The sequence below is a fragment of the Ylistrum balloti genome, unplaced genomic scaffold (genome assembly GCF_031769215.1).
Source record: "Ylistrum balloti isolate Yb309-2 unplaced genomic scaffold, AGI_CSIRO_Ybal_v1 Utg370360, whole genome shotgun sequence".
Lineage (NCBI taxonomy): Eukaryota > Metazoa > Mollusca > Bivalvia > Pectinida > Pectinidae > Ylistrum > Ylistrum balloti.
Window position 1 is genome coordinate 47,133 of NW_026782255.1, and position 72,089 is coordinate 119,221.

Genomic DNA, 72,089 nt, shown 5'->3' on the forward strand with positions numbered 1-72,089 from the left:
CAAATATTCGCGAAACTGTCAAATGAGTCTACATCATTCATTTGAACATTATCTCCTTTCATCTAAACCTGATCCATGTTCTCTCTGAAGACGAAAACCCAAATTTAACACCACATGAACATCAGCGTTGTATGCTCAAGACTTTGGTGATCATTAGTTCCCGAAAAACTTGAGTCATGCTTGGACCTGTACCGGGAATTATCAGTTAGTCTAACCGTCAGTTGAAATCGTGCTTGAATCTCTATTAGTTATTCTTGTCAGTTTTGATTTTTATGATAAAACAACATTCCATATGACAGGGAAATACCGACATGTCAACAGAATTATAATCCAAACGCAAAATATGAACAATAAAAAAAAAAAAAAAAAAAAGAAAGGAAAAAAAGGATTTAAGTACAAGAAGAGAATAAAAATGGCTAGATTTCTTTATTTTTCATTTGATTTCGGAAAAGCCTTGTAATACTTAAAATCAGGTCCCACACAAAACTAAAACTGTCTGAGAGATATTGATGAGGATTATCAGCTTCAAACTATCGCTAGTTGACACCCGCTGTCATGTCTACCACCCATCGCTGTTTTTATCGGAGATAGCCGAGTTCATCCCGTGGCCTTTCCGCGCCTCGTTTTAAACCGCCGTTTTGTTATGATTTCTTACTATGTACAATTATGTAATTTGACAATAGTGAATTTACTTTGTAAAATGACCTGATGTTTCACGCTATACGCGTGACAGATTGAAATAAATGAACTTGAATTAATTTTAATCTGAATTTAAAATTGCATACGCTAAGATAGATATCGTTTACACTGCATTAGTGTTGGGTCGCTCTTATTTTATTGTAATTTTTTAAAGTTGTTTATCAAATGGTTATGCACAATTTGAAATATCATAATTAACAGAAAGTACACAAATTGTAACAGATATTTAAATGTCATAATGCGTTTTATTTGTTATGAAATGAAAATCTAACCATTTGGTCTCTTTAAACTTTGTATGCGAGTGTTTTGACACCGGTCTTGTAGTGCCTCTATCGATTATTTGGTGTGGCTTGGTTTCGGACATTTTTGTCTACATTTCCTTTTTTACCCTAATAACTTAATCTGCTTTGATAGACCATTAAAAATGTAATCATAATGATATAATAAAAGCAAAACATCTAAATTTGCCATTTTGTAATATCCGATTACTTAATTAACGGAATGAAAACCGAATCATGATATGACGTAGGGTAATATTAATATTTTAAAAAAAGACAATGGTTGCCAAAAATAAGCCCAAAATGATTAATTTCTACCACATGAGGATATATGGAAGTCGTAAAGTGATTTCATGAGCTCTATTTGAGAAACCGTAACAGAAGACAAGTTTTATGGACTTTTCTGGACTGTTTGATGCCAATGACATACACAGGTTTATTGCTGTAATCCAGTGTCGTAAAATCATAGTGATCGTGAATGCATTTGCGCTCACATATACAAAATGTAAGCAGTATATGTCTCGAAAAATGTGAGAGGGTTACATTTCTAATATGCCGACAACATGATCATAAACCAAAGTCAAATGTCATAAAACTAGGGCAAAACATGATTTACACGGAGATTCCTGAAAAATAATAAGGAGAAAAACTCTTACCATAACTATTACAATCTTAACGGCCCGTCAACACATAAAAGGTCATTAGGGCCATCAAACGGTAAAAAATTAAATAACATCAAACAATCTAGAAGGTAACAGACATATGCTAAAAAATATAGTACAGACCAACATCTTTCAGACAACCTAGAATTTTTATTAATTTTAACAGTTTGAAAAAGGGTCTTTGGACTTGTAATGTTACGATAAAAAAATTCTCGAGTAGACAGATGGTCAATAGGGTCAATACGGTCCTATAAAAATGTTTAACGGTGAATGGCTCGTCACCTCCTATGTACCGTGGTTTATCTTCGCCTTTCAACATACATCAATGTGTAAGATATGTATGGACCATTCGAAAACGGGCAAGGACAACTTCGTCTCGGTGGTTGTCTCTATAGCATGGAGACCATTCACTGATGATATGTATTACGGAGTGCAGTTTGTTAGTAGTAAATTGATTCCATTCCTCCTGCCATTGAGTTGTTAAAAATTGTTTGCTAAATTGTTTTAAATCAGTTAAATTATACAACCAGCATGTGGTAGCGATAAAGCTTTGCGGAACGATCTGCCTTGTATTCCCGTGTGCCCAAAAATCCAGCAAAAAGCAATTCGAAAGTTAAAGGCAAGTTCATGATATAGTATAAATGTCCATATTCCATGGCTAAGACTTTGTATTACAGAACGAGAGTCTGAATAGATAACAGCTCTCTTTACTTTGTTGGTATGAATATAATCAAGGGCGAGGTAGATAGCTCGAGCTTCCGCCTAGAATATTGAGGCGTTGTTCGGTAGCCGACTTCCATAGAATTCAGCTTGTGAAAGCATGGCCGCGACAACCTTATCATTATCTTTTGAACGATCAGTATATAAATGTAGAAATGGTTTATATTGTAACTGCAATATTAAGAAGGATGAACGATGTGCAACTGTCAGTGTCTGATCTAAGCATTTCATGACGTGAAAAGTCAACTTCAGGTGAATTCAAGAGCCAAGGTGGAATTGCTATCATTCCAAATGACTGAATTTGGTCAACATCAATATTTATGTTTTGAAAAAGAGCGGAAATCCGAATACCGAATGGTGAAAAAGTCTTCGGTTTGTTTTGAAACAAGGTTTTATATTTTGGATCAAATACAAGCGAAAAAGCAGGATTTGAAGGATTTGACTTTCGGTAAATGGTGTATTGTAAAGCCAATTTATTTCCACGGCTGTATATTGATTCGTTAGCCTCTACATAGAGGCTTGCTGTAGGTGTGGTCTTAAAAGCTCCGAGAGCGAGCCTCAGACCCTGGTGGTAAATAGTGTCTAATAATTTGAGATATGAAGGTCTAGCAGATCCAAACACAATGGAACTGTAGTCTAATTTTGATCTAATAAGAGCTCTATAAAACCTTAGCAAAACTTTTCTATCAGCTCCCCAACCATTTTGGGACATCACCTTTAGAATATTCCGTGCCTTAAGGCATTTGGCTTTAAGGCATTATATATGGGGAAGGAACGACAATTTCGTTTGCTCAACAACAGGAATGGGTATACCACAAGGTGATATATTTGGATCGCCGTGTTGTTTCCGAAAAAAATGCATACACACTGTTTTTGATTGTGGAAATTTAAATCCATTTTCATCTGCCCAAATTTGTAGTCAATTCAAACGTTGTTGTAATAGTCTTTCGATGGTTCATATGCTTGGATCGATAGAATATAATGAAGTCATCAACATAAAAAGCACCTTCCATTGAAAAGGATAATGTTTTGACAATACTGTTTTTAAGTCCAAAAAGTGTAACCGGGAGAATGCTGCCTTGTGGTACACTTCTGCTAACGACCATCGGATAAAAAATTCGAAATAAAATTTGGTAGACTACCTCTAATACCTAATTCGTGCAGATCTTAATTAATAATATCAGGTGTTCCAGATGTATAAGCGTCTTCTGCTTCATCGACGACACCCGCCGTATAAACCTTTGTCAATTTAAGTATGTAATGTAATGTTCTCAATTGAAAGCAAGGTATATAACAACCGAACCAACAGGCAAACTAACGAGCATCAAAAACGTTCAGTTTCATGTCACACAAAGAAGTAGAAAATTTCTCATTGAAATCACCATGGCGATCATAAAACACCCCAATAATTTTATCAACCTGCATATCTTCAATGTATTGGAACAAGATTGTACGAAAGACGCACCGTGTAAATACAAACCCAAGATAAGACAATAGTCAAAATGCACCATACAGCTGTTTCGTCCATGTAGGACTTGTCAGTGATGCTAAGGTCCTTAATTTGGAAACCTAGGATGCGACTGACGAATTCTCAAATTATTAGAAAGAAATATTAAATTCTAGATGGGAAGGTGAACTAGCCCCATTCAATATATTGCGCAGTTTTCATTTGCTTGGAAATTTCATTAGGTGCATTTACGTTGGTCCCGAGTAGTTTGGCAACTAAAATCTTTTCCTAAGAAATTGTCGAAAATCACCGACCGATGCCTTGGTAGTCAATCAAACGTTAATGGTGGAAGGAAATCTTCATGTCGAACACGGGTTGAAATGTCTGTCCTGCTCAGTGATGCCAGGGGCCTTTCATGATGGAAGGTGCCAAAGGGAAATAAACATTGGCAGATGTCTAAATATAGATAGAAAGGTGCACTAACCCTATAAATCCTTAGAATTTTTAATTTTCAATATTTTCAATATCATAATATTTTATGATAACTCAAAGTACATGTGTTGATTCTAAAACGTGACAATATTGGAGAAATCAAAACTCTGAATACTTTGAAATTCTATCTATAACAAACAATATATAATAGGTTTCAAATGTATGTCGTCAGCATATGTTTTGAGAGATTTAATATGGTTGATGTGATCGTACAAAACACGCACTTTGTTGTAGAGTACGGCCCATTGATCACCACAAAGAATCTCAATTTCATTGTCCTTAAAGAGAGGAGATGTAAATCCCTTTAACAAATCACATTTCTCTGAGTAAAGATGTTTCATAGCGATATCTGATTGTATTTTATGATACCAAGCCTTCATTGAACGCACGGCTGAATTGTTGATTGTAAATTTGATATCCTTCCTAATCCTCATGTGCTCGATCAGTCTCAAAAACCTGGCAGCTATATTTCTCACACTGATGTACAACATCGGGATTCGGTTTTATGTTTTCTCGACATAATATTGGAATGCATGGACATGACATCGCATAAAAGGTATCATTGATACAGAAACAATTATTTTGAATGTTCCATAATATGTAGGTTTCTTAAGGTCAATCTTTGTTCTTAGTTGTTTATCGACCCATCAAAACCGATTTATATCAATTTTCTCTCTGAATTTGTACAAAATTTATCACATCAAATAAGTTTTGTGTAGAAAGTCTTTAATCAAAATCAATACCTTAAACGTATATTTTGACATTACAAATATTGATCAATAAACTTTTCAAAGTTAGATTAAAATTTAAAGTAAATGAAGCTTCAAGACCCCTTACCATATATGGTCATTTAGGATGGCCTTCTTATGTAAGCATTTTAATGCTTCTGCTGCCTTGAGGTTGTGTGGGCCTGAAGTCTACGTTTATAGTGATATCTCACTGAATCACACTGCCGAATACATCTAATTACACTATATAGACAACGGGCAAACCAGTCTCTATGAAAATGCCAAGTAATAAGTCAAGAGTAGCAGCCACCATTTTATAACATGAAGTATGACTTGGCCAGAGAACAGAGCCACAGCCTTTCTAAAATGTAGTTTTGCAATATTTCTCTTGAACATGATATCTGCTCAAGTTTACAATAGATATAACTCTGCCAAACACGCTACATTACCTTATATAATAATTAGGATGAACGAATTCCTGATAAGAGACAAAAAATAAAAGAATATACATATCGTGCATGAATAATGAATACCGAGGAGGTTCGTTAAAACGATTTCTACGTTTTTCAAGATATTTGATACATACAAAGTTTATTTTAGCTGACGTTTTCGTATTAGGCGCAATACAGTAGCTGTCATGGAAATCTGTCTTCTATTTGGACTTAAAACGCTTATAACTTCTTCCGAAAATCTGTCTACAAATATTACCACACTTTGTTTTCATTTTTAACGTTGAGAGAAAGGTTGTTTATAAATGTGTGGAAAACATTCAGTTCGAACAAAAGTTTCAATGTAGGGAAACGTTAATTTGATTTAGTTAGTCGATTTTTTAGATTGACCTCGTTAAAAAACAATCTTTCGTCATTTCAAGGTAACGCGGATACTCTCCAGCAGATTTTGTTAAAATTTTGAAGGCCTCAATCGAGACTTAAATTTTCAATGTAAATACAATTCAGGAAATGTCCTCGCCTTTAAAATCAATACACACACACACACAAACATATCCCATAGACAAGAAACTCTATCTATATTTTGTGCAATGACTGCCTCACATTGCAGATTCATGATATCTATTCGATATTTAATTGTATCTATTCTGAAAAGTTAAAACCGGTGAGCTGTCGATGCGTCTGTACTAGATAGATATTTAATTATTTATTTATGAATCTGGGAATGTGAACCATTTCATCGTTCCATACAATTGTCACACCCTTGAGAATAATAACTACGTACGGTATAGGTCTGTACTAACCACTTTGAATTATTTACGTATTTCCAGCTTCAGCCGTCATATCTGGTGTATTTTTACTATCAGTGAAACCTCCACTTTCTCTAGGAAATGGTAGGTACTATTCCTTCTGCTTAACACTCAGCATGTGGTAGTGTAACGCCTGATTTGCTCATTGTAAGTAATGTGACCGGGTGTGATTTCCTGCTTGTGCCAGTCTGAAATCTCCATTAGGAACCGTCAACACAACATATTCTAGATAACATGAGATATGTTCCATCATACAAAAATGCATATGGAAAATCAAAATACTAAAATGTCAACATAATAATAATTCGAACTCAAATTCAATAACACCAGGGTAAAAGATGAACAAAAGAACGATTTTCACGGAGGCTCCTAAAAACGGACAATAAGTCCTGGTGTTCCTAAAGAGTAAGCGTATTCTGCTTCATCAACGACCCTACATTTAAATCTTGGTCAATCCACCATTTGTTTAATACGCCCCTCATTCATCCATTGAGATATGGTTTTTCACATTTCCGTTTGTTTGATGCCTTTTCCCCCCAGTTTATAGCTTTAGTAACATTTATTGACCTAATGTTACATGTATTATCTGTGCTTAAAGGCGGCTAAGAAAATAATGATTATGTTATCCATATTGAGCCACACTCTGGAAAACTTTTAAAACCAGTGGCCTTTGAGACTTTAATAATCTTGACCGATGACCATCTTGATGTTAAACGGTATCAAATGTAATGTTACGATAATATGGGGTCAATTTGAACCAAGTCTGCTGAGAGATTCTCAGGATGGTATGGTTCAGTCGGTTAACCAAAAATTACATCTTTATTTCACTGATCTTTAAAGGGACTAAATGGTTAGATATTAATTTTATAACTGATAAAAAACATTATAACATTTAATTATCTGTCAAAAATGTGTACTTTCTTTTAATCATGACATACTAAAGTTGTTTTATTAACAACTTTAAAAAATTAAAATAAAACAGGAGCGACCAAACACTAATACATATCATTATTGTTCGGAGAGTGTAAACAATGTCTTTGCGCATGCAGTTTTAGATTTAAATTAGTTCAAATTCATTTTTTCCGCTCTGTCACACCTATAGCGTGAAACAAGAAGTTATTTTACAAAATAAGAATTTAAAAATGTCAGGCAAATTAAGTTCTGACTTATTACATAATTTTACACATTAAGAAATAATATCAAACGGTGGGTTAAAACGAGGATACAAAAGGTCACGGGATGAACTCGGCTATCTCCTATCTAAACAGCGATCGGTGGTACACACAACAGCGACTGTCGACGAGCGTTAGTTTGAAGCAGATAATCTTTATAAATATCTCTATGTCATAGTGTCAAACTTTTGTAAAGATATTAATTTTAAGTGTTACAATGTCATACGCAAGGGAAAAATAACGAAATCTAGGTCACTTTAATGACCAATAAGTAAAAACAGTACAGCTTAGTGTATTAGATATATTAGCTTGAAATTATTTATAATACTGACTCAAAGCTACTCATAGACCAGTATTAATGTCTACTTTTATTCTTGTTTGTTTGCATAGTATATTTCAATTTCGAAAAACAGAGAAAACAAGCGAACCAACGCCTTTATTAGATTATCAGCAATTTGTTTCCACAACACGACCACAGAGAGTCGCTTATCATCATTACATCGTAATTGGAACCATCTATGCGTAAATTGCCTAGAAAACAGATGGCATGTCTTGTTATATTGTTTTGCAGGAAAATATCAATACGAAAAGGAACACTAAAAAATATCGCAATAGGAGAGAGATATTGAGAGAACACTCACAGCACTATTCTTATAGAGAAGACATTCTGGCGTTTGACTCGCGTTATAAGTTATAAGTCAGTTGTATGGGGATTACCCAAGTTCCATAAAAATCAGTGGTCTGTCGGTTTGGGCACACGATGACACAATCGTAGTTTCACGCCAAAATCTGAAGTGATTTGAAATTGAAAGTAGGTAGAAATTATCTAGATTCAACGAAAAAGTACAGTATGTCGTCAAAACCCTTTACAAGAGTCGTCAGTTCATGTATTGAAGTCACACAGACGGGGAGAGGGGATTTTGAAAGTCGATGAATTCCCACTCAAACTAAATCAGCCAATGAGCGAGTGGGTTAGGTTTCATCTGCTTAGAGTCTCTACCTGCATCGAGATTTGGTAAAGGATTGTGTCTTCTAGGAGTTAAGATTTATAATTGGTGACATATGAAAGAAATTTGCAATTATTTGGTTTCATAAAAAACGAATATTTTGAACACATTTCAATATATGTGGGACTGATTTAGACAAGTAGAAAATGTCGGTTGAAATTGAAATAGGATCGTAAAAATGAAAATTAATAAGTTCACGAAACAATGTCTTACTTTTTTTTTTAATTTGTAACTTATACGTGACATGCTACACCAATTAAACCACTTTATTGTACTACATTAAAAATATATCATTCAACAACATAGCGTTTAAAATCAACAGAATAAAGATGATTCTGAAGTGAAATCGTTTCGCTATCAAGTTTACGGGAGGATGGCATTTGAGAGTAGGTGATGTCGATCGATCTGCGGTTAACACACCAGAGTTTAGGAAAGACAATTCCACATTTAAAATTTTATGAGGACTTAAGAAGGATTACAAAATCACGTTTTAATGAGACCTTCATTAATGATGATTTAGAGTGCATATTTTTTAATTAATGGGAAGAAAACGACCGGGAAATATCAAATTTCGTTTCCTGACAAGAGCATTAGTCTCGTATTCATTCCCTTAACGTAATGGGATAAGGTTTTCCATTGTTATTTACATGACAGCCGAGCAGACATTGTGCTGGAACTTTACAACCAGCTTGAGTACCTCTAATATTTACTGTAAACAATGAAAACCATCCACACTTTCCCTCTTAAAGTCGTAATGTATTTCTCCGTGGGTGTCTCGATTGTTTGTTTAATCTTCAAAGATGCGGCTTGTTTACCATTAATGCGGCGAAGTAGTTAGCAAACAAAGGATGGCCTGGTGTTCACCAAAAATCACGAATCAATGTTGAAGCTAATGTGATATTAATTAAAGGGAAAAGCAGGGCAGTGTTACAAATAGCAAATGTCAAATAAAATCAAACTCACACCATACTCTTATTTCGTAGTAATGGACATAGTTGTATTGCGAGCCCTACTGGTAAAAACAAGTTTAATACATTACATTCACATATCTAACTAAATTACAGGGAAGAAAATCTGCGACGAAAACGTAGACATTTGTCCTTTTCTTTCTATACCTAAATATAGCTGATAAGGAAATTATGAAAGCTTTTAGAAAAAAAAGGACCGTTAATTTGGAAGCAACATTGCACGAAAGTATGAAAGTGTTAAGTGAAAGCTCATGATTTTTCGATGTAGAATAAGTAAGGGTTCGTTATCGCTGTATTGTCCCGACTAGACACTTACCACTCAACGAGGCATTGGCGTCCTTACTTCAATTCATAGCCATTTCGTTGCTATCGTACTGACGATATAAGACAACCTGCAACTCCTCCTAAAAGGTTCAATAGTTTAATCATAAAGATAAGTACGCAGAAATGAACATTGAAATTTCGGTTTTACATTTTTACTACTTAAATTATTTTTTTAATTATATTTATTTTTTTATTTTGAGAAATTCATAGCGGATAAGTGAACTCTACACTGACATCAAGGATTAATTGTTGTCTTCGTGATAACGATGTTTTGTTTAACCTGTATATGAAATCATATTATTATTATTATTATTAAATGAACAGCCCGTCAACACATAAAAGGTCATCAGGTCCATCAACCTATGAAACAAACAGCGATCTAAAAAGGAAATAACATCAAGCAAACTAAAAGACAAATGCTAAAAATCTTAAATTGTTGTATTATCACAAAATATTAAAATGGGACGTCATAGCCTAGACCAACATCTTTCAGAATTTTCAGAATTTTATCAATCTCAACAGTTTCAAAAAGGCTCTATAGACTTGTAACGTATTATGCATTATTGTTCATTGTGGAGATAATGTGATATAATACATAGATATGCCTTCAACAATTCTTCAGGTCAGTAAGAACTCTATCCAAGCCATTATCAACTACACCTTGTGAAATGCTTTATCAGGAACCCGTACATAATAGGAAGAAAGTTGTTTTTTTTTCACTCTATACATCTATCATTGTAATTGATAATTAAGGTTCTCAACTGTATATAAGGGACAGAAAAAACTGCACAAGATTTTTCAAAGTTTTTATTCCGCTTTTTCCTTTCTGTGTTGTTCAATGTGATTTTACTCGGAATATTGTAGAAAATAGAAAATATTTTGAATTGAACTATATCATACAGCTGTTTGATCATTCCAGGACTCTCCAGTAATGGTGAAGGCCTAACGTTTTGAATCCGTGGAGGTCACTATTGAATTAACCTTGGAAAATTTCTGAGGGATTGTATCGGCAGGTTTAATAATGTTAAGAAGAAGGGGTGGTTGTCTTGTTCCGTAATGTCAACTGTTAAGAAGTTATATTAGAGCCGATGAAAGTCAGCAGGTTAAATTGTCAGCATTCTTTTCAGTAACATATACAGATGAAAAGTGATCATTATATGATTCAGCTTTATTCAGCTCCCCATCGATAACTGAAGGAGTATTACCAACAGTTATATTTATAAGACTCATAGCAGATTTTTTCAGCATACCAGCATTTACCAGGTGGTATAGATTTGTCTATAAATGATTATTAAAGTTTAGATAAATATTATTCTTTAGCCTCTCAGATCATGGAAATCACCTGGTTTCAAAAAGTTTTTAATTTAGCCAGAGAGAAGGTGTATTGTGTAATTTAAGCTTAAGAATACTGACGATTTAGATGACGTATTTCAGTCTTATGTCTTTGTTCATCCAAATGTTATCGTAAGGTATAGTGGTAATAGTTAAATAGGACATTGATTCATAAAGTATTTAATGGGAAGGAATGTCATGCAATGTGTCATATTACCATGTAATTCTAACGTCCAGACAAGTGATGTAAGATATACATTATATATATATGTATGTAAACTTTATTTATTCTGCGACAATTTCGAAACAAGATTTGAGCTTACTGCAATTACCCCTGAGAGGTCTTAAAGTGGGACTAATATCACAAACAAATATAACTTCGTTTTGTAGATCCACAACACAGTTAAGATTTGGGTTTAGTCTATCCAGTTGTTTCCTAGAGAATTAGGAGGTCTATATATATAGCCTACAAGGATACATTCGTTATATGTAGTTATTTCAGTCCATATCAATTCAAGGTCATTGGTCTCAAGGTAAGGTCGTAGGTTAGTTATTTGATATTATGTTTAGCATATATCAAGACACCACCACCGTTGTTATCGCTACTCCTTCTAAAAATATTGACAAAACTATGCAATGATATATCACTGTCAGAAACGGAGTCACAGAGATGAGTCTTAACAATACACAGGACATCGAGTTCTGTATCGAGAATATGTTTTCTTTATTTCTTAAGTAGCAAATGTTAATAAGACAAACAAGTAAATCACCTAGAATGACATTCGAATTTGGACCAAGGTATCGCCGGATATGACTAACATACCAAAAAAATGCAGATGAAAAATGTTCAATCATGAAAAACAAATTCAGTAACGGTACACATAGATTAATCGCATCCTTTAATACAAATTTAGAATAAGTCTAAGAAAAGCCAAACAATTAATAAACTATATTTGACCCTACAGGGGAAATGCAGATCAAATTCTACATTGATTCAATCTATACCGTCTACTGCCTCATCGACAGATGTAAATCTATCATCTGAGTGTGTTAGTTAGATCTATTACAGATGAAGAAATTTAATTTCAGTGATATATCAAGTGGTAAATAATTGCTGCTATTTTGAATAGCCATTTTTGGAGTCCCATTTATCTATTCAAGTTCAAATTACTTGGTTGGCCTGGCAAGACTTTGTAAGGCCCTCATGTCCTGCTCAAATCAACAGCAACATATGGTTCTGCTCTCATATATCACGCATGGCAAATGCTGGAAGTAGGCACGGTTAGGGTAATACCAGATAAATTTTAAGGTATTGATTTTACTGCTAGGTGTCCTTATCTGGTACTCTACACATGATTGACATTCCATTCAGCTTTTTTTCCTTTTCCAGACAAAGTTCCTACTGGATACTTGGTTTGATGCAAATATCATTTCTGTAAATAAATGTAGCAGATCTGCAAACAATTGGGCAATGAAACAGCTAAAATATGTAGAACATGTCTTTGTCAAACATCACAAATTTCACTTTGATGTCAACAGTCAACCCATTTAATGGAAACCGAGTCTTCCAAGTTATACAAATGACATCATTCTAAACAATGTAGTAGATTGTAGTAGTAGTATAACGATGTTTTCCATGAATATTTTTTAAATCTATGGTAAGGATACGGGAAACACATTTTGTTGTAACGGATATGGGAAAGCTAGCCCTTTGAAGTAGCCTATACAAGATAACATGTTTTCGTTTGGTATTAAACATATATGGAAATGTGTGTAAGAGTATCACGACATGAGGGAAAACAATGCTATGTGACAGCATTCTGACACCAAAGGAACAATATACTGGCCGTGTCAAGACACCTGATATAAAACGGCTTGCCGAAGATTTAACTTTAACAGACACGCGGGAAAGATAATAAGATACAGAAAATAAAACAATGATAATAATAATAAATCAGATTCAAATTTATTGACACTATGTCGAATAAAGAACAAAGAAAAGTTAACATGAAAACTCCTGAAAAAGTACCAAGCTAAAGAGGCCATCCGTTCAATCTAAGTAAGTAATGTCACGTTCCCAAATGAGAACAAGATCACACAGACATACTGACGAACATTGAACACGTCAAAGAGATTATAATGTAAATACTTCCCTATAGTCAACCTGCATCGCTCTAAACCCCTTGTGGTGTGTTTGTTTGTTGCCGACCTCTTGTAAGAAAAACGTGATAATCGGAACAGGACTTATAGTATCGAATCCATTATTTCAAAATGTTTTTAAAACACTCAGAATTGTATGAAACCTGGCGTGTAAAGTGTTAACACATGTGTTAAGCATTAACATTAGTGATGATGGGGGCTTCCTGCTACGGGCAATCTCGTAACACACAAATAACCGATAGAGAAAGAGAGAAAGGGACTTGAACTTTTTCTTCTCAGTTGCACATGTTTAGCTTGGTTTGCTAGTCCGTTTGAGTATTAAAATTCTCCAGGAATAAAAATATGAGATAAGATATGTATTGTATCAGGCTTATTTATGTTAGGTACTTCAGCTTAAAAATCCCTGTTTGAAAATGTTTTATCACTGGTTCGGTTAGGTAGACTGTCGCCAAACATCTTACAGCCATTCTAAGAACTAGTCTTTCAATAGAGTTAATGGAAATATGGTTTACGGAAATCTAAAGGGCTTTGATTAATCTCGAGCATCCACTCCAGAGAAACAAGGCAAACGATATAAATCTCCTTTCGGTTCCATCTTCAGTGCAATAAAGCTTGATCAAAATTCCTCAAAGCCACCAGAGTGTTGGCAATGATTTCATTTTGAATAGTGACGGTGACCTTGACACTACAATTCCGTAACTAAAACATGTATGATATTATGATCCCTTATATGAATATAAAGCTTGATTGAAATCCCTTCTGCAGTGAAGCCACCAGAGTGTTTGCAAATATTTTCTAGATGTTGTAATCGTGATCCCACAACTTTGAAAATCCTTCATCGGGGTATCTCAGTCTCGAACTAAGATCCTGTAACATCGTAACCTCGGCTAACGCCTCAGTTGGGATTTTGTTACAGCGTCTTAGCCCTCGACTGAGTTACGTAGATCTCGTTCAGTTACAGGTAACATATTTAATTAATACATTCTTCTTTTGCACACAACAAACCGTCTCACTTATACATTTGTTATTGTTTGATAGCGGTAAAGTTCTATAGTAACCTTTCACTCATCTGGTGAGTCTACAGATGATGGAACTGATCGATGTATATTTAGAGCCGTAGAAACAGCTGTCTGATACAACCTAGTTAATCACAATTGTATATGGCTTTAGTGTATCTAAGCTTGTGTCTCTTTTGTTCAATTCCCATGGTTCTAATTGTCATCAGACCGTAAAAGAACAGAACAAACCTTAACATAAATATGATTTCAATTAAATGTCCACCTACCAGCAGACAGACAGCGTGTTAAAGCATTTATACCAGTTAATAACTACTTTTTCAAAACTTGACCTAAAGAAAATTAGCACCTTTTTGTCAATAAAGTTTATAAGTTCGAGCATATCTTTTCTTTCGATTTAACAACAAAGCCAATTAAGCAATGTGTTAGGCGTTGAAATGCAGGGTTATGAAGTAAAGATGACAAAGGCCAAAACAGACATAGTGGGTGTCATCGATGGTCCACAAGACACTTAATCTTCCGCAACATCTGATCTTTTTCTTGTATTTTTTCCGTAGTCTGCAGGTAAATCTCAGTTGTTCATACTTTGCTCTAGTTTTATTAAATCTAAGTGTGGATTATGATTATACTGACATGTTGGTATTTTCATTTTCCCACAACTTAGATATATATATTGACTATATCACTACAAATACATGTGATTGTAGGTGTTGACTTGATTTAGAAGGAGAGCACTTCATTGCACTGTGTTGTAATGGCAAATGAAAGTTCGTTAATGCTCCACTAATAGGTCTTTTATTTACGTTGAATGCTATCACTGCACGCGTTATGGTACATCGCATTAACTGTCCCCCACTTTACCTCACTAAGAATATCACCCATGTCCTTTTTAGGTAGATTAGCTACTCAGGTTTCCTCTCGCAGAAAGACCTTTTGCATGATAACTGCGAATCTGTTAAAAATGCTCAACTAGAAATATTGTTATTCGCCTCTTCACCTCTCTCAATAGTTATTGCACTGCTTTAAATGTAGTTACGGTAGCATAAAGTCGATGGGATACATACACTCTAAATGTACTCCATTGACTTTACTCCATCGTTTACGCGATAAATGTCATTCCTCCCTCAATTTACCTACATGTATATTTTGAATTAGTTAAAGAAATGCAAGCGGAGTAAGCGTAATACTTTTGGTAGCAAAAGTGATGAATAACGTAGTTCCCATGGATCGTCTTTTCTTAACATTTATTACAAAAAAATAGCAGTACTATTTATCTAACTTAATTCATGCGACTTTCATTGGTAATTTGGAAAACAATTTGTATATCAATAATAAAATTAAGTATGCATCAAGGTCACGTACCAAATATAGTGCTTTGCTAGAAGCTACCCCATTTTGTTTAAAAAAAAACAAGTGTTACAGTGAGAAAGAACAGTCTTGAGACTGAGTTTGTTTGCATTCTAAGGTTATCTTGTGTTTGCGTTACGGAACTCTCGATCTGTAGACGTACCTAAGGCCGTGTAATATCGGATATCCTACTACTAAATATAAGAACACAGACGTCGAGACCATTCCCTCTAGCTTACAAAGTAATGTGAAAACAGTTCCATAATGAAGATTAAGAAGACAGCCCAAGAATGTTAAGCTCCGCTATTACACTAATCAACTGGAAATATATCTTTAGCTACAAGATTAACACAAAAAAGGTAATTTCCACTCTGCATTGATTTGGTAAAGCAAAATTTTTCCACCAGTACGATTAAGAATTCTTTGTGAACCGGTGATAATAATGCTTTAGAAAGCTTCTTGGTGATCTATTATTTGTGGTTATTTTGTGACGTGCAGAGAATTTCTTCAAGAAAAAAGTATCAGAGAGTATTCATGTATTTCTATATAAACATGTTTAGTGTAAGAGGTCCCCTCTGGTGGTATTCATATTCAAGTTTGTATTCATATAGTGTCTCATTCTCTATGACGTAATTGATAACACTGGGGCATATGTGAATATTTCTCCCCATTCAGCGAGAATTTAGTAAAACACGAATTATATTGATATGTTTAGTCTTTTTTGCTCTATTCTTCAAATGCGTCGGGAAGAATTGATGATGTTGGAAACTGTTTCGCCTTTTATGCCTACACAAGTTACTTAAGTGAATCAGAGATCTAGGATGATATTTTTGATGTGTCGGTAAGGTTGAATAGCGAAAAGAGGGTTATTTAAAGCACACCTGAAATAGAAAGTCTTTATGCAAAAACGGTATTTTCCTCTGTGAAATTCACAAATGGTGTCTTACACATTGCATACATTCACCTGTATCCTTTGATGTATAGAAGAATGTTCAAAAGACTTGGAAGTGTATATCAGCTTTTGATAAAAAATAGAGGTGGATGCTGATTAGAACAGAATTCTGAAAAAGTACAAGGATAACTAGATCAGGTGTTCCAAAAGAGTAAGCTTCTTCTGCTTCATTGGCTACATCCATCATGTAAATCTTTCAATCAAAGTCAGTACTACCACTTTCAGTAAATAAGGACTTATACTGCATCATACAGGTAGTTCATCCATCTAGACCCGTCAGTGGTGCGAAGGGCTTAAATGTTTAAGCCTGGGAGACGACTGCGAAAAACGCAAAGCGATAGAAAAAATGCCAAAGTCTGTATAGGGAAGTGCATTGCAATAAAACTTCTATAAATTTTCATATATCTGAGAAATTTGAAAGAACGTCCCGTTTATCAGCATATTCTTAACTGTACAACTTTTCTAATGGATTAAGATGCGGCTTGAAATGCAGGTTATTGTAAACCTCTGGAACTAAAAGTCAACCAGCAGTGTCTACCATCTGCAATATCAGAGATCGTTTAAAAGACAAGGAACATGGAAAGGTTTGGGGAAACATCTCGCTCATGTGTTAAGTGTAATATTGAAAAGGTCTAATGTGTCAACTTGTGTGGGGTTTATCAAAGGTCAGTTGAATATTGGCGTTTAATGAGATACATAGGAAATTGAGAGTAGGTGGTACTTGAAAGAAAAAAAAGGGTTTGTAAATGACAACAGATCAATTTCGTTCTCGATGGTGCTTCAACAAAGGCAACCAACTGCACTTGTAAAGCAATGTACGCATGTTGACAGCCAACAAATTTAGATGTGGAATACACGACAAATCCATTACTGATTAGAATTTTAGCTCTTTTTCTGGAATCAGGAGTGCAATAGAAATAACTCTATTGTTAAACTGTAAGATATCTAAAACTTTTGTTTTTATCGACTATTCAAAGTATCTTAAGTTTGCTTCAATAGCTGAATGTTTGCCCACGCAAGTGAGATTTCGTCAATGTACCATGGCAGACACAAATCAAAGCCTTCAAAAATGGTACTTGAAACCTTCTATCCTGAGGACTGGTTACCCAATGTTGTATATTTTATAAACATGACCGATGCGAGAATTTTGCCATCATATCGGCGTAAAACGGTATTGTTTCACAATGGTAATTTACATATAAAAAATTATCACATACAATGAAAAATTGTACAAAAGGCTTACAAATAAAAAACACATTTCAATGCAAATTTAGAGTTATATTCAGTAGAGCCAAATTATTAATTAACTGCACCAAACAGCAGCTGTTTCGTCCTACTAAGACTTGTCAGTGATTCTCAAGTCCTAAATTTTGAGTCGATGGAGGCGACTGAATAACCGTGATCGGAAGAAATGTCCAAATATAGATGGGAAGGGTGTACTCGCCCCGTACTTCAATAAATCATATTCTAAATTTGTATTAAAAGGCGCTATTCATTTGTGTGTCATTTGTAGAATATTATACACTCGCTAATTTTCGGCTATATTTTTCATTTCTTCGGAATAACGTCGATTTGAATATTACAGAAAAAATGGACTGCGGTCGACTTAAAATTAAGTCTACATGTCGGTCAATGCAGATATATCCTGTGATTAGATTCAAATGTTTGGATCGCATTATTGTATCTTTTATGTAAACAAGGTAAACACCAACCGGTCAAAACCACAAATCCAAATTCAATAAACCTATGGCAATATGAACAAAAAAGACATTTAAACGGAGACTCCTGAAAAATAATAAAAGGAAAATACAAGGTGACGACGACATCCGCCATACAAATCTTGGTCAAGGTAAGTTAATTGACGTCCGCGATTAGAAGAAAAGTTCAAGCTGTTTTTTATTTATTTTTTTTTTATTCCTATCCAGTAGGTAGCGAGTCTGGATAAGGTAATCAACTTTTGTACACAAGATTGATATCCAATGATAAAACAAGTTTATGTTACATCCTCCTGGACACAACTTACCCCAACCGACATTTTTCAACATAAAACGTCATAGATCATTTTCAACTTGGAACGGAAAAAGGTGCCCGGCGGGAATTTCAATGAATCTTCTTTAAAGATTATCTGAATCTGGAATATGGTATCGCATGCAGCAATTTGAGTCGAAATTTGAAAACCATGTGGAACCTTAAATCTTGCCATAATGGCGTGCCTTTCGCCATTGGATATGTCTTGCGAAAGAATTTTATTAGAATCCGTAATACGAAATTTTGTCTCGAATAAAACAGAAAAGAGAAACCAAATATTCAGAAACTCGAGGGAAGCTGATATAAAACTGGACATTAATCAAAACAGTCTACAGCTATCTCAAAACTTCCTTTACATCTGGTCTTATTCTCCTTGTACTTTTTTAGAGTATCCGTGTAAATTTTGTTTCGTCTGTTCATATTTATATAAGTTTTATGGAATTTGAGTTTGGATCATAACTATGTTGACATGTTGGCATTTTCATGATGTTTTCTTCAAGTTTATCCTATACAAGAAAATGACAGAAAAGCAAAAAAGTACCATGATCATTGTAGTAAGGAACTGTGGCTTTATGTTATAGGCAGATCACATCAAGTCTATAGAACAAATTCTAAAACAGCCAACTAACTATAGATCTTAAAGCAGAAGTATTGAGACCCGTGGATGAAAGGTTGTTTCTTATTTTTTTCAAATCGTAACGATTTTTGTTGCTCACATAGTTTTTTTCAGGACTTTTTCAAAATCACTTTATTCTCCTTTTTAAAGCTGTTTATTTCCTTTGAAAACTTTTGTTTTTAAGCTTCAGATAACATTTCATGGATCATATGTGACACGCGCATGTTTCTCTCATAACGTGAAATAGGATATTTTAACTTGTTTGGTCATAAAGAGATGAAATAAAATATGTTGCTATATCCACGTCACACAGATGTAAATTATTATACAATTTTGTAATTCAATTCTAGCTGTAAAAGTCATGCATAAACGAAAACCTCTATATTCTTTTGGTGTTTAGGAGACGGAAATGAGCTTTACCAATATATACGTAGATACGTTAAGCGATAACAAGTAAACTGAAGAGTACATCCATTGTACAATATGTACTGTCAAATCTAGAAGGAACAATTTAACAACAAGAAGGTACGGCAGTAAATAATGAAAGTAAACATCCACAAAGAGGCGAAACTGCCATAGTTTAGACATTTAAAGCAAACTTAAAGATTGTATAAAAGACACACAAGTGAAATACACCTTTTGATAATTTAGAGTTAGAAACAGTAGAATCAAACAATGAATTAATCTACATTATACAGCTGTTTTGATCTTTTAGGATTCGTCAGTGATGCTTTCGCCTAAATTTTGAAGCCTAGGAGGCGTCTGAGGAAAATCTTAAGTGATCGGAAGAAATCAAATAGATTTAGACGACAGATGTTTTGTCCTTCTAGGGTTCGTCATTGATACTAAGAGTCTAAACTGTGAAGACTAGCAGGTGACTTAGGAAACCCAAAGTGATCGAAAGAGAAGTCAAAATATAGAAGGGGAGGGGCATTAGCCCTATAATTAAACAAATTTGGTAACTTTCATATATCAGATAATTTTAAAACAGTGTCATGTACATGTGCGAAAGGATGTCATAACACCCTATCTAAACTATGTCTACTGGTCACGAAAATCCGAAACATTACTATCTCTTAAATTGTCCATTTACTTTAACGCTATTGAAGTTCTCAAGAATTGATGGATATGAATGCGCATGCGTTGCCATCTTGTTTTTGTTAACTCTATTGCTTTTATGATAAAATAAATTGTTTGCACGCGTTTTACTTATTACGTTGACTATTTCGCAGGGTTCTACATGCATGCAAGCTGACATATACTTAAACATTACGTTAGACGGTTATCAAAAACCGATTGACAGTTGATAAGCCGTTAATATATAAAAATTGAAAGAATTGCAGGAAAGCCTAATAATCATTGACATTTTGATTGGTGAAAAACATTGCTGTTATGATTCACGATAAATGAGCCGGCTTAAGCAAAACTACTCAGATGGCTGATTATGATGGAATCCCACTGTTGATCGTACATTATGTAATGCAATTTCACCAAAAAGATAAAAAATACCGACATCATATAATGCTTTTATCTATCAGACAAACATTTAATTCAACGGCGAAAACAAGGTTGCGTTCGTGGTTTTACGCTCTCGTGACAGAACACGTCGACGGTGTTCATGGATGACGCTTTTATAGCTTTATCATACTGAAATGTCCACACATGAACACGGAAGTATGACACTCCATCCGGTCACATATTATTGACAACGGCTTAACTTGTCTTTGTACATCAGATCTGATTCTGAGCGAATAGGAGATTTGACAGAACCCATCGCCTTCCTTCTTCACTTCATCATACACTCAACTCTGAAGTCAATAATGAAATGGTGCTTAGAAAAATGTCAGGATGAGAAAGTCATTTCAGGTGAATAATACGTACAGAGACGTGATATGCATGACTTTTGAAAACACATGTAATAACAAAAACATACTCGCATCGAAACCAATAGATGACCTTAACCAATGGTCAGTATATTAGTTAGATATTAATTGTACAACATCGAGATGTTTGTCCGTCATTTGACAGCTTTAGACTTAGTAAATATGTCAAATCAAGAGTTTTTTAGTGTCAAGTTTGCTTTGAAATTCCTTTTCACAAACAACTTTTAAACTCTAATCAAGCTTAGTAGTTAGAAATACATGTACACATGATAGAATATCAGTGATTCAGTTCCTTCCTGGTACCAGTCATGCACTTGATAATCATAATCGTTTTTCTTCCTCCGATCAGTCTAGTTGATTAAACGTCTTATTACAGAGGAATATATAGAACTTTTATTCAAATATTACTGGTAAATATTCAGTAATTTTAATTAATATGCGAGAACCTACAATCAACCATGGTTAATGAAAGGTGAAGAGTTTTAATGTTTGGTCATGTATACCAGAAATAGTTAAAATTAATAGTGATGTACAATAATTATAATCAATAGCCGTGTTTCGTATGGATCTCTCCCAATGAGTCTGATGCAGTACCACCTCGCTAATAAAGGACTGTGTTGATACTGGAGGAAGCTTAACTGAGCCGTGCTTCTGCCAATAATATCGTTGCTTGTAGGCAAACGATCTGTGGGCGTAAAAGTAGGGAGCGTTCGGACGGGTTAGCGAACTTATATAAAGGGAAACCATAGATAGTTTTAAGGCAAAGGCCTTTTGAACATCATCCATATTTTCCTTAACTTGGCCGAGGAGCATATTACACTCGACAGTTATGTTAGGTACAGACGTTTACAGATTTTGTTTCATGTTTGCAACGGTATTTGTATGCACATTGCTCCTAACAGCCACAGCACAGTCCGCCGATGATAACCTGTCTTCAGCACTCCAGGTAAGTAAATATATCTGTACCTGATAGCATCTCTTGCTTTATTTTACACTACTTCGAGATTTTCATAGCTTGAAACCGAACTCTTTCATATGATTCTTCCGATATCTATTTGAAAATCATCTGATATTTAAAAAAAAAACATTGCACACATCTAATTTTGTGGAAACTCGAGTCCTGAAAATTTCCGTTGTCATTTAAACTAAGAACAAAATGTATTTTTGTGTAAATAAATCTAAACGCAATATTTATGAAGAAACAAAAAAGTTGAAACATACTTAAAGGTTGGTATATATGTTTTTGGCATAGTATGAACGAGAGTAATTAAGACTTACATTGTTTAAATGTGATTGGAGCACAGAGTTAGAATTACTACAGATTTATAAATAAAATACAGATATTAAAAACTCCAAGAGTGTTACAAATATAATAAAGTTTTACACGAATTTTAAAGAAGAAAAAATCCACATTTATAAAATGCAATTTAAATTCAACTTCAGAAGAACGTCAAGTACATGTGAATATTCCGAACCATGCCACAATTATATCATATATGAGTTTGATTAATCAAGAATATAATCTAGATTTATGGAATTCTGTTTGGCTTCATCTTTTTATATTACATAAAGTTCGTTATTCTTTAATTGAAATAACATATTTCTATAATATTCATTCGAATGATAAATGTCCCTAATTTCGCCTTTTGTTTTTATCACAATGCTGTGTCATGCGCGCGGTATTTTTATATGAAATATTAGATAAGACTATTTGTTTGTTATTGTCACTTGTGTTTATCATATACCTTGATCCAGTTGTAAGATCATCCAATTACGCTACTGCTGACCGAAAATTTCCTAAAAACACTAGCGGAGTGTTGTCATATTCCGATAAAACTAAATGGCAATAATTAAGGAAAATATAAATTTATTGATGAAAGCAAAATCATTATCGTTTCATGTTTTAGATGGTTAGACGTACATCGATGAAACATCCTAGCAGCTTGCCATATATTAAGTTGTTGAAAAGGAACGCGACATAACGGACATAAAGAATGTTTGACTTTGTCAAAGTTAGGTTTCTTTCAAGGAAGTGTGAAATTAATATTTCGCGTATAGAAACAAGTTTTCAAGTTTTGTTAGATAACGAATACAGAACAAGGACGGAGTGTATTATCAAGAATAAAATCATCCTTGAAATACCTTTGAAGTCAATGTCAATGAAAAAACGTGTAACATGGTTGTCAAATGTTTAACACAAAAATGTTTTAAAGCGTGTGTGCATACAGAAATTCTATTTTGGCAATGTGTATTCAGTGTTTGAAATTCCTTTCAGCAAACCAACAGTAAACATCTTAAGATAAAATAGGACGACAAGAAAAATCATGAAGGTTGAAAATTTGTATTTTGTTTAAATGCAGTTTACACATTGACAATATATGTTTTTGATGGCAGTATATGTAATTTATTGAAATACACGTAAAACATTGTTTATGACCGGGGAATATTGATAGAGAGCGCGCCATCAACTACAGCGTGAAATAATAACATGCCTCCAACAAACGAGCCTATCAATGATATGAGAAACATCAGAGTTAAAATATTATTTATGTGACAATCTGTCCTTTGAAAACCTTACTTGCTGGAGAGTATCAGCTGATAGCGAGGGAGTGTCAATTAATGAAAAAATATTTTTTTTACTGAAATAGAAATATAATCGATAGGTAACATTTTGTAAAGTGATTCTTTGACGTCAATCACGTTATATCATTTAAAGTGATGACATAATTAAGCGTAGGTTAAGTAGTAACAAAGTTACGTTGCATCTTTCAAATAATTCTGTTAGGATCACAGAGACTGCTTAAATCACAAGAGTGATGTGAATATCTATTTCCGGACTAGCTATATTACTCTAAAGCTCATCCTTGACGTCTCTGCCATTTAACGTTTCATAATTTATTGACGACCCGGCAGGATTTTCTTATGAATCATATTGGATATGTAGCGACAACTTCAGAGCATAAAGAACCATTTTAATGACTTTGGTATGCCAAAGGGATGAATGATCACCCCTGAGGTCAAAAATGAGAAAAGTCAAAGGAGATATTAGGAAGAAAAAAAATCGTTGGAATATTTCCTTTTAATAATGCAAAAGCCGGATCTAAAAATCATTATGCGTTTCTTAACTCAATATAGTTAAACCCTTGCGTGGGGACATACATGGACTGTTGCCATTAATACTTGTTGCAGCGGAAACGTTCTCTACGTATGTACAAGTCTAACATGATACTTTGCGGAAGGTACTTACTAACTTCAATCTGTCATTAATTGGAAACTCTGGCGGCTTAAGGCTAACATTCTATAGAAAGTCCTTTGACTTGACATAATTATCCATTCAACAAAGTAGAATGATGCGTCGGAGGAACACCTGGCCTTTCTTTCCTCTATCATACAATTCTGTGAATAGCACAACAACGTTTTATAAATACTGTTAGTCCTTGCTGATCATATAAGTATGCATACAATCAATACAAATGTACAATGACAATCTAAAATGACATTTTTCCATATTTATTATACATGCTCAATCCTTCAATATTAGAATATTCTTCACCAAATGAAATGCAGAATGCTGACGATTACATCATAATATTTTATTTCTTGTGGAAAGCTTTACGTGTTTGACGTTCGTGAAAATTTTTGGTGGTACAGTTCTTGTTTATTCTGCTCTTAGTTGATAACGTTACATTCACATGGTGTTTGTCATCGATGAAGCAGAAGACGCTGTCCCTTCCGAAACATCTGGTTGTATTCTCTTTGTGTTTTCTTTATGAGTCTCCATGTAAATATTTCTTTTGCTTTAAATTTGCCACAGTTTCGTCGAATTTGTGTTTGAAATCAGATTCTGCAGACATATCGGTACTGCCTTTTTTGTTTTGAGAACCACATCAATCATTACCAACCATTTCACCAATATACCATACACTTAGTAACTGATAGGACACCACGAACAATTCATGGTAGTTAAATAGTTCTCAGGACACCATTAAATCGACCGCAGGTCGCGAACACGAAGGACTGAGGCATCTGATATGATTTAACGAAACAATGAAAGGATAATGAGTAGACAATGAGATTAAAATAGTAGCAAGACCATTTTAAAGTATCCATTTCAGCTGTCAAGTTTTTTTTTCTTTGTTTTCGTCTGAATTCGGAAGGCTAATGAATCCCTGGAGTGTCCTTGTCATTACTTTCGGACAATTTTTTTAATACATTACCGCATCAAAAGAACATTTTCAAATCCTATTGGTGTTTAATCATTCTATAACTACCATGGCCTTCTTGCATGTCTGTGAAACGGCAGTGAAATACAATGATTTGTGGTTCCCTACAGTGATAATAAAAGCAATATTGTGTAAACGAGGTCCACAATTCACTATCGCAGTACCAGACACGTGAAAATAACATTTTTTTCTGAGAACATGTTCAATTAAAGCATATATTAATTTTTAAAGTAATACTCAAAGATATTGGTTCAATAATATATAATTACCACAAAGGAAATTCGTTTAAAACAATTACGTATTTAATGGCGAGCAAGACGTTGAAAGGCGGTAATGGGTGCAGACAAAAGATGATAGTGGGATTCAGAAGACTATATAGTCGCAATAAAGACGCTTCAGTCTCGTGTTACGTTTCACACTCTAAACTTAAGTGTCTTTTAGTCTCAAATTGTATTTCAATAAGAAAGTTCTCAAAAGGTAAGGAATTGTTGAAATGATGATTTAAATAGACACTCTTTATCTCGATATTTTTCAAGTCATCCATTTCTTATCCATTATTATGGTAGTGTCATTTTGAAAAGTTCCGTGAGATGTACAATGTTACAAGAAAGCAGTTTTATTTTTCTGATGTTTTGTCAAGAACATCAGCTGTCCTATGTCATATAAGCTCTACGTGCTAAACGCCACAGAAATTTCTAAAACACTGGACAATTACGACTACTTTTTCTTAATTCCATTTCCAATTCCAAATTTAGGGCTTAAAAACGGGGTTTGTGAAGTTGCCGCTTGTGACTAAATTTGGCGACAACAAATGTGGTATTTCATGTAGGGGATAGCTAAAGCTAAAAGATTAAAGTCCATTCCCCGTCACATTCCCCCAACAGATTACGATATTTCAGAAGATAACCATTGTTGTATTGGAGAATGACTATTTACGTTCATTAAGGGCATATTCGAACTTATACTCTTATACAGCAGTGCCATATACAGCGAAAGTATGATATATAAAGTCAATACAAATTTAGAATTAGGTACAGTAAAGTCAAATACTGATTCAAACTGCACCAAACAGCTTATTTGCCTTCTAGGATCGATCCATCAATGATGGGGAAGTCCTAATTGTTTAAACCTGGGAGGCATCTGAGTAAAAATGAAACTTTTTCGATAGAAATGTCGGAATCAGTACAAGAGGATGCAGCAACCAAATAATTTAATAAACGCAATTTTCATTTGTCAAGATAATGTCAAGTACATGTGTATATTCCGATCCGTGCAATGTGATCTTCCGGATTTTTTTTATCTATTTATGTACAGACAGTCAAGTTTATTACCATATCATAGACCGGATAATAAACATGAAATAAAATTGCCTCCGTGATCAATGTTTTTGTCGAGAGTTTATGTGCTTTATTTTTATATTTTTATAGTCTACTGACATTTTCATGGGGAAATCATTGAATGCCGTAAGCTGACCTGATTGGTATAATGATAAAGATGGATATTTAACGTTGGTTATTAAGGTATGGACAGAGAGTGCTTGTCTAATCGTTTGAAGTCACGTTGATGTAACTCAACATTTTCCACCTAGGTGCGCGTAGAAAATAATGTTTTACAATGGTGTATTTGCGTATTTGTGTATGGTATTTCACATGTCTGCTGTTTTTAACTGCTTTATAACAAGTGGTAACGATAAACAAATTGTTAGATGACACGTAATGTGACAGAAGATATCATGATGTACGTCACAATTGTTGACGGTAACCACATGCCACGTGACTGGAGACATCAAAGAAACAGACATCTGTAGAAAGAGACTGCTCTGTGTTCATGTTTCTTTTATCGTCAGACCACAAAGAAACCATGTCATGATGTTTTAGTCTTCTAAATAGCAAAGTTCATATAAAGACTGTGTTAGCATATGGTTTTGTATCAAATTAAGTGAACACATTTTTAATAATAATGTGGATGTGAAATTAAAACGTAACATATGCCATTCAACATAACGTAATATTGTGATAGTCGTTTGAGTCTGGGGGTAGAGATCGGGGTTGAGGGAGGGGGGAGGGGGGGCGCTGGGGTTGCGCTTTCAAGGGGTAAACTTTACAGGAGGGGTATTTTCGTGATCAATATACATTCGCATATTCAATTTAATAAGTATGTAATGCGTCACAAAATTCCCCCAAGCCTAAATTTCCACGTTTACAGTATCATATTTTCAAAAACATTATTTTCGTTTGTTGGCGTCTAGGGCAGTATGTACAAAACATAACAATTTAATAGGAACCCTCATCATTTAGAAACTGTTGTGTAAAGGAAAAATGATGTAGATTTATGGATAGCCAGCGTGAATTATGCCGGAAACTACAATATATGACCAGATTTTGATCAATTTGATGATACGATGCGTATCGACTGATCTAAAATTAGTTCTCTTGTTAGACAAGAAAGAGGATCATACATCACTGTTCACGTTACAGTACAATTCAATTAAAATTGAACGATAAACATGTTAAGTTGGTCATACCATTTATCTTGATATAATTTACATCATACAGAGTCATTGTTTCTGAAATAGGCATTTTGGTTCTATTGTTTTCAAGTAACTTATCATATCTCTCATCTATGTATATTCTTACGGAGCGATATAGTTGCCATAGACATAAAGACACAATTAATTTATATGGATCAAAAACGATTATGTATCGATTGGAGTTCTCGTTGTAAACTTTTATTGGGCAATTAACGAAGGAAAGCTGTAAATATACTATAACACAACTTATAGAGGGACATACATCGGTTTTACAGTCCATCCTTTACGAAAAAAATACATGCATGAATGAAATTTCACGTATCCTATCTCTACCCCATAATTCTTTATCATTACATTTGATCACAGAGACACTTAATGATAGTTATATTGAAAGGCAATCGTGATGTGAAATGAGTTTTGTTGGTACAGACAATAAAGACAAAGGTACCGATAATATGAAGATTTAACTGGAGATTAGTTAAACCATTCAAACCTGACACTACATCAACAAAAATTAAAAAAAAAAAAAAAAAAAAAACCCAGATAGTTGAAAAAGGATTAAACGTTTCTATGAATCTGAAATTAGTTTCATGGCCTTGGAGATACGTATGATATGGAAGATCTTAACTAAAAGTGATAAAAACCGAGAGAAAATGATCTGATATTGTAATGTCCCTCCCCTATAATTTGATCTTAATGACATTATAACTATTTTAGGAATGTAAATGAAATACCTGAATCCTCGATCACTACATAATGGGGAGGATAGTAAAGATTGGGGAGATTATCACACCTTGTGATTTCCGCTGGGATAGGACCGATTTTACACAGGTCATGTCCTTGGTACTATCCGAATAGATTAATGAAAAAGATAACTTGGGATGTCATAAGATAATTCTAGTTACTTATATCATCAGCTGAGTGCGAATAGACATCTAAGGAATCCCTGGGAAGTGTCCTGTAGTTACCATTACATGCTTATTATTGATCGAAAGTGAAACTACTAAATCCTGAACTCTTATATAAACAGTGTAAACACCTTGTAAACCATGCCTAAATACCTGGTCATAACATGGAACTCTTACATAGACAGTGTAGACACCTTGTAAACCATGCCTAAATACCTGGTCATAACATGGAACTCTTACATAGACAGTGTAGACACCTTGTAAACCATGCCTAAATACCAGGTCATAACATGAAACGCTTTCATAAGAAGTTATAATCGACAATATTGTTAATACCCGAATCTGGTAAGTGCCAGTCTTCGACTTCATTAAAATATACCAATTTGTCGTTCTTTTGTTAAAGTTTTGCCATCGTGTCATTACCAGCCTGGTCAAACAACTGAGTGTTACATTTAGATGAACGTGATAGTTGTACAGTAGTTAAGCCAGTATTGGTATGCATTACTACAGGAAGATATAAGCTTATAAATACGCTGCAAATATTTCGATTTATTGATAAACAGTATTTCTTGATCGCTTTAATAATATAAAATAAAATTAAATGTCGACGTTTTAGAACGTTTATAAGAACATGATAATGATGAAAGGGTCAAACCTTTCGGAAGAACTCGAACGCCTTTTTCGACAGATGCAGGTTTATGACTGTGATCTCTATGGGAAATATTCTAGTCCTCGTGAGATATGTGTATGGCTGACGGTTTCGTTCCTACATATCTCGCAATATAATTTACTTGGACCAGCTTAGATTGAAATGCTGGGTGTCGTCGATGAAGCGTAGGACGCTTATCCTTTCGGAAACTTTGGCTCATTCTCTTTGTTCATGGATCGCTGTGGAAATTTGTCTTTTTATATTTTACTCTCGTTTCATAGTTCTGTGTTGCCATCATTGTTATATTTGTTTTATTAGAGACGAAAAAGAAATAAAATGTCTTGAAAATATTACTCATTCATGATCACACACACAAACACACACACAAACACACACCACACACACACAAACAGGGAGACAGAATTTCAGTTTTAATTCACATCACAATCATATTTTACATGAGATGTCGGTGGGTTATTGTCATGTATCGGATATAAGCGGGGTTCACCTCCAGATCGTCATTACGCCCATACTGACACGTAACGTGATGGTCGTTATTGAAAGTGACAAGCGTTTAAATTGTTGTCAATTTTTTCCCTATTTTTCCTTTAACGAGTACATCATCTTTTTCTAGGTTACACACAGATTTAGCCACTTTCAATTATAATTTCTGTTTTGGAACAACACTGTTTTGACAATGTTTCCATTTTGTATCCTTTTACCGGTATCGTGTTCTAGTATCTTAATTAAAGATGAAACCAGAACAGGGATGACTGGAGCGTATTGAACACGTGTAGTCGTGGCTGGCTAAACTACACCACAACATTCAGTATTGTGGAGTCCAAAGTAAACGATATTATGAGACACAGTATCGCTACTGATCTATGGGCTGATTTCGCATTCAAGGAAATTATTTCAACAAAGTATAGGTAACGCCTTAAACAAAATTCAATATGACAAGAAAATATCACTATTTAAATACATATTAGGTAAAGTTGTAATATAGCATAGTAATAAATTCACATTCATTTACCAATTTTTTTCAGTTGTAAAAAGTTGATTTTAGGCTTTGAATGTTGTTTTAACTGTAGACCACACCCGAGTATAACGCCTTGTAATGATGTGGGCGCTTAAATAGACTTCTTTAAAGAGTGATATACTTCTCTTTAAATTTCAATACTTACTGAATAGTAACATCTAATTAAGACAGAAAAGAAAATTCAAATGTCTCTATAACGAAAATTTTATTGTATAATTGGCGTAACAGCTGCCTTACGAGCCAGTTTTCCTGTCGCAGAAAAAATGGATTGTCTAATTGGTGGAACAGCTACCTTACGAGTCCGTTTTATTGTCGCAGAAAATATGGATTGCCTAATTGGTGGAACAGGTGCCTTACGAGTCCGTTTTCCTGTCGCAGAAAAAATGGATTGTCTAATTGGTGGAATAGCTGCTTTACGAGTCCGTTTTCTTGTCGCAGTAAAAATGGATTGTCTAATTGGTGGAATAGCTGCCTTACGAGTCCGTTTTCCTGTCGCAGAAAAAAAACCCAGAAAGTAACTGAAATATTAATAAATTTTCAGGTTTTGTCATCGTTTGTCTATTCTGCGTTGCACAGTGTTTTCGGGTTTGGTCGATGTTGTTTAACGTCTTATCAACAGCTAGGGCCATTTAAAGACGACCTATCCTAGGTGAGTGCGTGTGTTTGTTGGGGGCTGCTTAATGTTAATGCAAGACTCCCTATTATAGAACTAAAGCCGACTTTACAATCCTACCACAATGATGTATTTCGCCGGAGGTCCTGGGATCGATACCCTACCCGGTCATATTACTGGAAAATCAGTTGTTTATATCACTATAATACTGAACGTTAAGAAAGGAATAGTAACTATCATTTTATAGATTTCCTTAAATGGACAAACGCTCAACTATAAAGCAGAGGTGAAGCAGAGACTTACTTAAAAATAAATATAAAGATCTCAAGTTTAATCACCTCTTACGATCATGCAATGGGGAGGTGATGAGATACAACTCTTAGCCCCTACCTATGATATACAATGCATGTAAAAAGTCTCTGTATTCGGGCCATACAAGACTTGAAATCTTTCGTCTTAATTTATTTTAACTTCTTCCGATCACTTTAGATTTTTTCTCAGTTGCCTTCTAGGCTTCAAAATTTAGGCAATAAAATTACTCACGAGTCCTAGAAGTACGAAACAGCTCTATGATGCAGTTTTTGTTGATTGTTTGGTTCTTCTGTATCTGACTCTAAATTTGTATTAAAGGTGCTAGTGTCGTGTGTGTCTTTTTTATCTCTGATAAACAGCATTTTTTTGCCTAAATTGTTCACTTATTAACTTATTTATATGTTTTTTAGCCTTTTTCAAAAGTCGCACTGCCAAAAATTCAATTAAAATGTTACTGGTTGATAGTTACGAGAGTGTTGTATGAACGTTTTATGATATAAAATCTATTGGAAACCTGCTTTATATATATATATATCGATACAAATAAGTCCAAATAAACAGCATGATGAAACAACCGGCTGCAACATGCATGTTTGAAATGTAGTGAATATTTAAAAGAAATATTATTTTCGATTTAAATGACAGCGATAAAGTACAAAAAGATGTAAACATACACCCTGAAACGAATGATATATAAGTAAAAATTCTATTTGTAAAATATCCGAATTATTTTTAATCAAGCTGAGCATACTTTGGACATTAGGTGTGTGCGATAGGAGGATTTCTGCATGAACATAGAACGACAGACGATGAATGTCTGCTGTGCTGGTAAACAGAGCAGGATTAAAGACACATTTGTTGAAAACGTCTTTGGTACATCGCTATGACATAAGTTATAGTACAAATACTAATAAACAACGTAAAAAACCCGCTAATGTTTCAACATAGTATGATCAGCAATATTGATGTAAACTCTTAGGCGGGCTGTATTTTAACGATGAAAAGGGAGGGAAACAAGTCTGCAAATTTGTCCAAGAGTCATCAAGAATCTTCGTCCCTGACGAGATAATCTTTCGTTAGAGTTTATTGAGGAAACGCAAATCCCATGGGTAGTGCAAAAACTCGGTTGCTGAATGGAATTAACGCTAATGGTGATCGGCTACAAGATTCTCAATATGATGCTGATTATAAGAATGTACTTACAACCGAAGCTGAAAACGTCATTCAGGAGAATTGAAGGCCCAGTCTGTTAACAAGGAGGCGAGTACATAAAAGGGTGATTTGTTACATTAATAGCCATTTGACAGATATCATCAAATGATCTTTTTTTACTGAAAAAAAGATGTTGCCGTTTTCAATCACAAAAATGAATATGCAAGACCCATAGATTAGATTAAGAATTTAAAATGACGTTAATGCAGTGGATTTAGAATAAAAAAGCCCAACTTCACTGCATTTACAAAAGAGTCTTGTTTTTTGTGAAACTTTTACAGATGAATTGTGAACAATCATTTTTTTTCTTTTTGCCTTCTATAAATGCTTCTACGGGTTGTTCAAAAGACACACATGTAGATAGCAACATTCAATATGAAGTTGGTAATTTGTAGAACACAGGAAAATACTAAGTATTTTCTTCCTGAAATCGTTCACCAAAAACAGATATTAATGTATAAGAACGAGTTAAATTACGATAAAGCGAAGCTGATTAATTATTTGATAAGCCCGACATTTTTCATTGAATTATTGGCAGCCGTCTTCGTAAATATTGAGGTGACTTTGAACAGATGTTGCATTAACCCGATGGAGCAAGGATTAAAAGCACTGATATATCTATGTACGTGTGTCATTTCCTTGGACAACTCTAGATAGAATCAGGTAATATCTATTTGGTTTCGAGAGATAAACGTTGATAAAACTAACGGGGAAGTTTTACGGTTGCCATAGTGATCTTTGTTGATTGCGTTGTAGTATACTTTGTTGTCATTTTCTGAACATGAAATTACTTAAATGGGTTGACCGAGATTTACTTGGCGGCTGTCGTCGACAAAGAGAAAGGAACATCTGGTATTATTCTCCATGGGAAATATATCATACTTACGCTAAGGGAAATGTGTTAATAAAATACATTTGGACAAAATTTCAAGCAAACGTCGCGTCTGATTGGCCGTCTTTCTTTGAAGCACGTCAGCGATGTGTAGATCACTTCCGCCTTGGTTTCTAGTTGTTCAGAAAAAGTAACGGAATCACATAATCTTCGTTGGGATAGGAGTTTGTTATTGCCATTTTATTGCCATCAACAGCTATAGTAACTTTAAGACGGTGTCTCAGTGTATACGAGACGACTGCATATGTTGAACGTAGGTGTTTTAGTAGGGTGTGAAATGTTCATGTTAGCATCCGTGTAATACGTACTGTTAAATTGAAGTATATTGCCAAAGCCCCCCATCAGAGCAGAACAACAAACTTGGTTTCATTATAACATCGGGCGAACCAGTCGTTACTATACTAAAATAATATATGTTAAGCGGGGACTTGTAGAAGACTTGTAAGTCTCAGACAGGGAACGGAACATAAAGATTGCATAAAAGACACAAGTGAATAACACCTTTTGATAATTTAGAGTGAGATACAGTAGAGCCAAACAATGAATTAAACTGCATCATACAGCTGTTTCGTCCTTTTAGGACTCCTTAGTAATGCTATAGCCTTAATGTTGAAGCCTAAGAGGCGTCTGAGAAAAATCTTAAATATTCGGAAAAAGTCAAAATAAATTTAGACGAAAGATGTTTTGTCTTTCTATGACTCGTCAGTGATGCTAAGGCCTAAATTTTGAAGCCTAGAAGGCGACCAAGGAAAATCCAAAGTGATCAAAGAAAAGTCAAAATCTAGACGGGGAGGTGCAGCAGTCCCATAATTAGATAAATTTCAAGCCATTCGCTTGGTGCGAACACTCAACTGAAGGCCAAAAGTGAGGGAGTGCCATCGAAGACATTATGAAGAAAAAAGGCCTTTTTAGAAAAGAGAAATTAATAGGATTCCATATTTAGTCGTCTCTTATGACCATGCAATATGGCATCAGGTATAATTCATTAAAGTTCTCTTTCTACGGTCACAAAACAAACACGAATCAAAGAGATTTCAGCTGTTTAACGCCATTAATAATGTTACAATATTGTGAATGGATGTGGCAGATTAGATGTTCTCTCCTGTTGTTGTTCATTATGTGACCAAAGCAATTAGTCTAGATTCAGTGCGGAAGCTTACAAGGTATTTAACATGATTGCACTTAATGACGGAGAAGTGAGATGAACCCAGTATGACAAATGTAATGTAATGAATTTTACAAAATTGAAATAATTCCAGTTTGAAATTATTATACTTAATGACAGAAAAGTAAGATTGGTCATTTCACACGATCATATCATCCGTGGATAGACACACCAGGTAAGCATAAGCTAGAAATAGGGGAGATTGATGTAAAAACAATTGCAGATGACCTTATGACAGCTTCGTAATATTAATCACTCTCGTTGACCCTGTTGGAGGCGAGTGAAGAGGTCTTGCTGTTGGAGGGAACCGGAGTACATGGGGAAAGCACAAGCAGTCGAGGAGGTAATCCCATACCTTTTCACGTCCTTTCGGGAAATCGATCCTCACGCGGCGAGGTGAAAGGCGAGCATGGTACCATTACACCTCCCGCCAAGCGATTGTGCTTGATATCCGTGACCAACATTGTGTTGCGCGTATATAGAATCAAAGTTACATTTCTGCTAATCTAACTGTCCTCTCATTTAATGTCAAATTAATAATTGGTTCGAAAATAAACAGTAGAAAGATTTTTTTTAAATGAAATGTTTTAAAACGAAAAGCAAAACTTTTAAGCTTTTCAGCAGAAATTGCATTATTCAAACCTTCCACATGCAACTCTTTCTCCGTTTTGAATCCATGCCCTGTGTGTTCTATACATTTGCATTTATCTATGATATATATAAAAGCTAGTGACAAGAGAAGCAAGGTGCTAGAGAGCTCTTGGTTTAGAGCTGTCTTTTTTTGTAGTTAACGAGAACTATTAGGCTCTTACGTGTATTACATTTTCACTTTAGTACAGCATTAATGCGGCGGGCAACCCTCGTTGACACCTAGTAAATTGACGTTGTCATTGATGTGTTTGGCCGGCTTTAGACGTGATTATTACGTTAGTGAATGAAAATGTGTACTGAAAGCATTCAAAGTGACGATGATATGACACATATTTGACATGTAATCGGGAAATCAATATCACTAGACCTATCGGAATTAGCACCAATTATCCTAATTCCTGTGTAGGTGAATCAACCAAGCTCACCCAATATACCATCATTATCACCCTATATAGACAGAAATTGTTTGCAAATTTCGGTGTTGTCTATACAAATTACATTGTTTTTTCACAGTTTGTGAAGGTTAATTTGTCGTTTTAAATACCAATCGTTTCCAACAGCCTAGTGATTACTTGTTTCTTGTATATCTACTTCTCTTTTCTTACACGTTAGGTGAACATCTTCCATCTCCGTTGATTGAGTAGATAATTGCGTTTTCATAACATATATGGTATATTCTCTGTAAAATCCTTATAACGTTATTTAACACAAATTCAGTTTTATTTCTTTTACAACCACTGAGAAAGAAATTTATCAATGTTTCCAATGACGGGTGCGTTTAAGAAGTATTATATGAACAAAAAGGAAAATAAGGTAAGATCACCAAGTCGTCTGGCATGGGACCGAAAACCATTTCAAGTCCGATCAGGGAAATGCCTGTGTTGATAAAATGTGATTGTTACCACTGCGCCACCAGACTACCTCCTCGAAGAAATTGTCATTGTTAAAACTGTGTTTAAAGTTATCTTTTAATCACTAAAGGTCTTAAGATGAGTGTTCACCCCTGTGAGGAAGGCTTTTATTGTCCTCTGGCCGAGACATACTAGAGTCTTTCAAAGTGCTAGTTAATACAATCTGCCTAACGTTCAAAGCGTTGTGGTGGATTTACGATTGTTTTTCTGGTTGCTGGTATAATGTAACCGGGTGGATTTCCCTAATAAGTAATTTGGCAGCAGTCCAGTGGGATAAAACTATAATCGGTGTCAATCCCACACTTTATGACAGGGAGGCTTACACGAACGAACCATCCGAAAACTCACTCCCGTTAATACATTAGGAGGTCGTCCTTAAAAATAATAGAAAGCTCATGAATAAAACGTTATGTGAAATCAACAAATCAAATTGTATGAAATGTAATACTTTCAAAATCATTGCGTTGCAACGAAATATTCAACAGCATTTTCACATCGTCGGTACTATTCTCAAGTTACAAAATGTACATTAGTTGTAACTAAAACTTTCTTGTAATAGATAAATCCTATTTGTTGTGGAGATAACCACCATTCTTTGCTATCAAGAAGTGTATAATTCGTCAGGTACGACATGTTTATTTCATTAAATGGAATCACGGTGTCGGAGAATAGAAATCTGCATCCGCAATACAATAAATTATGCACAAAGTCGGCGTAATGATAATGCCTTGATTCACGCTAATGTGCCACCAGAAACCGCTCTAGTCTCCCTAGCTGATTAAACTGACATCGTTATCACCTCCTAATCCCAAATGGTTTGTTCATTGCAGTCTTGTGATAACAGTTAGCTATCGGACAAATTCGCACTACATTAGTGTCTTACCTTAACAGTGTTCTGTAATACTTTGAAGAATTGTATGGTAACGAAGTTTACGTTATTTTGATCACATTTCTTCCCGACCTAAGTAAAAGTATACATTTCTTTTGTTTCATAGTGTTATTTTATTGTTATATTCCTCTTTGTTATGTCATAGTATCTTATCAAGCCTTCCATATATAGAGTAATCTCTGAGTGATCAACTCCCTTCGCAAGTTCGAGGATCACTCGCTTGCTTTTCAACGTGATCAACATACCGATACTAATATGCAGGGCCAACATTTTGGGATATTTTATTTGCCTTCTTTAAAGAATTATGACAATAAAAACCTTAATATATATTTCTTCATATATATTCTTTAATTTATAGCTTTGATCGCTAGTCCCTTGCTGTTTTTATAAAACCCTGCACAATCCAAAGGAACATCTGCTGACAGATTTTGCAGTTTCTCCATAAAAAATACGATTTCGTTTTGGTATTCAGATAAATTGGATTGTACAAGAAAACTGATTAATGTCCGAATCAATTTGAAACAAATGAATGATGATAATACAATGGCTACTGAAATTTCATCACCAACTCGCTTCGGCATTAGTGGATTGGAATATCACTCCCTCGCACTTCTAAAATATCACCAAACTCGGATTTTTATCCTTCGGGTTCGTTCCTGGGAAATTGTTATTTTCATGAATTGCTGGAGCTCCCTTCTACTATTCAAGGCTATGTCAACTCTTGGAATACTCATATCATATTTCTATTTTTCCAGAATTGAAGGGAAAGGGGGGGGGGGGTCGGAAAAGAGTGGTACATTTCTAACCTAAATTTTATATAATTGTTTTGCAATGCTTACAATAGAAATCCGTCATTGACACTTTTTTATTTTCAAATCTAGTTAGTTTTCCATAGAAAATAATTCTCAACCTGTAGAATTATTGTTAAATGTTAGGAAATTTAGCGCAATCCATGTCGTACCTGACTAATTATACACTTCTTGATAACAAAGAATGTAGGTTATCTCCTCAACAATCAAAGTTAACTTATTACGTTAATCAAGTATCTCCTGGGAACCCGGTAGATACTTCCATAAACCTCCTATTAGATGGTTAACATCCTGCCAAGAGTGAAATTCTCACAGCTGGACGCAAATCGCACGGCGTTGTATTTGCACTCACAAGGCCCATTTCATATAAAACCTAACGTACAAATCACTGTGATGAATAATTTGAGGTTAGATTAAAACTCAATACTTCAACATGCTTTGGTTGTTCGCACCTTCAGGTTTCTTCTCAGCACCTTTGTCTGACCATACGTCACTATCACCACACTGCCGTATAATGACACATTCTTCATGATTTCAAATAGAAGTCTTATGTCCAGGATAACTGTTAAGGAAATAGTATAACAAGGTAACTAGGCCTTCGTTAGTCAAAAGTATTTTATTTTTCAACGGTATAAAACTTTTGAATGTTATAAAAATTCTGCAACTGAAAATAAACCATATATTATAGAGAAATATTCATATTAACTCACAACAAACATCATAACGTGAGGAGTATTCTGTTTCAAATTCTGTTATGAAATATGAAGGCAGGTAATATAAAGTTATTGTGCATAAAGAGAAGATATCGTTCAGATACATTTTAAATCAATGATTTATTAGGATAGAAAACTCAATTCACTGTCTTGAAGACAGTCAAGTAAAAGATATTAAAAATACAATGGGATGTGAACGGTGAAAATTAAGTCAACGTACAAGAAATTCCAGAGGAGTGTCCACAGTGAGGCTGACACGGGTATATCGCACCTCTGAGAAGACACAGATACCCAATACATGCATTATCAAGGACAAAAAACCAAACAAACAAGAAAACGCCCAAGATAGAAATGCTACGGGTTCTCTCCCCAAAGTGGGACAACCAAAATATTCAAAATTGGTATAGACCCTGTTGTCATGTGGGGCACCATGATACAATATCCATGAGGGTATGACATTTCAGCGTGATTGCACTATCAATACATAAAATTACTAATCCCTGATAATTATCGTGCCCTGCATTCAACGTGTTCATGCATTTGAATAGTGGCAAGGTTCAGAACATACAGATGTACTTAGAGTTCTTATAAAATTATCCAATATACGAAAACTTCGAAATTAATGGACCTAGGGGACTATTGTAACTCCCTATCAAGACTTGAACATTTCTTTCGATCAAATTATGTTTCTCTCAATCATCCTATAGATTTCATCATTTTTGTACTACAAGGTCGAAACAATTGCATGATGCAGTTTATTTCATTAGTTGGTTCTGCTGTATCTAATTCCAGAGTTACATGAAAGGTGTTGATGTTTTCTGTAAATCATTAAGAGTGCAGGTGGTAGACACTGCTGGTGGACATTTAGTCCAAGAGGTTGCTGCATGTTCCAGTTCCCACACTTGTCCTTCAAAATTTCTACATCCGTGGATATGAAAATCACGTACGAAAATTCTGTAATCATGGGGTTAGTGTACCTTCCTATCTGGATTTTGATAAACTGTATTATATTGTATTATATTAGATTGTTGTACAACCCTTAGTTGTAAAGTAAATCATCTCACCGACGACCAAGAGGGAAATTACATAATAATAAGATTAGACAGAAGCAATGAAACACATTAACATTGTAGATATTTATGGCTCTAATCATGATGATCCAAAATCTTATAAAACTCCAAAAAGCAAGATAACAGGTGCAGAACAAGGATTTATTACTATCTACGGAGATATGAACATTATATTATCGGCTTGATTATTCAAACTACTCAACGAAACACGACACCAGGGATTAAGAATAGGAATTAAATACAATCTTGAAGACCCTTGGATAACACAAAATCCAACACTTAAAAGAAGCAAAAATGGAAGTCTAGTACTTTTCTTGTTTTTTTTTTAAGGTGACAAGCTCTCCATGAAAGCAAGCAATGTTATTTTCTCTAATTAGAGTTTAGGTAAATTAATCCTGGTGACATAATTGGCCATCCATGATCCAATTGACCTCAATGTTAATATATTTAACTAATGGTAGTTTAACAAAGTAACGGATCCCATGTATGTTGAAAACAGTTTTAAAGTGTTGTATTAAAGAAGTAAAAACAAAACATATGTTGCCAGAATGGACAAAATCATTAATATAGCTAATCTGTTAGTTATGACAAATTGTGTTGATAGGTAGAAAAACTAACGATGAAAAACGTGAAAAAATTAATACATGAAAAATTATTGTTTAAAGAGCAATACGATGAAATCGGACAGAAACCTAGGATTAATCTCTGCAGCATTGAAAAAGGGAATAATTTGAGGAAGAAAATGTGATGAAAGTAGAACATTATGAACTGAAATGAATATGCCAAGTAAAATAGGACTTCTCTTCAGTAGTCCATATTCTGGTGAAGAAACAGAAAATGGTTAATATCAGTCTTCATTAACTTTGACAAGATGAACATGTAACTCAATTGAAAACAACAAAACTAGTTTAGATAAAGAAATGACTGTGAAGACAACATTAACAACCTTAGGTATATATGTGTATATATATATAATTAACGAAATATGCAGATTTATCGATCTAGTGCACCTCGCCATCTTCTAGATTTTGATAGATTTCGAAATGCCTTTCGGGTCCCTTTGGGTTTTTCCTCGGTCACTTTCAAGGTTTAAAATTTGGGACCTTAGGACGAAACAACTGTATGACGCAGTTTAAGTCATTGTATCTAACTCTAAATTTCTATTCGAAGGTGATTTTCACTTGTGTGTCATTTGTACAATCTTCAGAAGTGACGGCTAATTTAATAATCAAATTGATCATATATGATTTCTTGTAACTTTCTATCATATGGAAGGAATGTACATGCCATGAATCCGGAAAAAGTAGATAGAGATTATAAAATAAATCAATGTAAATCCTAAAACGGAATAGTCAACGAAGACCGTTACTGCTATGAGATTACTCTAAGCATTGTGTATGCTTGTTCAAAGGGTCGTTTATCAATTTTCTATTCAATGTATCAATCGTCATCATTAGGGCAGCTTAGTTTGCGTCAAAATTTAAACTAAGAAATGGAAAAGAAAGAATTCGAAAATGAGATGAGAATCTCAAGGGAGTTATCTTTACACGAGTAAAACTCCATAAAATTAAGTTATGAAATGAAATATCTTTCCACTGTCTTGGTGACCTAAGCTAGTCCCATGTTAATGATGATGAACACAAAGTTTCAATGAAGACTATAATTAATATTTTAATAATTCCATGCTGTCGCTCGGAATTATCAAAATATGAAATGAATTTAGATTAGAGAAGATTGTCATTCATGACTAGGGATTTTTTGTTCGTTGTGTTCAGGGACGTGAGGCAAATGAAGTCTAATCAAAGCACGTGAACATGAAAACGATGGTGAATAACGCTTTGTTAACAGTGTTGTTAAACGATTTAAATTTGGCCCTTTGTCACGGCACGAACTAAACACTGATAAAAGAAACATGAGACAATGGTGAAATGATACAATCAGATGTATGTTAAGCCGATCTTATTCGAGGTATTGCTACCAGCAAGAAATTATAATGGAATCTCGTATGATACAATCTTTGTTAGTAAAGTAGAATGTGTTTCATTATTTTTCCTTTTCTCAATCCGTCACAGTATAATTTATGCATAATTACGGTCTGGTAAGTGTCATATCAATGAATGCACGAAGATCCTTTAAAGACGAACTATATGAATATGAAATATGCGAGTACTCAGTAGAGTTAGGGACAAAAGATTTGAGGACGCTTTGATCAAAAATCTCTAAATAATTATCAAGACAAAGGAATACTTTCAAAATCCCAAATGTCCGTCTCTTAACCATTTCGTAGTCCCAAAATTTAGATTGTCCTACTAGAGACTTAAGGGAAAATGAATTCTGAGGAGGATCCATACATAACTCTTCAGGAAATAGAGAAAAGATATATTCAGATAATAACGATAACACATTTCACTGTCAAAATCCTGGAATACAAACTAACGGCAATTTCCACTTCCAAAATAATAAAGGCATAAAAAAGGAGGGGGTGGGGTAGTATCCTACTGAAGTCACTGAAGTCAAGGACACTGACGGTTATCACCACTGACGCAAGTCGACGTTGACACCGAGATATATCGTGGAGCTCCTGTGGCAGTTTGGTGCTAAACCACCTGACAGCTCTCTCTTGTCTCTTGATCACCGAACTGAACAGACTTCTATACCAAACGTGAGTAGTAACACTGTACCGGATGTTTGCTGGGAACTGGGAGCTACCGTAGAGGATCCTGTGAGAATATATACACGGGATATTTCTACAACACTTCACGTTTCTGATCACATTATACTGGCAAATAGGTATTAGTGATTATCAATCTTAAAAAGGTGAAAAATACCGCCAGGAAATAGAATCCCAAATCTTCTTCACAAGGGCGAACTATACTTTTGCAGATGTCGATTTGTGCAAGAGAAGGGGAAACTACTCCCGTATTTCACTGCATATCTCCAGAGCAGAATAATCTCTGGCCACCATATCTTTTACAATAGCGAAACAAGTCATATCAACTTATATCACTTTTGTGGCCCGGATATAACTGCAGGATATCTTATTGTGGAATGAGACTGAGGTACCATGGTTTGGCAGGTGACCCCCTTCCTTTCCACGTCCTGTCTTGGGATCGCACCCCAGACGGCTAGTTAAAAGGCGAGTGTCTTACCACTGTGCCATCCTCGTCAAATCAGTTCTTTCTTTCTATGCTGTATTTCTCAAACCTCTGTGTCCCCTATTGGTACACCGCGGTCTCATATTAACCTGACTGAATGAAACTAATAAAATTATGCAGATGAACAGCAGATTCACATTCTTACGCTTATCTTTAGCTTTACAAAAATATTACTCGGTATTCAAAAGGGAGATAAGTTATGTCCTGAAGCTTAAAGTTAAAGATAGGATTTCATTCAGGCATCTAGATTCTCAATAACACTTTATCAAACCCACCTGCAGGCAAATTTCTCACTTAAACCAAAGTGAAAGCACCAAACTGATGATAAATCTTATCAAACTATATTTCTTATATGACTTTTTATAAAAGTTTTGAAAGTTTGTCAATACTTTGGGATTAATCTAATCCCTTTCAACGAAAAACGTCTTTTTGATAAATTAAGGAGAAAGAAGATGAGCCAATTATAGGACAGAAATAACCTAATTGGACAGGTTTGCCATAACGCATTCCAAATTACAAGCATAAATGCAGCTTGAGTGATATCCTAGACAGCTGTTGGGCTCTTTTATACTGTACACGATTTACGTCATACTCTATAACATACATAATCAGGATATATTGTTCCGGATGTTAACATTGTTCCTTCAGGTCAGGTGTTGGAATCGTGATTGCTCTCGTCAATACATGTTCGGAAGCGATTAATGGAGTTTGGATCAAAAAATTTATTTAATTCTGCTATTTTTGATTTTCTATATATGTATTGAGAGGTGCTATTCACTTGTATATATAATTACTTTCTTACCCAACAGTTACCTAATATGAATTTGATCTTGCAACCTAACATAAAGGTAGCATCTCTACCTTGCCCAGTCCTACTAACCTTGTTATTTTCTACTTCCTTACATAACATATGGGTTATGTTTGGGGTCCATGATATGAGCCTTATAATGGTTCCACGTTGTTCTATCAATAGCTATGGTTATTATTATGATAACTCAAAATCCGTCACGGAGTGCACTCTCCCTAACGTTCAGCTTATATAAGACATCACTAAGGCATAGTTAGTTCTTGCAGGCTGATGTGACATGTTATATGCTATGGTGCTGTGTCCAGGCCAAAAACTATGACAAACAAGCATAATCCATAATTTTCAACCTTAAAAATGCGCGTTATCTACCAAAGCAATGACATACAAAATGAGATAGGACCATTAATTGGTGACACCTGTTTGATCTATAGAGTAAAATAAGATGTTCAAGGCCACTTTACTTGCCAATCCAGATGTCGGTATAAGGACTGTAAGAAAAATAAATCTGCATTATAATACCTCATATGATAACGTCTTGTACTTGTTACTACGATTAATGTTTTCCTTCCAAATGCATTCAAACTTCAGACCTTCCAATATGTGCCATAAACCTTTTTAGTTATCGATATGGGTGTCACAAAGCTATATAGTTGCCAGTTATTAAAAATCATGTTAACGCTAATCCGCTAACTACGGTATCCAGAGAATGAGTTAATTCCAATGTAACGTGTTCGTAAATGTGTGAGAGAGCATTCTAGCAAACAGGCCTATTTGAATGGGACCAGTGAGACTCGATTTGGTTTAATAATGTTGATGAAGCCGTTGTCTCTGCTACTTCACAACTCAATTATCTAAACGTATTACCAGGCATGTAGAACATTCACTGTGGAGCTGTTACACTAGCGTTTCTGATTCAGATTTAGTACTACTCGTTAAGCGATAGGGAGATTTGGTTTTAATGAGCTCTTTTCAACTGTAAACAAGCAATATGCAAACGGCTCGTTACTTGTACAACGAGTCTTCACGTCAAGGTTTTCCTTAACACTGAGTCAAAAATTACCATTCTGAAACACCATAACAGCATTTTTGTAACGGAAAATCTCTCTTGATTGATAAAACATGGAATATTCATGCGGATGGAAACCAAAGTACCCCGGTGTATTAAAAAATGTTACTCCTTGTTGGAAGCATGTCAGCAGCTATGTAACTATTTACAATGTTGCAGGAATGTCTTGGTTTTGCTTTACCGACAACAGTCTAACCAGTCTCTATTGTTTAAGACAATATGTTTCCATAAATTCAAGATTTCAAAAAAAAATCTCCATGAACGTTTTTTTTTTTTTTTTTGTCAAATATGAATTCTTTATCTTTTCAAACGAAGGTTTAATGAAGCCTCAAAACAGTTCGGAATGAACCATAACGTAACCAATAACCTAAACATACACTCCACTTTTAATACTAAAGCTATCTTATTGCAAGTCATTAAACACGTGAATCTATCATCTAAATCTCCCATTAGTCAAAGGAACTTCCATCGTGCACTTTTCCTGAATTTTAATGACCTGAAGAGAGAGATTTATTTTACAATGACGCAGAGAGAAATAATTCATCAAAACTTTATGTTTGACTCCAGTTACAAGACCACCTGAGATACACGAATTTCGTACCAAATCGAAATAATTTTGTTTGCTGTTGAAAGATACAATAGCTATGTAATAGTAATATAAGATATGCTATATCTATACTTCTTTTGCTTATTAATTCGGTCAATACAAGTTTTTACGTTTACGTTACAAAATGAAATCATTCACATCGCAATAGTGTAACATTTGATAGAATAAACAGTTCCTTGCCTTTCTTTTAAAATGTTGGGTCGTAACGCCTTTGCTGTATATCAAATCCCATTTCCGTAATATGAACGAGAGTTTTAATGTTGTCTAAAGCACAATAACATCCAAACCTCGAAAATATGTCCAAGCGTCAAAAGCGTCAAAAGCGTCAAACATATCAATTACGAGCGTAAACCAATTCTGACGTGACCACGGAGCACTGTGGTCATTTGTGATCGATTTTTTTTTATTATTTAACAAATAATTGAATTGTTGTTTCATAAGTTCTTCATAAACATTTAATTTTGTGCATTTATTTCATTTTGGAATATAGCACACATGGTGACCATTCATATTTCTATACTTGTCAGCGTGGCATCACAGTCACAGACAATATGAACGTCGATTTTATTATAATATATGTCTATTGAAGAATGTGATTATCCGAAGAAGGCGCATTCAAATGCAATTAATCCAATATGGTTATCTAAGGTAAGCACTGAAACGGTATCCTGAGATTTGTGCGAAAGGTTCTAAAGATTGTGCAAAAGACACACAAATGAATAGCATTAACAATTAAGAGTTGGATAAAGTAGGACCGAACAATTAAACAAACTGCATTATACATCTGTTTCGTCCTTCTAGGACTCGTCAATGACACTAAGGGCCTAAACTGTGTAAAGTGTAAGAGGCAACTGAGGAAAATCCGAAGTGATCGAAAAAAAAAGTCAAGATCTATACGGGGTGGAGAAGAAGCCCCATGATGTAACCTAATGTTACTGACAAAGCTAAAAAGAGATAATGAAAGGAACATTGTGCATTCAGTCCCACACAGGATAACAATGTTTATGAAAGTAGTACTTGTAATTATAATTTGGAAAATGGCTAACCCATCGGGTGTCTTGTTAACGTTTTCAGTTTTTGCCAATTCAGTATGATGACACTATAAGCGACCCCGAGTTGCCTCATCATAAGTAGCCGCCGTCAGATATCATAATAAAATCAGAGAAGAAATGGTTAAAATTGATAGATTCTTTGTTACATTTTTTATTTGTATCGCATTTATAGGAGATCATTCACACAACACAAGCGTATTAAAATCTAATATAAACTTCATTCAAGAAGTCTTAATATGAACAAAGGAATTTTCTAAAAGGATACTTTTACAGAAATATAAGAGGATTGAACCTAAACGCTGGATGTTTTCTGCTTCTTCTTTGATACTTCGCAATGTTTAATCTAGTCTTGATTAAAATCCTTCTGAAAATAGAGATGGGTTAGTGACCACGAAAGAGGCATACTCATCTATCATCTATCTCGATGTTTTGATAAATAAATTACATTGATTCCTCCAATTTTCATTTCCCATATTCAATATATGATTCCCGTATTCAGTTGAAAAGACTCCAAATATATCCTTGATGTTTTTACTCATTATTCACGGAAAAGTTGATACCTTTTTAGATAACAAGTAAATGTTCGCCGTTAAACTCTGTAATGAAAATAGTCAATTGTGCAAAGGTTTTCTAAAAAGGGAATGAAAAAGAGCAAATGGAAAACCAATCAGGTATACATACAATAACAGTCTGATCTAAAACGAGTAGATATAAAAGACGCCACCTATCCAACCTCTTTTCAAACACAGGTAACAGACATAAACAAACTAAATTTCATTAGAGATATTTAGTGCAGTCACTTTACAGAAACCAATTACCAAACAGTAACAATTCGCAGACTACATTGACAACTTGACTCAGGTGATTGCAATATGCACCAACACAAAAACTAATTAGAATGGGGGACGTTTACAAAATATGTTCGAATAGACTGGCGCAAAGGACGAGCAGACGCCCGATAGGCCCAATTTATAGTCTCAATAGGTTTAATTGTGACGTAGGTGGCCACAATGATATACTTCTATTAGTTGTTACAAATGGTGCTTTTTATATAAACATGAAGTAAGCTGTCGTTTTTTTATGATATATCCTAGCATATAAAAGTTTTTTTATAAATAATTTGGATATTCGTTCTTGTCGTATGACGAGGGATATATATACACGAATTGTCTCTCAACCTATTGTGTTAACATGTCGCAGTTTATTCTCAACCTTTGGTGTTAACATGTCGCAGTTTATTCTCAACCTTTTGTGTTAACATGTCACAGTTTATTCTCAACTTAAGGTGTTAACATGTCGCAGTTTATTATCAACCTATTGTGTTAACATGTCGCAGTTTATTATCAACCTATTGTGTTAACATGTCGCAGTTTATTATCAACCTATTGTGTTAACATGTCTTAGTTTATTATCAACCTATTGTGTTAACATGTCGCAGTTTATTATCAACCTATTGTGTTAACAGGTCGCAGTTTATTCTCAACCTATTGTGTTAACATGTCTCAGTTTATTCTCAACCTATTGTGTTAACATGTCGCAGTTTATTCTCAACCTATGGTACTAATATGTCGCAGTTTCTCGATATTCAATGACTTGTTCTCAGTATAACGAGTTTTTGTGAAAGATGTTGGCAACTTACAAACTCACATCACAGGGTTTCAAATGATGCAGGTCGACAAATGTTGAAGGTGGGAATGGTCTCAGGACAATATGATATTTCCTTATATGATTTGATTTTGGGTGACTGACGCTCGTAAGTAGATCTGTTCAGATGCTTTATCGACGACACCCGTCATGTAAATTTGGGTTAATCTAAGTATTTAATGTCAGGTCCTGAAATGAAAACGAGGTATACAACAACGAAACTAACATGCAAACTAACGAGCGTCAAACACTTTCAGCTTCATCTCGCACAAAGAAATAGAATATATCAAATCACTATGACGACTGCAGAATATCCCCATAATTTTCATGAACCTATATCTTTGAAACCCTGTTACGAATTTCTTCGTCAGTTGACGACTTCTGCATGAAAATCAATCATAGATGTTGAAAAAGGTAGTGCAAAAAATCTATTTTCATATTTTGTAAAGAAGAATTTTATACGGGTAGTGATTCTAGCAGTTGATCAAATGCCAATGTAGAGAGGATGGGCGTAGAAGGAGGAGTGCCTCTTCTCATTACCGCCACCCTCACAATCGGCATATTGACAGATAATCTGAGAAATGTTTTTGATGTCAAACAATGGAAAGGTAGATTTGACTCTGTGGCGTTAAAATTTGATTATTTACAAATTAAATACATATTATTCATAAGAATTAGTATTGTTTTGCAAGTATCAGTCAGTCTTTATCGCTTTAATTGATTAAAATCCTTATTTGGAGAAAATGTCACTGTTTCCTAGTAGTTAATCAGTCAAAACCTTTTACTTGGTGATGTTATTTGGTGAGCAGGACTAACAAAGCATATTCTTTCATTAATTTTGCTTGTGTTCAAGATATAGTTTAAGACATCTGTAAAATTCATGTCAATTTATATTCCCTCTGCTTCACAATGAAAAATTCCAAAAATGTTTGGTTTAACAACTTAAAACTTCAAAGCATCCTTTTTGGGAGGATGTCGTTATAATGTATAATACTTAATATAATACCTTTCAGCCCAGTAGAAATATTTTAAGCGCAAATACAGAAGTAGTATTATTCAGGCGAAAACTCACATCTTCAATATTAACTTCAGATTACGTATTAACATACATATATAAATTATATATATCATATATCAACTGTACAATTATAAGGAACATTTTAGAAGGCTCTATTTGTAAAATTCTACATCTTTTAGACGAGATAGTTCAGTGGTAGTAACCTTACAAACACGACCAGTCTTGGACAGAAACATAACACTCGTTGTTCGCTTTTGTATAGATTGTTGAATGGAACTTATTCGGTCGGAATCTAATTAGGTTATATTGCAACGTTCCTGACAGAAACGCTAAAAACCAATCCTAGGGTCTAATTACGAAAGGTTAATGATTTTGAAGCGAAATGTATGCTAATATTGGCAGTAACTATATATAATAATTAGACCAGTCCTTCTTGTATTGTCAAAGTTACAATATCATTGGTCAAAGTGGAAGTAGTTAGTACACATAGGTGATCAGAGAGGAATAACAGGCGGAAGTTACTGCGTGCGACATGTCGTTTGTATAACATGACCCTCCGATGACCGCTTGGGATTTGTTAGTAATATTATCAATTATCTCCTTTGAACCTTAACCAAATAATTTGTTTTGTTAATATAGCTTCTAGTTGTATTAATCATACCGTTCCACATACCTGTTTAAACGATCGTGGCAAGGACAAGCAATGGTAATTGTTTGTCTTCTCCCGATACTCAATATTGATCCAATGAAATCATCTCGTATGTTGACAGCATACACACTTAAACCTATCACAATGTTTCTATACCGTTGAAACAGATGAAACGTTTCCTTTTATTTCAGTAAGATATTAGTACATTTAAGAAAAGGCATTAAGGCACAAAACTGAAAAACATCTTTCAACAGAAATGTAGTATGATATGCGATAGATCCGAACAATGAACACAAATGCATCATACAGTTGTTCCGTCAATTCACAACTCTTTATTGATGCTAAGAGCCTAAAGTGTTGAACCCAAGACAACGAATGATGAAGATCCAAATTGGCGGAAATACTTGTCAAAAGTCACATCAGAGTAATATACTAACCAAACATTTAATAAGTTTCATAAATGTCAATATTAGATTATTCAAACGAATGTCAAATACGTGTGTTTATGCTGAACATTGGCACTGCAAGTCCATCAGCAGTGTCTGTCATCTGTGATCGAAAGAATTGTACCAAAGACACCTATTTAGAAAGTTCATGAGCACACGATCATCAAACTGTTTGTTTTTCCTTCCAGGTGTAAGTACCGCTTGCAGTTGCTGTTTTTGTGCTTGCATTAGAAAAATTTTTTTTCGAAATCATATATTTGATACAAATAAAAAAGAACACAACGTACAATCAATCTTTACCATAACTAGCATACATTCGATCATCATTCATCATATTTTTCTCTCCTTCCTCTTTTGAATTATTAGTTTACTTTTATTTAAACATGTAAATTTATGGAAGCTTCTCAAACTTAACAATGAAAGGTTTTGATAGCTTAAACAATATCTGAATAAACTTCATTATCAAATATTCTGAAATCACGAAATTTATTGGTTTACCGGGTTAGTGTCCCTTCTGACTTTTTCGATTACTTTGGATCTTTCCCAGTCGCCTCATAGGCTTCAAAAGAATCCCTGACGAGTTCTAGAATGACGAAACAGCCGTTTGATATAGTTTAAATAACTGTCTTGCTCTACTGTATCTAACTCATAATTTGTATTTAAAGGTGCTATTTACTTGTGTATCATTTGTACAGCTGGATTGGCTGCGATCCTTTTATTTAATCTAATATCAATATGCTTATTATCATTTTCTGTGTGTATTGTTTAATTATCGACTTATCATGTCGACTGTTAATAAGTGTGTAGACTTATCAATATAAGGTGACACAGATTTTCATTTCCCCTGTATTTAACACGCAAAGTTTCGATCTAGCTATGAATAATATAAACTTAATCTTTATCATCATCAATATCACATAATGCGCTTATTTGTTATGGCAGACATGCTTCTTAATATTATAGATTGTTATCGCGTTGGACGAAAAATCTATAACATATACAAACATCTCAATGTTTAAAAAAAGGAATAGTTAACAAAAAATGCTTTCGTAAAATTAAGATTTATGAATGAAGGACTACATCTCTTTTCTTTAAAACAATTGACAGTACTGACCTGTCAACTGAAACTTAATTGAAACCCATATTCGAAGAAAATGGGTTCAAATAGGAACAAAAGATATTCGGCAATCCCCAAAAAAGTACAAAAAGAAAATTAATACATGTTCCTGAAGGCTACTCGTCTTCTGTTTCTTTGATGGCATTTGTCACATGAATCTTTCAAGAAAGTAATGTCACGTTCCCAAATGAGAACAAGGATAACAACGACGATACCACCAGACATACTAATAAGCATGCAACACGTTCAACATAGTTTCGCACAAGAAATTTGAAAATTATGTTTTAGATGTTCATTTGCTATAGTCATTGTTTTTTTGTAATTGTGTCTCCTTTGAGAAGCAGGTGGTTACCATGGTAACATAGAATTCCAGAGTCATTAGGTTAAAAAAAGTGACATGCCCAAGGACAAAATCACAATATCACAGTCTGGTCCGTTTCTCGGCCTTCGAACCTGAGAATCATGTCACGTGATTATAAAGTACATTATCTTGGCAGGTATTCTGAAATATAGAAATTGATGTAAAGAATTAAATTCTACAAACTTTCAAACAACTAGGGACTAAGGATAATAAAATTAAACAAATTTTGCTCAAGCATGTGATTTTTCTAAATAAACTATAGAAATCTTAGCAAATATCTTTGCCTAGAAGGAGGGAGGGGGTTTGATACCATGGAATTACAATTGCAGGGTAAAGTTAGAGGTTTCTTAATTCACAATTTCGCCAGATGCATATAATTAAATACCTTCCCTATTACGTTTTGTATAAATCATCTTAGCCCTGTTTTTATATCGGAAAACTTTTCATTAATTACACGGTACTTTGTGTGTTTCAGACAGGTGATGGCGAAATGATGGAGGTGGGAGGAAGAGGGGGACTGCGTGACGCCGCATATGCGTACCGGCAATTAGCACTTATTCAAGATGAAGAAGATACCTTACTGCGCATGATGGATAATCTAAAAACCAGAATGGAACACGTCAAGGTCCGGAAGAGGGGTCACATCCAATGTCTCGTGAATCTAGTGGCTTGTTACGGGAGAAGGAAATGAGACAGAATGGTGCATGTGCTGACTTGATGACGTGATGTCATTATCACACAACTACATGTATTATTTTTATACAAAATGTTTGTGTCATGCAGTTAAAACTTTAATTTCTCATCAGGTGTGAATATAAAACTAATTTAAGCCCTATAATGAAATTTAATTGAGTTCAAATTCAAATCCAACAAAGATGAGATGCGTTTCTTGTCTGTTTTCTGATGTTTTCAACCACAACGAGTGATTTCTACAATTCAGTGACAAAATTTTCGTAAACATTTGCTGTTATGGTGTTTATTTATGATTGGCTCGTTATCTTTCACAAGTATCACACTACAAAAAATCGATGTAAGTTCTTCTGATGTAAAAGACCGAAATAAAACTTTTCAATGTAATTACACAATTTTATTTTGATTTTAGAGCATGACATGATATCGTCAGCGATTTAGCAGTTTCTAAACAAAACTTGCATTACAGCAAAAACTATACAGAAAATACCGATATATCTTAACAGTGAAAATGTGAATAAAAGACTTATAAAGAAACCCCACAGAATATAAAAAATGAGACCAGGTGTTACGGAAGGTAAGCGTCTTCTTATTCATCGACGATGCCCATTATGCAAATATCAATCAATTCAAGTAAGTGATGCCACGTTCCCAAATGAACGGCAAAACAACATATACATAAGAATATGTTGCATCACACAAAGTCCCCGTTATATGGTGGCTGATTCGGGACATCGTAATATCGCTTCGTTTAATAGGAAGCGAGATTGCGATATCACGATATCACGATGCGATATCACGATAGCAAGAAGCGATAACACGATAGCGCGATGCGAGACCACGATAGCGCATCGTGTTATCGTGATAACGCATCGTGATATCGTGATATCACATCGTGGTATCGTGATATCGCAATCTCGCTTCCCATTAAACGAAGCGATATTACGATGTCCCGAATCAGCCACCATACCATTATGCATGATAATTTATATGATAAAATAACCAAAACGCTTTGGGTAAAATAACGACAGGTTTATCCGATCTTAAGTATAATGTTACCGAGTAGTGTTTCCTGCTTGGAGCAAGCGGCAGTATATCTAAGCGTGATAGCACTCTAAAAGTTGACTCCAGTTCCGCACTATCGCAAGGAGGCTTATATGACCATATTGTTGCTTGTAGTCAACATTTACACTCCCTTAGCAAACCACTAATTATAAAATCGTGACTTTGGAAACCGTATCATCTGCTAGCAACTATTTTCAACTGCTCACAATATTAAGTGAAACTTCAATTACACACCCTTTCTATAGTCGCGCACCAAGACCGATGGTCACCACATGGGAATACAAATTTGTGTAATGGAGTAGGTGTTAAATCAATAACCTTATTTCGAGATCTAAAGAATCAAACAGGTATTTATTTGGTGTCTCTTGTAAATATAAATAGGCAATCTTTGATATTTTTGTGATGATCAATTTCAGCCCAATGGCTTTCTTGACGTTTGCCATTACATTGCACCACAAGGGTCTTACATATTAAATTACCATAGCATGTCTTTGACGTGCTGTGTTACAAGTGTACCCCTACTTCATTTCAGATAACAATGAGAATTTAATGAAGTAATTTGGAATGCTGAAATCATGTAAATTAATCAACAAAGCAACACGTTCGATTTATAAATCTTGTGTAGATTCTATAATTCCAACGATGCGTTTTCTTCTTCACATTTACCTGGTAATATGTTCTGTATATTAGATTTGATGTAGTGGTCTGGTTCACGTAGTCTCATCACTGAAAATAATTACATTCACATTAACGATAAGTAGAATATTTCATAAACTCTTCAACATTTTTGTTCACCATTACGCTTTGGTGTACTTGAAAAACGTATTATGTATTGCCTAAGTATTGGGACATATTACAGCCTTTTTATTTTTTTTTCAATTGAAAATACTTTGATTTGTAAAAGATTAATGATACAGAACTGTTTTCAGGCAGGAAAACCTATCGCCATTCGTAGATATTTCGAACACGATTTTATTTTCACTTGTGGGATTGCTGCATTGACTAAAACAACATTTTTGAGATATATCATTTGTCATACCATCAACCTCATTCAAGATGGCAAAGGTTTCGTGTGATGTTCTTTCTTATTTTAATCGACAAGAACTGTATACACCGTAGAGTACAAAAACTATGTACAAGTATCAATAGCCAATGGTCTTAAAGTGTACAAGTATGTACTAATTACAAATATTTACGTCTATTTCGGGTATAAAATAAACAATTACAAAACATGGGCTACACAACAACTGACTGCATAAAAGACGACTCAATTAGAAGCTTAGGGCATGTTCATGACAGCAATTAAAGTATTTCTTTCTTATTTATTTACATACAAAACTGGCACTATAACAAAACGATAACGCGTTTATCAAAATCCGGAAACAGTAACAATTTCGAAAACCAGCTTTAATATTGTACAAAAGACACACAAGTTAATAACACCATCTAACACAAATCTATAATTAGATACAATAGAGCCAAACATTGAATGAAACTGAATCATACAACTGTTTTGTCCTTTAAGGACTCGCCAGTGATGCTAATGGGCCTAAACTGAGTTTTACCTATCTAAGGAGACCAATGTTTGTCAGTCTCCTTCAATCAGCTTTCACCATGTCCTGAGTTGGGATATCCCCTCCATTTGCTCAGACCTAAGCTGTTCCTAACGAAATATCCAATTCCTCATGAAAACCTAATGACAATAGTGACGATGCGCCAGTCCAAGAGCACAATACGTCCTGCAGCGTAACTCAAGTCACCCATCCGTCGAAACAAATGTCATAAAGAGAAAACATAAAATGGAAATATGGATGAGGACTGGGCTATGTAAGCTCAGTTCGTTCTTACCAGATATAGACACAGTCATGTACAAGACTGTACAAAGAATCATCAGTGATAGCACCATTTAATTCTAATTCAAAGTCGAAACAGTAGAGCTAGCAAAGGAATTAAACTGCATCATCGTTCTTTAAAGACTGCAAAAAGATGCTAAGTGACTAGAACAATAGGAGGCATCCGAAGAAACCCAAGAGTGATCCCAAATTGTCAAAATGTAGATGGGATGGTGCACCAGCCCAAAAATTAAATAAAATTCATTATTTCCATAAATCTGGAAATCAAAGAACAACACCAAATAAATGTTTTCTGATCCGTGATATTTCAGTTTGAGAAATCCTATAATAATATGAATAACATACGGTGCTGTCGCCATTAAGACTAAGGATCAAAATCCATCAACTATAGCCGTCACAACACATTGGATCTGTAACTGTGTAGCTGTTCTTTACAACCTTCTCTTCCCTTTGCCGGTCGTCAATTCTTTTTACTTTCTTTTTGGTGCCATTTCAGGTGTATTCATTATCTTCATGTTATTTTTTCTCGAAAAAGCGAATCCTCAACATATTGGATTAACTAACTCTGAATTTAGCCTTACCGTGCGATAAATACAAAAAATAAATGTTTTAATGAAAATTATTTATTTTAACACTGTCATCTGGTTTCGTTATTAATCACATTATCAGCATAAAAAATCCTTTATACGGCATATTCTAAAGTGATGCCGAAAGTGGTAAAATCTTTGCGTGATTTCTTGATTTAAGAGATTAAAGAGTGTGTTTTCAAGACTGTTAGCATACTTAAGAATCGAAGAAGAGTAGAACTTAATGTGCATACGTTTGTTTGGAGTGGTATGTTCTAGCAATAGGTATGGTCATTCGAAAACGGTGTCCGCGGATGATGATGGGGTCACTGACGGAACCGTTAATACAGAAAGTGTTATCATACTGGACAGTATAGCATAACACTTTAAATAAGATCACAGGGTGCAGAATGAATCACATCTATCAATGCAAATTTAGAATCAAATGTAATGGAGCCATATGATAAATTTAACTACAAAGAACAGCTGATTTGTCCTTCTAAGATTCATCAGTGATGCTTAGGGCCGTGATCATGGCACCTAGGAAGCTACTGAAGAAATTCAAACGTCGATCGAAAGAACACTCCCTTTCACTTTTTATGTGCCATTCACACGTGAGCGACAAACTGGGAGGACAAAGTACCGGTGTAATAATTTTGTATGTCAAGGTTTGGGGGAGGGGGAAGACATTCCCTTCCTCACAAATCAATGTTCTTACCTCGGAGTTTACCACAAATCTCGATTTTTAGTACCGAAAGTATCGCCTTAGAGTTTCACTCTCGTAAATAAGCTCGCCCGGCACAAATTTTGAAATGTATTTCAAACATAATCGATAGTATATGTGATCAGTTTGCTGGCAAAGATCTCAGGAGATATTTTCAATGTCGCTTGAAGAATTTCCATTCATCTGTAATAAATACAATGTGGAATTGAGAAGTAATAAATACGCCTTGTAATATACTGAAATGTTGGAAGTTAAGACTCGCTTGTTTTCTCACTACCTGTTAAACCATCAGCTCATTGATGTCTGACTCATAAAGATGTAAGGAAAACATGAAATTTATCGTGTTTTCGTCTAAAAGATGATATCTTTTTCATCTCCTTAGATGTTTAGTCAATGTATTTGCTGCCAGTATTGAAAAAATATCTATTACGACAAGCTAGGTTACAATTATATTTTTGTGCCAGTTCTCACTTATGACGTTGCACAATATTCAAGATTGCAGGTGGTAGGCACTGCTTTTAAACTTTTAGTCCCTGAGGTTTGACGTAACCAGCATGCCACATTTTAATTCATTCGAATAGTAGCACAGTTAAAAATAACCATGAACTTTACGTTCCTCTGATAACATCATGGATGCCAAAATTACGAAAAATATGACGATGTTGGTGTAATGCCCCTCCTCAGCTAGATGTCGGCATTTCTCTCGATCGGTTTTTATTTTCCCGAGTCGCCTCCAATAATGGCTTCAAATTTATAGCCCCAACTGACGAATATTAGAAGGACGACAATGTTGTATGGTGCAGTTTATAGCTCTGCTGTATCCCATTCCAAATTTGCATTGAAGGTATATCTTACGTGTGTGTCTTGTCTATCTTTCATACGACAAATGCAGTGAAAGGCCAGAATTATATGGTCTTGTTCTCGTTTCCGTTATAATACTGGTTCTTAATTTTTATCCTGCAACTGGGACTGCCATTGTCGGAATACACCTGCCACATATATTTTTGATGTATTCGGCAGTGACTGAAAACAGCTATATTTTAGCACGTGCGGTAATTCGATATACCACTCGAATACGTTAAACAATATAGCAACTGTTGAAATAAGTGATTTTATACGTTGTAATAAATAAGTTCACTTACAGAAATTTATAAATTCGCTGTCATATCGGTTGAAGTTTGGAACTACATTTCTGCGCGGAGACTCGCCACTTTTGTCTTTCTTCACCCTCGCTAAAATACAGCTTATATTTTAAGACACTGACCATGTATTCTCTATATATCTTCCCTTGGTTTCATCGATTTAAAATTTGAATTAAGATTAAGTGATTTTGTTAATACGTTGTTATGTTCCTTTTCAGTATACATCTATTCAAGCATAATTTGTTAAATAACTTTAAGCTTTCTCAATATGAGACCTGTTCATTCCTTAATATACACTTGTTTACTATGTCTAACTGTTTAAACGAAAATTAAGAAGTAATGTTGAACATGAATTGTTAAATGTCAAATTAAACATGTCCGAAGGAATATTTTATCTAAACCAGGATATACAATGTGCTTTGTTTACAAAAACAATTAGGAATACATTGTGTGTTTATATACAAATAATGGCTAAATCGTATGTGTTATATATACAACATCTATGTGTACATGAACCATATTTTTTTTGACACTAAGTTTTTTGAAAAAAAAAAAACAATTGAAGAAAGTATATGTTCATCCGCCATCGACGACACCTGCCATTAATGGCGAGGTCTAATTCAAATTGGATAATAACAGCATAGACCTACATAATACCATATTAGGAAATAAAATGGAACGCTTTCAAAGGATATAGTGACCGTTACATTTGCTTAATGTCTTTGTTTGACTGCTTATCTCGAAATTCTGTTTTCTAAGTCATTTGCAATCAATGGACATACTCCACAGGAAATCGTGATAAGGAGAACAGACTTTGAATATCAAATTGGCTACGACATGTTATTACATATTCACCCCGCCAATCTTTTCTCCTTTCCGTTTTTGGAAATATTGACAAATTAAACAGCTTTCCACCTGTATTGAAAAATGTCGGAGCCAAGATTAAGATTAGTGTACCTAGGGCATTCTCACTTCTTTCTATCTGAACAGTAACCATTTAATAATGCCCAAGACAGCTTCCGATTTAATTTGAACTTTGATAAGAAAAAAATATGGATTTCTTTTTAACTGCGAGCAAGCCAGACCTAGAACTGTTTGTACTAGAATCCATAGAAAAGAGGGTTTTGTTTTCATTTTTGTTTAATCAATTGTATTATTTATCTATTGTTATTTTCTTCGAGACCACAACAAACTTACGTAACTCAAATTACGAAAAATATAATATCTCCGAGTTTATATAATAAATGCATTGCTAGCAAGATTTACAAAGAAGTTATATGTGATACTATGGGCAGTAACGTTACCCACATCTAGGTTGTTACTATAGTCACAAGGAAAATTTCACGGTAGTATAATGTTCCTCAAAGATCCTACAGTTGAACCGAGTAGAGTAGCCAATAACAGAGACAACAGGAGATACTGGTAAACACAGTGAAAACAGACGCTACCTTCACATTCCGGATTTCATAGCTCGACTTTCATAATGACGCTGGTGTCTTTTGAAGTCTCTTTCTAACTGATCATTTAATTAAAAGTTTCAGGGTTCGTCTTCTGAACGAGACACACCAAGACCTATAAAAATGATAATTGCTATTACACTGCTCAAAACATACTCAACACACTAAGTTTGGTGTCAACACAGTCAAACAGAACAATATATGCATTCAAAACAGTTCAACACACGGTCAATACATGTCAACACACACACTCAACACATGCATTCAAAACATGATCTCAACACACACATACAGTCAAACATGTTTCTGCACACAAAACTGTAATAATGTGTAATAAAGGACTCAACACACACAGTCGGTTTCAACACACACACTTCAACACGTCAACACATGCACTCAACACACGCAACACAGGTTTGCACACGAATATAAAACAGCTTTCCAAAAACACACACACTCAACACATGTACTCAACACATGCACACAAAACACGCATTCAAAACATGCACACGCACTCAACACATGCACTAAACACACACACTAAACACATGCACTCAACACATCAACACATACGCAACACACACACTCAACACATGCATACAAAACACGCATTCAAACACACACTCTCTCAAAACACACACGCACTCAACACACACATCAACACACACTCAACACACACATGCAACACATGCAACAAAACATGCACTCAACATACACAGTCAACACATGCACACAAAACACGCATTCAAAACATATTCTCAACACAGGCAACCAACACATGCACTCCAAACATGCACTCAACACATGCACTCAACACACGCACTCAACACATGCACCAAACACACACACTTAACAAATGCACTCAACAATCGCACTCAACACACGCACTCAACACATGCCCTCAACACATGCACTCAACACACACACACATGCACTCAACACACACGCACTCAACACACGCACTCAACACATACTCTCAACACTGGCAACCAATACATGCACTCAATACATGCACTCAACACATTCACTAAACACACACACTCAATACATGCACACAACACACGCATTCAAACACATATTCTGTAATAATGTGAACACAGGCAACCAACACATGCACTCCAAACATGCACTCAACACACGCACTCAACACATGCATTCAACACATGCACTCGACACTCACACTCAACACACGCACTCAAAACATACACTCAACACACTCAACACATGCACTCAACACACGCACTCAACACATGCACTCAACACATGAACTCAATATATGCATTCAAAACATGCACTCAACACACGCACTCAACACATGCACTCAACACACACACTCAACACATGCACTCAACACATGCACTCAACACACACACTCAACACATGCACTCAACACACACACTCAACACCTGCACTCAACACACACACTCAACACATGCACTCAACACACACACTCAACACATGCACACAAAACACGCATTCAAAACATATTCTCAACACAGGCAACCAACACATGCACTCCAAACATGCACTCAACACACGCACTCAACACATACTCTCAACACTGGCAACCAATACATGCACTCAATACATGCACTCAACACATTCACTAAACACATGCACTCAACACATGCGCTCAACACATGCACTCAACACATGCACTCAACACACGCACTCAACACATACACTCACCTCACATACAAAATTAGACTATCTGAACATTAAAAACACTCAAACCATGCGACCATATAAAAAGATGATTGTATACACAGAGACGACAAGACGTAATTTGATACCAAATAATAGAATTAGGTTAATCACAGGTGCTGAAAGGTCACAGAAGGTGATGGATTTTGTTCTTCAATATCTCAAACGTTCATGCAGCACTGTAGAATACTCTTAATTTCACTTGGTTCGCTTACATATATACATGTTTCTATGGATACTACTAATCGTCCTTTGGCTTGCAATAAAAATGCTACAGACTGGTCAACATAGAGTAAATTACAATAGTCTAGAAGAATAAACACGGATTTTGATATTTTTTCATGTGTTTCTTTCAGCAGAAGACACCACCAGAAGACAGTGTCTGTCCACAAACGTTATAAACACTCGAAAACAGCGCACCGCTTACATTGATACCAGCGAGATTTCCATTACATATTTGGAATGGTCGAGCACCCTGTAAGTTAATAACCGAAACACGAATTGTTAAAGCATCATCATCTGATCCTTAAGGATGAAACTTATACGTACTTTGTTAATACAAATATTTACACGGTGCTTTCTGGGATGAATAACCTTCGATAGAAATCATGTACACGTTTGTAATGTCAACAAACCCTCCGCATGGATCCACTTGGATTCATCCTGAAGCAGATCTTATATTAGGTAACCATCGAATTCTTGTATGGAAAGAAATGGGAGTGTAAAATGGTTTGTTGACATTTTAAGCTTAACAGCCGATAAGCTTTAAAAACAATGATTCCAATAATGATTTATGAGTGGTAGGTGCCTTCCTGTCTGATAGATAATCACGGCGTCAAATAGAGACTTTTTCTAGGCATAGCGTTATACATGATAATATTAACATGTTTTTGGAGCCATTTTGTCTCGTAGCTACTAATATTAATTTCCAAAAATGTTCCGGTGTCTCATGCATGAACTGTTACGAGAGTTGAAAGAGAAAAAATTCCCAATTAAATTATACGGCATGAGCGGAAAGGAGTTAATGAGGTTTCACTTGGTAAACTTGTTTGGTATGGATTCAAGTGAAAACTTATGCACACATACACGCAATATAGCTGGTAGGGGTTCCAGACATCCAATTAGCTTACATGCTACAAAACATTTCTTATACAGGAATGAAGTATCATTGGCAATCACGATCTGAAAAGATGTGACATGATAAAATGAAACTCAAATCATTTAACCTCGTAACAAAATGGGAAGGGGAACGTTGATATAGTGGTGTTATGATAATAATGATAAAATCTATATCTGTATGTGTTACAGTAGCGGTAAAAAGGAAAATTAGAACTCAATATGGAACTATTTCTGAATTAGCATATCATACATCAACACAAATACAATACGTTTTTCCCGTAGACTATACAATCATTTCATGAATAACATTATAGTGTTGTCTTCCCGAAATGTTACAATATGTAACATTCGCTCTAACAACGTTTCACATCACGTTCGCCTTCCATAAATGCTACTCATCCTTAACGGCTGAATAGATCTTTCTTAAATAAATGCAAGTGTATGCTACTAAGGGGACTACAGCGAAATGACTGCGTTAGAACGCTTCTCGTCCTAGAGTAGATTTCACTCCGATTCGGTCGGAAACATTTTAAAAAGGAGAGCGTCATTTACTAGATAAAAGAATGGATTTTAACCAAAGTTGGTCTGCAATATCGTTTATTTAAATGAGGTTTATCTCCTTGAATTGTAGAAAAAAAATCCCAAGCTTCTATGTTGACTAAATCGTTTGGATGTTTGATTGTCAGATGACCGTTAAAGCTCTAGATTTCTTGTTCTAAATATCATCTTTGATACAGCCTCACTTTCGGCCTTTGGTTGTGTCATGGTTAATTTGCCTGTTGTCAGTATAACGTGACCTGTTCAGTAGCACAAAAACGAACGTATTGTAGTCTCCCCCCACAAACATACATGTTTTATCTGCCTCGTTAACATAGGAGGCGTCTTTAATGGTCATAGCTATGAAACAATTAGCACACTAGAAACGTTCATCGAGAGGAATAATATTCCAACACAGAGTTGTCAAACGTGTTATTACAACGAAGGTGGCGATGACGTCAGTGATATGTTTGAAGCTTGGCTGGTAACATGACCAAGTAGGTTATATTTATCACAAAGCTACTTTAAGCAGTGTGTGGGATCATTGTATAATGTATTCCATCATCTTTATTGTGCGTCACACAAGCGACAATTTTTAATAATTAATGGTATCGGAAGTCGGTATCTTAATTACAGGGAGGTCTCGTTTTCGTCCATCGTCGTACCAAAAAAATCTCACGATATCGTTAGCAATACCTTGAGATTTTGTCCAAGAGAATCCTTAGGACAAGACGAAACAGTGAAATTTGGAAGGAAAATTCTAAAAATATCTCCTTCAGAAATGTCAGATCTTAAATTCTTTTATGACTGTTAAGACCCAATGGAGGTAAACTAAGATAGTAAGATTCAGATACACCTGTCCTACAGTCTAGTATTCCGAAGAAATTGGCTGATTTACTATACAATGTGTTGTTTATCTAAAACCAATGGCAGACTGGGTCCTCTTGTTGATACCTACTTACTACAGTATATACAACGTCTGGTACCAATAAAAATGTCTGCCGACCATTTATCAAAAAAAAAAAAAAAAAAACCCAAAATAAACGATAAAATAGATTTAAAAGATGTCATGATAAACTGGTTATAGTAATTGGTCTGCACGAGGCAGGTAGATTTGTCTTTCATCAGAAACTATTGTCATATAACAATGGCTACATGCTGATTAAATGTTGGAGGTCGTAAGGTCGAAAGGTCGTAAGGTCGTGATTCATTTTAATTGCTTAGATGATTTATAAAGCTATTACCGATAATATTTTTTCGTTTGCGTTTTCAGAATTATTTGTGATGAAAAGAAAGTAAGGCATTAATCCGATTGACAACATTATTCATATACATATAATGCAGATCTAAAATGTAATTTTGTTTTGCTCCGCCAAGTCTCTAATCTACTACCTTCGATTTCAAATAACGTTTCCAAGAGTTAAAGTTTAAGTGACGGCATCAAGTAACGTTCTCTACTTGCGCATAAATCTTTCAACTTTCAGTGTCAAAACTGCAGGTTACAAATTGAAATTCGTCATAACCTACATGCCGCATTTGAATCAGCCAACTATAATTAAACATATCCTGGCTGCGCAAGTCATAAAGTGATTGTGACGTCATGACAATGACAAAGGGACAATGACGCTACGTCATAAATTGAAATTGCTCCACATGATGGCTTTATCCATTTGTCCTGGACATTTTTACAAGAAAGTGTCAAAATGTAACTCATGAGTATTTTACAATCTTTAAATCGAATTTTTGAAAATTTTCTATCAGATATTAAGAAACTCGTTTGAAAGCTTAAAGCTTATTTTATTTATTTTATTTAAGTTTTTTTTTGTTTCCCAAAGCTCGCAAAATTAAAAAAAAATGACTTCTAAGACTTGATTCATAAAATCTTAGTTAAGAGCCTATATATGTTACACAGGATAACGATAAATCTAAACCTTTGACTCAACTGATAAACTGATATGAACACTAGGCATCGTAAACAAAACAGCGGAAAGTTTTATTATAACGGAATCTTAAAAACGGAAACAACATTTTCCTAGTCCTTAGTGTACAGCATGGTCAGCTTCAACGGCAAAAGGACATTCATAATTTTCTGTCACTTTTCGAGAATTTTCCTGGTCTTTAAACGAAAACTATCTTAAATTATTTCTAAAAGACCAAAATATATCACTCGTTAACACCAATCAGAAATCTGTCTAATGAGAAAATAGCGTTACTCAGAGAAAGTTAAGTTGACATGTTGGAAAAGAAGATGAGCATACTCCCACAATGACTACCATGGATTAATCCGGTCTTTCCGGGTCTTATCCATTGTTAAATCCACAATCAAATCACAGCAACAATCAGTGACACTGTGGTCAGTTCCGGTCAAAGTTTCGATTTCATCTCAGAGATTTAAGAATGAATTCAGAAAGTCAATAACGTATTCCAAATGGTTAATATGTATTTACATTTCTAATATTCTATGCTGTGTAGCGCTATTTCCTTCAATATCCTCTGACGTGTATGTAACGCACGTGACGTATCGTTATCGCGTGATTTCACTGTTGTTTATACACTACGTTTCAGTTTCAGGCTTTACACGTTTATTTCATCCCCTCCTTTTTGCCCCGCCCCCCTTCCCATATTTGTCGTATTGACTTACATGGCAAACCCAACTCCCCATGTATGTTTTTGCATTCTTCTTTCGATCATATCGGATTTTCCTCACTCGCCTTTTAGGCTTCAAAATTAAACACCAGTGATGAGTCCTAGACGGACGAAACAACTGTATGATGTATCATCACTGACGAGTCCTAGAAGGACGAAACATCTGTATGATGTAGCATCACTGACGAGTCCTAGAAGAACGAAACAACTGTATGATGTAGCATCACTGACGAGTCCTAGAAGGACGAAACAACTGTATGATGTAGCATCACTGACGAGTCCTAGAAGGACGAAACAACTGTATGATGTAGCATCACTGACGAGTCTTAGAAGGACGAAACAACTGTATGGTACAGTTTAATTCATTATTTGGCTCTACTGTCTCAACTCTAAATATTTATTAAAAGGCGCTCTTCACTTGAGTGTGTTTTGTACTATTTACGGTCATTGTGTCCTGATACGACAACAATTTGTACACAATGCATATTATAGTCTGCCCCTATAAAAGATGGAAATTTAAAATGATATACATCAGTATCGATCCGCTTTCAGTTCATTCATAGGGACACAACGTCCTTCATTGAACTTTCCCTGACCTTGTTGACATTCATTTCCTCATGAATGCCAGTTGATTCATAAAAAAATGTTTATTGCGTCAATTTTGATTTCACTTCACCTGTTTTCTCTTACTTCCTGTCTTATATAAAATACTTACCTGGTATTGTATCATGGGATGAAACAGTACCAGCTTGTATCAGAAAGTTGTGTAATGATTAATCTTGTACCACTGATTGTCTGTATTAAGTAATGTACACTACATTGATATGCGATTAAAATTAGACTTTAAATAAGTTTCCATGTAATTCACATTATAGATGAATTAAAGATAAAAATTATCTGGAGATATTGCATGATCATCACAATTAAAGACTATACATGCTATGAGCATTTGTACGATTTACGACAAGAAGTTCTGTTGCACACTTTCATTAAAATATTAATATGAAACGTGATAAGCGCCCTTACTTAATAGTCTTCAGTTAAGCAATCTCATTATTCTTAATTCGATTAGCCATGAAGCTTTTTTTAAAATGTTCTTCTTTATTCATCGTAGGAGGCAAGACAACAAGACAGCCACAACGAAAAAGCACATTTCAAATGAACAACATAACCAATACGTAGAACCTCAATGGACGCACACATGGAACCAGTTTTTGCCTCCGAAACATATCGTTTCGTTTTCTAGCCATCTTGTGTTGATTTCAATATCAAATGAATATTTAAAAAAAGTATCCTTTTATTCACTCAAGACGACATTTGATTGGTCAATAAACTAATTTGCGATACAGAGTTCGCAAATTTCTCATTTGCATATCTAGCCCGATGCTAATGATAGATGTTGTCAAAGTCCCCGCCGCGTCATCAAGATTACGTCAGGAAAATTTAGCATGACAGGAAAGGTATCAGATTTTGAATGATACTGTCGTTACGTAACCTTGACAAGTAAGCGCAGATCACTGTAATCCAACGTAAAACGGAATCAAAATATCACGTTTTCACTTATTCAAATATATAAGAATTGAAATAGGCGAAATCCCTTCCTTGTTTTGAAAATAACAACGGTATTTCTTAGTTCCGCTTCGTCAGTTTCCGACAAAATAATCACGATATGCTACCGCAAATTTCAAAACTAAGGACATTTCTTACCGAATAGCTATACATATTTGTCGGTACATGTACATATACATTGGTGTAAGACCTTCATTTTTAATTACCTTATATTATAGACAATCTTTTGAACACATTTATATTTTTCCGGATTTGTATGATCTAGATTCGAATTCCCATTTTTACGTTTCTTAAATCTAATTACCAAAATTTTCGTTATAATATGAATATCAATGATTAGTTTTTGCTTTGACATTTAACACTGTGTTGTCACAATTACAAATGTCTCCATTACGGAATGTAATATGGTCGTATCAACGTGATCTCTCGCTAATAAGTTTACAATGAAGCTGATATTTTTGGTTTTGTGACAGTCTGACGTTTCTACATTGTCACTGCCGATATTTCAAGTTTTCTCGTCAACAGTTTTCGCTAGTCCTGTGTCAACCTTCATTATTTTCTTCAGTTTGTGTTTATTTCAGACGGAAAAGCCGAACACAAACATTCCTATAAAAGTGTATATCAAATAGAAAAATACAAACACAAACTTTTGAGATATATATACAGGAACATTATCAAGATACCAAAACAGACGATAGTCGTCGTAAGCCTTCGTATGTAATACTATACTGTCAAACATTCACAAACGCACGTTTACTGATGGAAATTTCTACTTTTAAGTTATTGTTATTGTACTTGTAAAACACGAGTCAAAGGCTTGTTAGGTGTTCTCCGTCCAATATGTCCTTGAGAGAATTATGCAACCGTGTCTATTTTACTGTGGAATCATTAATTTTGTCGAGTTTTTATTCACGCTGATCTCTTGATTCCGTTTGTACTCTTAAAAACGGAAGCAGTATCTACCTAGTCCTTAGTGTACAGCATGGTCAGGTTAAACAGAAAGAACATTCATAATTTCATGTCACTTTGCGAGAATTTTCCTGGTCTTTAAACGAAAACTATCTTAAATGAATTTAAAAGAACGAAAATATCTTACCATGTCTACGAAATGTAAAAATTAGTGTATGTAGACTGCTTGAGCTATTATTTTCCACGAAAACCACGAAAATGAGCCCCAGAAAAATACATGATTTTACAGTAAGCATCACTGAGAGTCCTTCATCAGATGACGGTAGCTTTTTCGAAGACATAAATTCATATAGAAACAAAATTTGTCGATAACAAGAAATAATACAAGATTTATGGAAATTTTCTTATCTAAAAATTTGTTGCCTTCCTTTGGAATAAAAACGGACTGAAGATTCTTTCAATCAGTCACGTTTGTGAACCTGGGGCATGGATTTTGCACTTCAATATAACCGCCCACCTGTGCTAAATAGGTGTCATTCCAGTACAAGTGCATATACGTTACACACCATAGATATTTATTTAGGGGATAATATGTTATTTTTATCCACATGCTGGATATTAATTAGATCATGACTGCATCTCGTTTTAAACTGAAATCCATGGTCTAATCTCTTGTATACCATAAAAGCAAGCACATTATCCCAAATCTAAATCAATCTAAAATTATATTACAAAGGTAATCTAAAAATAGTCTAAAAGTATTGTAATTATCGCAATATCAAAGAAATGAAATAATACCCAGGCCATGCACATCTTTTTTAATTGCCCCTCACATTGTGATAGCGAATCAAAACACTTCTTTTAACCATCGATGACGTAAACGTCCCTCCCACGTTTTAGTCGCGTTGTCTGTGGATTCGGGAAAGGATGTAGGTCGCGACATATGAAAAGGCTTAAAATATTTCTTTGCGTGGATTATCTGTTTTAAATTAATATTCATATCGATTCCTGGTGAGATTTGTCATGTCTGTCTCTGAATGGTAAAGTTATTTGCTCACAAAAGGAGATCGATAAAGTAAAGGACATGGTGGAGAGGCATCGACAAAAGGTCATGAAGGGAGACTGATCCGAAGTTTTCAGTAAGTTTCTTTCAAATGGAGATTTGGATTTATGTATCTTTCTCTATGTTATTATCCAGAAAAGGTAGAACACAATACCATGTAACACGATTTCATTAAGTTGTGATATTATAACTGAGGTTTATCCCCTTTGAGAATACCACCTACTGTAACGATCGGTGTATGCCTTATCGACATTCTGACATTACCGACAAACTTACTTGAAGCGGAGAAAAGTCAATCGGAACTAACACGAAGATTATAATCATTGTAATCTCCACTTCACATGATGGCCGCCATCTTTGGACTAGCGTCAGAATTTATGAGTATATTGGGTATTAGAACAAAAAAAAATTGTCCATAAAACATAACCATTATTTTAGAATTGTTATCAAACAAGTCCGGCTTGCTCTCTCAACGCATGATAATATTATTATAGGAGGAACCAAATTTTATAAAATATAAGAATTTACCTTATTTAGGATCTAATCGTTTCCCTTGCTCTATAACAATTTTTTTTGCGCCCGTTGCCTGAATGATATGATCGGGCGGGGAGTTCTGTTGGGGGCCTTCGGTAGTATCATTCAGTGTGATAGCACTATAAAGTCGACTTCAGTTTCGCACATCGTGGCCTCCCACACCACACGCACTCTTTATATGTACTTGCTAAGCATTCATGAGATAACCATCCTTAAATAGTCAAAGCAGCTGAAAGCACGTTTAACAATACTAAAATCCAAGTCAAACCGAACTGTATTCGTTACATAATTTAAATGTAACCAAAATAGCGTTATCTCCTGTAGACTCGAAGGGGTATTATCGAAGCATCTGTTATAATACGAAAATGATTATAATAATATTGATATATTTTATCATCTTTATACCAATTTGTCCCTTCTGAGCTTTATTTGACTTGACATTGCAATAGCTAAAGACATTTTTGATACCAAAATAATGTCGAATCTATTTTTGTAGTTCTATCTATTTCACAAGAAAGAAGGAATGATGTCATACCCCTAAACTTCACAACTGTAGTGTTTGTCTTTATATGGATAGGTTTAATATTTTACCAATTTGGGAATTTACGGGAATTTTAATACATCATTGACATAATAACAAGGAAAAATAGAAGTAAAAATAACACGATGATGGTTCTGTTGTGATTTGTGGAAGGTTCAGCCGATTCATTGACTAAATCTGCTGCTCTAATTTGTTAGACTGTGCAAACTATAGCAACACATACACACAGAGGAGTCTTGTGATGTACAAATGAACTTAACGATCCAAAATATGAACTAGAACTATTCGTTAAGTATATAATCATGAATTACGGTAATGATGAAGGTTGGACGTCATTATATTTATAACAAGCCTTTCGTGTCTTACTTCGCCATATTCCGTCCTAGAATAGTCATTTTTCCCCACGCAATAGTAATCGTCATCAAGGTATTTAAGCACATACAATTTAGAGAGAAATATTCTTTGTTCCTTTGTGTAACGGTCTTCGATATTATGGGAGCTGAAAAGATGAAAACTGTGAATGAAACTAATTAAAGTGACAGCGTTGTCATGGAAACGTCCAACAAATCTTTTTAAGATACTGAAATATAAGCACGTATACGGTATATACTTTTTCGCGGTGCCCAATTTTCGTGATTTCTAAAACAAAATGGACATGTGTTTTTGTGGATAAATTTTATCTCAATAAATCTTTTTATATTAATTCTACAGTTCCTGTATATGAGAATTTGTGGAATGAAAATAATTACCAATTCAACGAAAACAAAGTATCCACCAAAATTGAACAGTATCACAACATGAATGAAAGGATCTGAGTTGTTGCTGTGACCAGCCCTAGTGTTAATGGATCAACAATGAAGTCTTATGACTTCTGAATGGTAACGAGGTTTCGCAGTATCCACAGCTGAATGGTAACGAGGTTTCGCAGTATCCACAGCTGAATGGTAACGAGGTACTCCAGTATCCACAGCTGAATGGTAACGAGGAGATCCAGTATCCACAGCTGAATGGTAACGAGGAGCCTCAGTATCCACACCTGAATGGTAACGAGGAGCTCTAGTATCCACAGCTGAATGGTAACGAGGTTTCGCAGTATCCACAGCTGAATGGTAACGAGGTGCTCTAGTATCCACAGCTGAATGGTAACGAGGTGCTCTAGTATCCACAGCTGAATGGTAACGAGGAGCTCTAGTATCCACAGCTGAATGGTAACGAGGTGCTCCAGTATTCACAACTGAATGGTAACGAGGTGCTCTAGTATCCACAGATGAATGGTAACGAGGTGCTCTAGTATCCACAACTGAATGGTAACGAGGAGCTCCAGTATCTATAGTTGAATGGTAACGAGGTTTCGCAGTATCCACAGCTGACTGGTAACGAAGAGCTGCAGTATCCACAGCTGAATGGTAACGAGGAGCTCTAATATCCACAGCTGAATAGAAACGAGGTGCTTCGGTATCTACAGCTGCAAAAGCTCGACTGACCCTATCGCCTATATACCCTGTAAAGCACGGGTCCTACCCCAGGTAATTCACGTGTTACCCTTAATACTCCGTGTACGTCAGATTACATGCCTAACCTTAAAGTACATACATACGCGCACACACACCTGTGTGACCCTATCGACCCCAGTGTTCCCGTGATAAATATAATAGTATTTGTTACTAATCAGACGTAAAAGATTTTCTACAAATTCGTGATACAGTGATATATCAATACATGCATTTAGTATAAAATATAAAGGTCTTATCATTAAACGTCCTCAGTATCTACAAAGTCGACATGTTTATTTCAGAAAAAATAAATAAAGAGAAACGAAGTCTATACATTTTTAATGCGCATGCTTATACAACTATGTTAACCTAGAATTTGATAGGGGGCATCTGACGAAAACCTAAAGTGATCAAAAGTAAAGTCGAAACCTAAACATGGAGGTGCAGCAGCCCCGTGATTAAATCAATTTCGCAGATTCCCTACATCGGATGGTTTTAGTGTCATGTGTTTTTTTCTAAACCGTGGCACTATTCGAGTTGTTCAATGAAGTGCGTTTGAAACGAGGGTCGTGATTGGTCGGAATCCGAAGTTACATGTGTGCAACAGAGTCGGAGGAGTAGTCACAGGGATCACAAGTTTAACGACTCAATTAAAATACATAAAATAAAGAAATAAAATTAAAACTAGACAAGGTACGTATACTGCGTGTCATGTGTTTAAATTCAAGTTGCAAAGTACGATACTACGATCAAGGCAACTCATATAGATATAAATTCCGCAACATTTGATAAACAAAAATTGCTTTGAATAGTTTTCTTTGCTTTAAATTCCATTTATACGTATTCATTGTTTGAAAAAAAATGAGATAAGAAAATGGT

The 72,089-nt window shown here is 34.9% G+C and overlaps 1 protein-coding gene across 1 annotated transcript; it reads left to right on the forward strand.

Annotated features, from left to right (window-relative positions):
• Positions 1-21,918: 21,918 nt before the first annotated feature.
• On the forward strand, positions 21,919-52,289 carry LOC132553860 (uncharacterized). The gene is made up of 2 exons (XM_060218141.1): positions 21,919-22,035; positions 52,074-52,289. Exons 1-2 carry the CDS (start codon positions 21,919-21,921, stop codon positions 52,287-52,289), a joined length of 333 nt encoding a protein of 110 aa, XP_060074124.1.
• Positions 52,290-72,089: the final 19,800 nt, after the last annotated feature.

Bases quoted from the DNA above. Each gene is read 5' to 3' on its own strand.
- LOC132553860 (XM_060218141.1), top strand. From the start codon at position 21,919: ATGTTAGGTACAGACGTTTACAGATTTTGTTTCATGTTTGCAACGGTA. The intron at 22,036-52,073 runs GTAAGTAAATAT...TGTGTGTTTCAG, and splicing joins ACCTGTCTTCAGCACTCCAG to ACAGGTGATGGCGAAATGAT.